Here is a 72,089-nt window from a genome sequence, read left to right on the forward strand (position 1 = left end):
GAGCAAAAGCGGTAACATAGCCAAACAACGGTGTGCTAGGAAGGGTGACAAAGGTTAGAGGTTCATGGCAATTTGGGAGGCTTGATAAGCAAGTGGTAGGTAGCGCAGCATAGTGATAGAACGAAGCAACTGGCATAGCCATGATAGTAATGAGATCCAAGGTGACGGTCATCTTGCCTGAAATCCCGCTTGGAAGAAGAATGAATCCATGAAGAAGATGAAGCCACGAAGACGAACCAAGCGAAGACGAACGAATCCTCACGATCGCAACGAAACGGGAACTATCGAGAAGAAGCACACAACATGGTAAACACACCACACATAAACAAGACATGATACTCAACCAGGTATGATGCATGACAAGGCTACATGAAGCTACTCATGGCAAGAGATGATGCATACAAGAGCAACACATCAAAGCAAGTTTAGAAGAGGCTGGAAACAACATATAACAAATCCGGTAAGTCCTCAGATGCAAATTTCGAAATTGATCCAGATCTGAATAAACCTTATGTTCAAGTTGTTAAACAGAAAGTTAAGATGCACCAAGATGATCTACACGAAATTCTAGTCAAGTTACACATAAAGTTCATTTAGTTCGGAGCTACGGCCTAGAAGATATGAGCAAAACAAGTTAAACATGGCATTGATGCAAAATGCATTCAAACATCACGCAAACACCTCAAAACAAGTATGCAACAAGGTAACCTGAAACTACATGCAATACTAAGCAAGTTTCATATAGAGCATGCTCAAAACGGAGCAACGGTGCAACACATACACTTCAAACAAGATATAACAACAATTTGTTCAAAACAGCAACTATGCATCTTGCAAGCATCAAAACAACATGCTACAGCACCTCAACATGAAAACAAAAGGCATGGACATGATGTACAGGTAAAGCATGACAAAACATGAACCCTGAGCTATCTCCAGAAATCACTAGAGCATGCTCCAAAGCACATGGCAAGATTGCAAATAATAACCGATTCACAGACATAGCATAAATTACTCGACATGGCAGAAATAACATCAGGTTGCTAAGTTTAGAGCTATCAAACAACATGATACTGGAAAAGATCATAGAAAATAAAGGCATCGAATGAATGTACTAATTTCATAGAACAAAAGTCCCTTACTGAACATCAGCTAAAAAGGCACAGAAGATATGATGGCACCCATGTAAACATAGCAAGTTATACGACAGATCCAAACTTGGTGAAAATAACAGTTCATGGCAGAAACAACGATAAGTAGGCCTGTTCGTGAGCTTGAACCACTCACCACAGGGCAATACATGGCATGACAAGGTAACCAATAGTAATATGACATAAATATGAAGCTAAACAATGCAATAGCATAGTCATAGGGTGCATCGATCACTAGTAAAAACACATGGCAAAACTGAACTACATGTTAACAGGCTGATACCAACATTATTTAGCAAATTGAGAGCAAGATTACAACAAGATACAGCAGGCTATAAATGCAAAAAAGGGCATGTATGGATAGAGCATAACATGTATAACAAAACATCCTTAGTGAACATCTCCAGATTATGCACAGAACTCATGGTGACAGCAGGTTTACATGGCAACAAAATATAACAGATTCGGACTTGGCAGAAATGACTCACAGAAATCAGCAGAATCACGGAGGCTACTTTGCATGCTTGTGCTAGTCACCACATATTTCACAAAAATACAAGTCAAGCACCCCAGTAAAGATGGCATGAAGTAGTTCGAAACACATGTAGAGCTCATGCTCATAGGATGCACACACAAAATGCAATGAAAAAGACAAATCACCAAGTTCTGTAAACAGACAACAGTTAACAGCATATAGCACTCTTGCAACAATTATTAGGGCATCAACATGACCTCAAACAAGCATGGCACAATGGAACAAAATGAAGAGCATCTCATGACGAACATTTCGATATATTACACACACAAAACGAAGCAGCACACATGATGTTATGCCATGATGAAGGTGCACACATGTAATGGACTTTTAGGGACTTAGTAAAAAAACGGGACGAACGCGACTTAGATATAAATCGCACATGCGCTGGATAGGGGATGGGGGGCTCACGTTGGGCCACTTGGGCCTATGGCTGCTGGGCTGGGCCTTGGTCAGGTCGAGGCCCACGCGATGGCGCCGGTCAACGGCGAGCGGGACGAGGGCGGCGGCGGATCCTTGCGCCGCTCCGGCGAGCGCGGGACGAGGCGGGGACGAAGAGAGGCCGGGGATCGGTGTGGGAGGCGGCGGAGGAGGCAGATCCGGGGCGGGGACGCCGAGTCCGGCGAACGGCGGACGTCGGGGACGCGGTTCCCGGCGACGAGGAGCTCCGGCCGCGGTTCCTGCGAGAAAACGGCGGCGGCATGGCCGCGTGTGAGAGGGAGAAGGTGCGACGGGGAGGAAAGAGGAGACGGCGGGGGGCGGTGACCTGGGATCCGGCGGGCTCCGGCCGACGAGGGGGGACGCCAGCACGGCGGGGCAGCGAGGCGGCGGAGAGGCGCTCGAGCGCCCGTAGCAGGAGGCGCTTGGGTTCGGGCGGCGAAGCGCGGGGTTCGGGCCCTGACGGGCTTCGGGGGGCCCCCCGCGGGCCTGGGCGGGTCGGCGGCGGAGGAGAGGGCTGCGGGGTCGCGGGAGGACGCGTGGCGCCCTGCGGTTTGCTGCGGGTGGCGGCGCGGATGAACTGGCGGCGGCGCTTTGTGGCTGGCCGTGACAAGTGGCGGCGGTGGAGTGGCCAGGCGCGGAAAACGAGGCGTGGGGAGGCGGCTGGAGGTTGGAAGGCGCGGAAATTGAGGAGGCCAGGGCTAGGGTTCCAAGTGGGGAAGAAGGGGGTGTTTATAAAAGGAAAGGGGCTAGCGGAGGGGGTTTTGCTCCGTTTCGGGGCTGTTCGATCGCCATTGGATGGTCCAGAGCGGAGGGGGTAGGTAGGTGGGCTAGTGGGCTGTGAGAGATAGGCTTGGGCTGAGATGAGAGGGAGGGAGTGCAGCCCGGCAACTGTTTCCGGAGACCGGAAACGTCCGACGATAGACCGGCTATACTGCCGCTATAGTTATCCGTTGGGGCATCAAATGGACTCCGAAACCGAAGAAACTTGACAGGCGGTCTACCTACACTATAATAAGACCGCACGCCAACTTTCAACCCATTCCGAGAACATTTTTGTGCCACTTATAAAATAATATTTCGGAGGTGCCGGGGTGTGTGCGAGTGTGTCTGTGCTCAGAACGGACAACGGAGAGAACTGGGAGGACCCGGACGGATGCAAGTTTTGAAAAACATGCAGATGCAATGCAGATGATGACATGGCAAAATACAACACGCAAGCAAATGACAAGGCAAGGACGGCGAATAACTGGCAGACACCTGGCGCATCGGATCCGGGGCGTTACAAGGCTGGAGGAGGTCGACGGTGGATGAACAGTAGCCCGTGGAGGCTGGAGGGGGTCGATGGTGGAGATGAACAGTATCCCGTGGAGTCCTGTTTTGCGGTACGCCACACCCCTCCCGATGAATAGGACCCCCGTTTCGACCGTAGCACTCCAACACAAGTCCGTTTCCTCCGTTTGCGGTACGCCACACCCCTCCCAATCAACAGGACCCCCGTTTCGACCGTAGGAGGTCCGTTTCCTCCATTTTGCGGTATGCCAAACCCCTCCCGATGAACAGGATCCAGTATCGACCATGGCCGGTCGAACATAAGGCCGTTTCCTCCATTCTGCGGTACGCGAGGCCTCGTTTCCGTCGGCTGTTCCGTCCAAGCCCTCCCGATGAACACGACGACGCATTCCGTTCCGACCCAGCCGGCTGGCTCCCCATGAACACGACTACGACGCAGTTTCTCCGTTCCGACCCAGCCATGTACACGAGCCCTGGCCGTACGTATGCGCGAGTAGGCGTTCGAGACCCTGCCCATATGTACGTATGTGGCCGTATTTTCTTTCTTGCACACTGGCCGCTGTATGTACGTGTACATGCTACGTGCGCGCCTCTACTACGACACGTGCGCGCCTCTACATTGACCAGTATGTACGTACACGTTCGCGACCAGAATGACAGCGCTACGTACGCTTCGACCAGGTGGGTCCCGACTGTCAGGCACTTCCTTGCGTGCGAAGATGTAGCTGCTGGTTCCCAACAGTCAGGGGCGAATTGTTTTTTTTTGCCCGGACGCAGTTCCTTGCGTGCAAAGATGTAGCTGGTGGGTCCCAGCAGTCAGGGGGAAATGTTGTTTTTGTGAAATACGGTGGCCCGTCCGGTGGGTCCTCGCTGTCAGGTGGAGGAATAATTATTTTACGCGTAATAAGGAGGCACTTCCTTGCTGCAGCCGTGGACCCAGCTGTCAGCCTCTCCACGTATAGTACTCTTCCGATGGAAGTCGTTCCTTGACCACGTTGACCACGCCACTCCGAGAGCACTAGGGCGGTGGACGACGGCGAGGCCTAGGAAGGGGACGACGTGTAGCTGGGGAAGACGTGGCAGCGGAAGCCCGCGCGGAGAGGAGTACGAGGGTTCACTGGTTCGACTGCGGTGTGAGGCTGCCGTCGCCGCAGGGCTTGGCCAGCGGTGGGAATAGTAGGGGCGGTGAGGCCTCCCTGGCAGTACAGCCGGCCACGGGAGGCAGGAGCATGCGGCACGACCGGCGCTGCTTTGGGCAGCTGGAGCAAGAAGACCAGAGGTTGAAGAAGCACTACGGCCGTTGGATGGACATCGTACGGTCACTGGAGCTAGAATCATTCATATTGACTAAGTTGACAAAGCACTTCGTCCCCGTCAACTTAGTAGGCCCACAAATCAGCCACCCACCAAGGTGGGTCCCAACTAGCAGGGGGAGTATTCATTTTTTTGTGCGTAATAAGGAGGCACTTCCAGTGGGTTCGAGCTGACAGTGGGGGGGGAACGTTTTTTACACGAAATACGGTGGCCCGTCCGGTTGGTCCCAGCAGTCAGGGGGAAACGTTTTTTCGCCAAATACGGTGGCCCGTCCGGTGGGTCTCTGCTGTCAGGTGGAGGAATAATTATTTTCCGCGTAATAAGGAGGCACTTCCTTGCGGCTGCCGTGGACCCAGCTGTCAGGCTCTCCACGTACAGTACTCTTCCGATGGAAGTCGTTCCTTGACCATGTTGACCACGCCGCATCGAGAGCACCAGGGTAGTGGGCGACGGCGAGGCCTAGGAAGGGGACGACGCGGGACCGGGGAAGACGCGGCAGTGGATGCCCACGCGTAGAGGAGTATGAGGGTTCACGGGTTCGATGCGGTGTGAGGCTGCCGTCACCGCAGAATAACAGGGGGAGTTGGTGAGTAGAAGGATGGCCTGGCCAGCGGTGGGAGTAGTAGGGGGTGGTGAGGCCTCCGTCGCATCGCAGCCGGCCACGGGAGGCAGGAGCACGAGGCACGACCGGCGCTAGTTTGGGCGGCTGGAGCAAGAAGATCAGAGGTTGAAGAAGCACGACGGCCATTGGATGGACATTGTACGGTCACTGGAGCTAGAATCGTGCATATTGACTAAGTTGACAAAGCTCTCCGTCCCCCTCAACTTAGTAGGCCCACAAGTCAGCCTGCCACTATACTGGGTCCCAGCTAGCAGGGGGATTATTCATTTTTTTGTGCGTAATAAGGAGGCACTTCCTTGCGTGCGAAGATATAGCTGGTGGGTCCGAGCTATCAGCGGCGGTAACTTTTTTTCGTGAAATACAGAGGCCCTTTCGGTGGGTCCCAGATGTCAGGTGGAGGAATCAGTATTTTGCGCGTAATAAGGAGGCATTTCCTTAGGTGCGGCCGTGGACCCAGCTGTCATCCTTTCCACGTACAGTCCACTTCAGATGCATGTCGGTCGTTGACCACGTTGACCAGGCCGCGCCGAGAGCACCAGGGCGGTGGACGACGACGAGTCCTAGGATGGGAATGACACGGAGGCAGGGAAGACTCGGCAGTTGTTTCCCACGTGGAGGGGAGTACGACTGTACGAGGGTTTACTGGTTCGTCTGCCGTCGATGGAGAATAACAGCATGTGTGGGTGAGTAGAGGGATGGCTAGGCCAGTGATGGGAGTATGGTGGGGCGGTGAGGCCTGCGTGACAGCACAGCCGGCCGCGGGGAGCAGGGAGCAGGCAGTCCTGCTGGCGCTTGTTTGAGCGGCTGGAGCAGGAAGAGCAGAGATTGAAGAAGCACGACGGCCTTTGGATGGACATCCAACAGTCACTGCTTGTGCGTCAACCTTTTTTTAGGAAAGCCTCAAATCTGTGGACAACATCATACATCCCATCTGCCATTATTTCTAATAATTTATAGCCCATTTGCTAATTCTTAAGGTTTTTTTGGAGCCCATATTCTTTTTGTTAGCATTGTAGCCCATATTGTGGCCACGGTTAAAAAATTATACAAAATTTTGCATATTTCGGTGCGGTCCGAACTGTTTTTAATCCCGAAATTTCCAGTCACATTCAAACTGATTTTAAAAATAAATGTATATCAATATAAAATCCAACAAATTGTCCACGCATAAAAATTAATGCAATTTAAAATCTCTAAATGAAAAAAAGAAATTTGAAACTAATTGCCGGTTTGATGTGTTTTAAAAATGTACAGCCCATTTCTCATTACTGATAGGCCATTTTCTCGGCCAGCCGAATGAAGCTCTCCTCGTCTTGGAAAGATTTGCAACCCAACATTCTTGACAAAGCGACTTACTTGGCAAATCACAAAAAAACTGGGCTTGCCATTTTCAGAAAGAAAAAAAACTACTGGGTTGGTCTGTGGGAAACATAAAAGAGAAGGCTGTCTAGACAGGCCAGAGTGCCCCGCACAGCCCAGTTGACACCCTGCTTCCGTCTCAAAACAAATTAGATAAATGCCACTCCAATTATGGCGATTCATAAAAATGCCACTGCAATTTCCAAACTTTGAAAAATGCCACTGCAATTTTTCCAAACTTTGGAAAACGCCACTGCAATTTGCAAACTTTGAAAAACGCCACTCTAGACTTAGAAAAATGGCATTGGAAATGGCATGAAATGGCATTTTTCAAAGTTTGGAAATTGCAGTGGCATTTCTCAGAAACACCAGATTTGGAGTGGCATTTATCAAATTAACCCAAAACAAAAATAACTGGTCGAGCTGCTGGGTCCCTGGTGTCAGCCGCTCGTTGTGCAATTCTCTCGTTTATTTACTACGTTGACAATGGCATGGGACCCAGATGTCAGAAATCCATTTGGAGGAGCCATTTTTTTATTGGCTTGAAATAAGGAGGCACTTGCTTGCATAATGCCATGACCTTGGCGGGTCCCTTCTGTCATCCTCTCCACATACAATCATCTCCTGATTGTGTACGCGTCAACTTGGTAGGCCCACAAGTCAGCCTCTAAACCCGTGGAGGACAAATACAACCCATTTAAAAAAATAACAGCCCATTCCATACGTTGAAACAGAAAGTTCAACATTCAGAGCAAAGTAACATGTCTGATCCACATATAGAGTACTGAACTTCCGCGTTGACAACCATCATAGCCAAGTTAACTATCTACTCCCACTAATACTCTAGTAGCGTACAAGTACTAACTTACTCTTAGCTAACTAGACGATGCCGGCCGCCATCTGCGGTACACGCTAAATGCTGGCACCGGCGTCTTCTGCCTCGCCTCGGACTTGCCAGAGGTGTGATAAGGCGCGTTGCTCGCGCGCGTTGGCCCTTTCCATGCCGGCGTGGTCCACCAAAGCTTCGGCTTCTAAGCGGGAAACCCACTTAACGAGCTGGTAGTAAAAATCGGCGTCGCGAATGCGTGCGTGCCCGATAGCCTTCAAGGCTATTTGCCGGGCGCCGGCCTCCATGTAGTCAGCCCAGTTGCAGGCGCTCTGCTCGCGACTCAGAGCGTCGGTGCGCTGCTGCTCCATGTCCCGCTGGCGGCGCAAATCGGCGATACGCTGCTCCTCCGCCAAGTGGTCGCGCTCCAACAACTCCTGCTCCTCCGCCAGGCGGTCGCGCTCCAACAAGTCCTCGATCTCCGCATTGCCATCTAAAGACTGATAGAATGCCTCCTCCCTCCGTCTTCCTTCCGGTGAAAACCCGTACACTAGTTCCGACGGTGACCGCCTCCGGCCTCGCCTGTCGCGGACGGGCGGGGGCATGGCGAACGTGGCGAGAGCGAGGATAAGTAGCGAGCGATGTCGGGCCAGTGGGGGCTTATGAGGATAGGGCGAGTTGGGTCACGGTGCCACCATAGAAGGCCGGGACACAGTACTTATAGGCGGAAGGTAGCGCGATGGTCATCGGAATTCAATGCATAATTAAGCAGGCATGGCTTAGCGTGCCAGCTTGCCGTGGAAAACTAGAGAAACTGAAATTCTGACTATGCCATCCCGTCCCGTCTGTGCTGGGTCGCACGCCGGCATGACGGTCAAACGAGTGCACTCGAATCATCTCCCTTCTTGTCAATAATGATTCCACGGATTTAAAAGGCCCGCAACAATTAAAGCGCATCTTTTTCGCATCAGTTAGCTGCCTTAATTACGGCCGGCTGCATGCATGCACTCAAAATCGCTCGCAGCTAGTACGCGGAGCAGCATGCAAGAAGTCACAACCGAGGGCATTAGTTGATGAACTTTAGCTGGGAGATAAGGCATTTGCGAATGTTTTTGCTGGCAGTTTCTTCAGATTCGCATGGCATTTTCTTCAGAGCAGCTTGTTAGTTTCTTCAGAGGTAGGCATTTTTGTTCAAAAAACTGCCACTTCGGATCTTGCGTCGCAACTAATACTGTCGGGAGCGCATTAGTAGGCTAGCTAGTGATCGATCAGTAACTTATAAACACTGAGCGAATAGATATATGGAACTGTTAATGCATCTCAATGATTCACAGATCATATACAAATATGTAGCTCCAAAAGCAAAGATCAGCCACAACTAAAACCAACTAGTACGATTCCCATACATAAGATCAACATGTTAATGCATCTCAATGATTCACAGATCATATACAAATATGTGGCTCCAAAAGCAAAGATCTAGAAAAAACATCTGTTCTGCCTACTAACATGGATGCTTCTCTTGGCACATTCAGTATAGACTGAAAGACTAATTTGTTTGTGAAGTCTACAATTCCTCTTGCAAACGTAAGTGGTTCCACCAATAGCTGGAACCATGAGAATGAACAGCACATGATGGAGGAACATCCACTGCAATATGATTTGGTCTTCTCTCAATCACACGGCAAGACTATTTTCGGAATACAAACTTTAACTTAGGCAAAATGATGCCCATTGTATAATCAGACCAAAGCAATGATGCACCTAGTGTTGGCCAATAAATAGTACAGTACTACTTTTATGTAGTCCATGAAGTGGCTATCCAATCTTTCTGTGTCTATTTTCAAATGGCACTGCATGCAGTGACTATACTATCCTCTTGTGCAGTTCAACCAAAATTGCGGTCACTTTGTGTGTTTGCCAAATAGCAACGGGCAGACATCTCTGTCTGCACAAATATCAAGCAGCTAGTAAACATATACCCCACCTTGTATTTTCGGTTTAAACATGTCTCTTCCGCTTAGCATCTGTCATGTTTTGCACTAGACAATTTGATACAGTCATGTTTTGCCCTGGACAATTTCATACTGAATTGATTTGCTGGTTCAGAGCAGAAATATAGCGCCTATTCTTCATCAGACCAAGGATATCCATGTTCGTAGTGATGGAAGAGATGAAATCGATACAACCAAAATTGATCATCCAATCATTGAATCATGTCCTGCACCTCCAATGTAGGTCCACCCTGCCAATAAATTCACATGCAAACCACTAGTATTACTATCTAATGACAGTACAAAAAGAGTAGCAAGATAGTAGAAAACCATGTAACTTCATAATGAACAGCTCATAGTGCCACCAATTGGATATAAAGGTTTGGAAGAAAACATGCTCCCAATGTTGAACCAGTTGGACTTTTTGTGCAGTTCCACTAAAATCGAGTATCCCTGTTTGCATATATATTGAAAGTGTGATTACTATAAAAGTGGCACTAGCTGAAGCATAGACTCACAAATATAAGCATTCCAATTTCTTAATGGGAAAAGGTAGCAAGACTGTTTCTAACCACCTGTTTGAAGGAATAAATAAGGCAACAACGGCTGGTGTCAGAAAGGCATATATAGTTCTTTCTGAAAGAATGATCGATTCCTGACCTTTCCTCTTCTTTTAAGCATATTTTGTGCAGTTCAACTAAAATAAAATGCCATCACCGCCTTGACAATTCAGTGAAACTGTACAAAAGGAAATGACTTAACATTACATCATGATGTCAGGTATGTAGTCGACAGGCATTAGAGACAAACTTACAGACCTCCTCCGATAACATAATGAACATTAATTTTAACAAAGGTGTGACTAGCTTTACCGGGATAATTTGAGTGAACTCTACACCCTCTGTTCCTTAATATAAGATGTTTTTGCGGTTCAATTTAAAGTACCCAAACGTCTAGTATTTAGAAAAACAGGTAGTAGTTTTCTTGAGCACATATCTGGGAAAGCTTGCCACACTTTATTTATGTCTGTACGCTAATGCAACACCATTCAAAATTTCGAATACTGCAAATATACACTAATTCAGTGGCTAGTGCAACAGTAGAGTAGTTATTTTATTACAGGGTACAGTACAATGGTTTTACTGAACAGATTTCAATAAACTCTAGCACTTGAAGATTTCTATAAGAATTAACAATACAAAATGTAAAGGTAACACGTTTCAACATTGGTATACTAGCTGTGCATGATCATTAAACCAAATACAAAAGTCTGAAGGTAACTAGCATTATTAACTAATGACAGTATAAAAAAATTGCAAACCATGTACCTCCAAGGTAATTATCATTTCGAACTCGGGGGGACCTTAAAAATTGCTATCCCAATCTTGATAATCGATCAAACATAAAAACTTGATTGAACGAATCAAGAGAACAGCCGGAGGAGGAGGTGCCCACTCTTGACATTTCCTCTTGTCTTCATAATTTTTTGTGCAGTTTAACCAAAATAAAATGACATCAGCGCCTTGGCATTTTGGTGACACTGTACAAAAAAATTAACTTATCTCATGAAAGTGAGGTATGTAATCTATAAGCATTAACAGTGCAAAAATCTGAAGGTAGTAACAAGTTTCATCGTTGGTATACTGGCTGTGCAACAGCATTAGAATGCCTTAGCTGAAAAATCTTTAATACATCCACAATCAACAGCTAACCCTGAAATAATCCAGTGACATTAAATGGCATTGCTTAAATTTATCGGTGGCATTAGACTGAGTGCGGCATTAGTTAAATCTAGCATCACTTTAGCAGTAGCATTGCTTGACTTGACTGCTGGTGTTATACTAATAGCAAAGAAGTTACAATAAGAGCATGGGAGGCCCATACGGACAGTGGGCGCACCAATACGATGTACCTCCACGGACGCATAGAGTGGTGAGGGAGGTATGGTTGCCCAGAGCAACAAATATCCAGGCAGCATATGTGGATTACGTCCCATTTTTGTTCTGTTTAGCCACCTTTTTCCTATGTGAGGACAACAAACTCATCGACCTGGTCATTCTCTATTGCGTTGACATGCCTTTCTACCCTTCTTCAACCAAGAGACACGAGACTCGTTCCTTAGCTACTGATTTTCCCCTTTGAAACCTAGATGCGGGTCCGATGCCTACTCTCTTGGACAGTACAGTCTCCCTTCCTTTCCTTATTCAACCCAGACATGGATTAGTCTGCATGTAGTAGGGTTTCCTTTAATAGTGCAAATTAAGGTTTTCGTCTGCGTGACCAGCAGAGCAGAGGATAGCAAATTGGGAAGATGGTGGAGTGGAAAAAGATCCACATGCAGCGACGTGGCAGATGGGGCAATAGAACAAGGGTATGGTTCGAAAAGAGGTAGCATACCTGAGGGTCGGCGGGAAGTGGCTTCGCTCATGGTCGTCGTCCTCCGCACGCACTACGGCAGCGAGCTTCGGGACGGAGGCTATCCCACGCGGGCGCTAGGTCTGAGAGGACAGCCTTGTCGTCAGTGCGTGACCTCGCTCGCCGACGACGAGTGCGTCAACGTTGCACGTCCTTTTCTTCCATGGCGGATCTATGACCACCCGTGAGGAGGGAGAGAGAGGTCGTCTTTTTTAGATCTGGAGAGAGGGTGATAGTGTGAGAAGCAAATGGGCAGCCCTTAGCAAGAAAGCTCTGAAGCTCCAGCCTATATATCTTTTTTATACTACTAGTACTAGAGGTGGAGTAGTGGTAGAGTAGTTTATATTTTCTCTGCAAACAGTACCAGTTAGTCGTGCTTCAAAACTGAACGACACGCCATTAAAAAATAAAGGTCGATAACTAATGCGGCACCTCGGGCCAACGCGTCCAGATCACATTTTGCACGAGAAATTACACACCATGTTTCGTTGACATGTGGTCCCGTTCCAACATGTCAGTCAGACGACGACGAGTCCTTTTGTACAATTTCTGAAAGGACGTGTAGGCCGGGGCGCTTCTTCGTGTACCGTGGCAAACTAGCAACCGTACACTGACTCTTCGCCTTTCCCTCTCGATTTGGAACTGCTGTCGCACACTCTTCATCCCTCCTCCATTTGCCTTCACCCTTCCTTCTACCATTGTTCGATCGTCTTCTCCATGGAGGGAACAAGCCGGAAACGACCCCGTTATTCTTGCCCTGATCTGAAAGATGACGTGGTGGGGGAACTCATTGATCGGTGCGACGTCATCACCTCGGCTAGCATGGCAGGTTCGTCCAAGAACATTCTCGACTCAACTAATAACATCATTACAAGGAACCCAAGGGTCCAGGAGCGGTTTGATCTCCCTTATCTTCTTCGCTATAAGCCTGTTCGCATGGGCGCGGACGATGGAGGCCTTGCCTTGTGCAAGTTGATGCCGCTTGATAACGATACGTGTGATGTCAAGATGCCATCACTTCAGGGTAAGGCCTGGGCTGGCGCAAATGGAGATTGGGTTGTTTATATTGGGTACAATTGTGAGTGGGAACTTGTGAATGTGTACACTCGTCAGCGGATTCCACTTCCAAAAATCTCCGAGTGCCCTGAGGTATAGCACACAGATGATCAACGTACGTTCAAATACAATCATGGTGACTGTCGTCTACGGAAGATAGCAATTTCTCGAGTTCCCAACCGCTCTTGGAATTATGAGAACTATCAAGTTGTTGCTATCTTCGACAAGCTTGTTGCCGTCGTTACTGATTCCACGGTTCGTCCATGGATATTGCTCAAAAATCAGTTTCTGTACATGGATGAGTACTGTGACGCAATTGAATACGAGGATCTTGTGTTTGCTGCCACCACTCGTGGCACTGTTTTTGCATGGGATCCTCGTAGTTTCGGTATGTTTGTCTTCCACCATAATTATAACTGTTTCAGCCACATGCATGCGGGTTAGCAAGTTTCCCTTTACTAATTAACCTTCTTCTTGTGTTTCCATGGTCCTGTGAAGATTCCACCACCTATACTTGAAAATTTTTATAACCAAGGGGGAGATGACGATGGTGATGATCACGAGCATGAGGACGAGCAGAACTTATATACTCAGTGGCGCCTGGCAACTAATTCCGATGGATAACCTCTTCTTGTCTGTATAGAGTGCACTGTGATTGTTACTACTGAGGTAGCAGGTGTTGTCTGCCATGGTCGCCCTCTCCGGACCTATTCCAACACCCGTTGCAGGGTATTCGGGATGGATACTAGTGTGCTAGATCCAACACCTTCTCCCTGGTACAGTATTGGTAGTCTTGGAGCAAACTTGCTCTTCCTTGGACCAAACTATCCAATGATGGTTAAAGGTGATCCAGCTGTTGTTGACACAGTGTTACTACCATTTATGAGAAGCAACTGTATCTATACCTCGGACATTGCAGTGGTTCCCTACCCTGCTCCTGATATATGCCGCTTCAGCCTGGATGATCAGTCCCGCGGTGCTCTCGATATTGACAATAGCTGGCCCTTCCCAGAGCACCTATGGTTCAAAGCAAGCATTTCGAACACCAAGGATTGGTTGAGTTGAAGTTCATTTCATTGCTTGTTATTTGTTGTGTGATGAAAACTTCAGTATTTACGGGAATGTTTTGTTGGAAATAATCTAATCCAATATGTATCATCGTTGTCGTTGTGTGTTGATGACTTGTTGTATGTAATGAATGGTACATTTGCAAATGTGTGTCATAGACTCAATTTATGAATGGTTTTCGAGTCACTTCTTGGAGTGTGAGTACCGTAGTAGTATAGCCAGCATCCGGTTAGTATATGAAGTTGCCACATCACATAGAGCCAACCTAAATTTGGAGTACCAGATCTGAGATGCCACGTGTACCAGATGAATGACTCCAAGTTCGACCACCGTGATGCTAGGTGCGAGCCGAGGAACACTGTTGGAGAGACCCCCCTCATAATTTTCCTACATTGGTCATTTGATTCATAGGATAGAATGATATAGGATTTTTTCTATGTAATCATGTTTTAATTGGCAATCTAGCATCCACTCCAACTTTTGTTTCACTTCCTTTGATCCTACGAAGAGAGTACTTGCTCTAAATGATGTGCCGCTGCAAGAGCCGCCTATATTAATTAACCATGCTATAAAAAGGTGGACCAGCTTTGGCTGTAGTAGTACTGTACTAGGTTAGTAGGTGACCTTGCGCTTGGCTCTTCTCCTCTTCCGGAAGTCGAACAATAATGATGGTACTGTACTACTTCTGGCAATCTGACACCAAATGAACTGCTGCATGTCCACCGCTTGTAAGCAAAAGTTTCTCCTCGTGCTGCGAGCCACCGCGCACGCGTTGGCGAGGGAGAAGGCGTAGTAAGCAAGCTTCTCGTCGTTCTGCGAGTTGACGGGACACATCAAAGTTATGTATTTATTAGTACTCTCTTCAAAAAGGGCCGGCCATGTCCATGGCTACCATCTCGTGCTCTGTCATTGAGTATGTGCACTATTCACGTGCCATCGAGGAGAAAAAATATTGCGTAGTACTAGGTGCCATCGAAGTGCATGACTCACTTACGCACTGCATATCTCCATTTTCTTGCATGACACGCCACCTTGATGCTAGATGTCCCGCGTGTCATGGAGGCATATAGTACGATTTTGTAAAATGGAGGCATATAGATGTCCCGCGTGTCGTCAACAGGATGAACAAAGCTCATGTCTTAAAGGAAAGAGTGGAAGAACATAGATACCCGACGACCGAGAAGGAGCTACAAACCTCGGGGTGGAGCGTCCGCACTGGTAATATTTTTATATTATTCAGCGATATAAAATCAACCAAATCTCTCCACATTCCTATACCATTCTATAGTATGAGAATAACTTTGAATGTAAGCCATTGATTCACTCTATCCAATGGTCATAGTTGGAAAATCCAAACAAAACCAAGCATTGGATCAACTCTTTTTTCGAGATCAACTCTTTTAGCACTTGGATTGTTGCCGCCTGCCCACCTAGCCCACCTATATATCCGCTCACGTGTGATGACCACAGGAGCTATCCACTCAAATTGTATGTTAAAAAATAAAGGTCGATAACTAATGCGGCACCTCGGGCCAACGCGGCCAGATCGCATTTTGCACGAGAAATTACACACCATGTTTCGTTGACATGTGGTCCCGTTCCAACATGTCAGTGAGAAGACGACGAGTCCTTTTGTACAATTTCCGAAAGGATGTGTAGGCCGGGGCGCCTCTTCGTGTATCGTGGCAAACTGGCAACCGTCCACTGACTCTTCGCCTTTCCCTCTCGATTTGGAACTGCTGTCGCACGCTCTTCCTCCCTCATCCATTTGCCTTCACCCTTCCTTCTGCCATTGTTCGATCGTCTTCTCCATGGAGGGAACAAGCCGGAAACGACCCCATTATTCTTGCCCCGATCTGAAAGATGACGTGGTGGGGGAACTGATTGATTGGTGCGACGTCATCACCTCGGCTAGCATAGCAGGTTTGTTCAAGAACATTCTCGACTCAACTAATAAAATCATTACAAGGAACCCAAGGGTCCAGGAGCGGTTTGATCTCCCTTATCTTCTTCATTATAAGCCTCTTCGCATGGGCGCGGACGACGGAGGCCTCGCCTTGTGCAAGTTGATGTCGCTTGATAACGATACGTGTGATGTTAAGATGCCATCGCTTCAGGGTAAGGCCTGGGCTGGTGCAAATGGAGATTGGGTTGTTTATATTGGGTACAATTGTGAGTGGGAACTTGTGAATGTGTACACTCGTCAGCGGATTCCACTTCCAAAAATCTCCGAGTGCCCTGAGGTTGAGCACACAGATGATCTACGTCCGTTGAAATATGATCATGGTGACTGTCGTCTACGGAAGATAGCAATTTCTCGAGTTCCCAACCACTCTTGGAATTACAAGAACTATCAAGTTGTTGCTACCTTCGACAAGCTTGTTGCCGTCCTTCGTGGTTTGACTGGATCGATATTGCTCAAAAATCAGTTTCTATACACGGATGTGTACTGTGATGCAATTGAATACGAGGGTCTTGTGTTTGCTGCCACCACTCGTGGCACTGTTTTTGCATGGGATCCTCGTAGTTTCGGTACATTTGTCTTCCACCGTAATTATAATTGTTTCGTCCACATGCATGCGAGTTAGCAAGTTTCCCTTCTCTACTAATTAACCTTCTTCTTGTGTTTCCAAGGTCATGTGAACATTCCACCACCTATACATGAAAAATTTTATAACCAAGGGGGAGATGAAGATGGTGATGATCACGAGCATGAGGACGAGGAGGGCCCATATACTCAGTGGCGCCTGGCAACTTCCGATGGATCACCCCTTCTTGTCTGTATACAGCCCACTGCTGATGTTACTACTGAGGGAGCAGGTGTTGTCTCCCATGGTCGCACTCTCCGGACCTATTCCAACACCCGTTGCATGGTATTCGGGATGGATACTAGTGTGCTAGCGCCAACACCTTCTCCCTGGTACAGTGTTGATAGTCATGGAGCAAACTCGCTCTTCCTTGGACAAAACTATCCAATGATGGTGAAAGGCGATCCAACTGTTGTTGACACAATGTTACTACCATTTATGAGAAGCAATTGTATCTATACGTCGGACATTGCGGTGGTTCCCTACCCTGGCCGTGATATAGTAGGCCGCTTCAGCCTGGATGATCAGTCCTGCGTTGGCCTCGAGATTGACAGTAGCTGGCTCTTCCCAGAGAATCGCTTGTGGTTCAAAGCAAGCATTTCCAACGCCGAGGATTGGTTGAGTTGAAGTTCATTTCATTGCTTGTTATTTGTTGTGTGATGAAAACTTTAGTATTTATAATGTATCCTCATTGTCGTTGTGGGTTGATGACCTGTTGTATGTAATAAAATGATATGCCTGTGATAAACTTACTAAATTTATGAATGGCTTTCGAGTCGCTTCTCTGAGTGGGTGCTGCGACGAGGCAAAAAAATATTTCCGAATACATAATTGTACGTGCATTGCAACAGGTTATCGGATGAGGCCAATCAACAATAGTACACTATTTGTACTAGCTTCACATGCTACACTATCTCTACGTCTACGTACGTAATACAACAAGTTTTAAACTAGAGACCAGCCACCCATCCTCACAAAGAACACTTTTTAACCTAGCACAGACTCAAGGAAATTTGGCCACAGTGTGAGGTGGGCATATGTTAATGTGTTCGCTGTACGTAACCAGCACCTCGAATCCTCAATACTACTACTATAAGTAGTAGGAGTAGTAGGGTGGCATGGGCCAGAACAAGCATTCACGTCCAGGAGTACAGCACATGCCACCAGCACGACTTCCATCTGACACCATATTTCTTGGAGTCCATGCTACAGCAATCTCTTCAACCTCGTCGTTTCTCTAACTCAGCCATCGCGCGGCGGGCAAGGTGGGGGTTTGCCGATAGTCGGTTTCCTCAACTGCGGTCCCACTTGTAAGGCCAACTCCAACGCACGACCCCAAACGGACCTCCGTTTTGCCCGGATTCTGTCCGTTTGGGTAGGGCAATGGGGTCGTGTCCGGGCCATTTCTCGGATGCGGTGGTCGTGTGCCGAACGCGCGACCGCATCCCGGCCACGTACATTTTTCTTTACAAACACATATCTTTTTTTCATCATTGATTTTTGGGTACATGGAAATACATCACCAAAATTTTGACTAGAAAAGCAAGACCAAAGGAAACAAGAACCACAAGAATACATTTTAGAAGATATCCAACTTCCATAACTGCTCCTGTAAGTTGGATTAGTGCCTTCTCGATGCATTAATTGTTGATCTGTGGAGGCTCGATCTTGCGTGCTTCTTTCTTCTTCGAGTGTAAAGAAGTAGATGTGTCTAGCCTCTATTCTATCAACAAGTGCACTAGTCTCATCTCTAGCCTCTATGCTAGCTAAAAGTGTTGGAACATCTACTAAATTGCGCTCTATCAATATATCGTTGTACTCTTCTTCCCAATACCAAAACTTGCATCCATTCTACACAATAAAATTTTAAGTTAGCACAACTAGTCTAATCCGAGAGCACAACCGAAGATTTGGTCGAGTTCTTCCTCCTTTTGCCGACACGTGGGACGTCCAGCATCCAGGTCGTGTCATGCAAGAAAATAGAGTGGTAGTTGAAGCCACGTGATGTGCATCTTGGGTTAAACTGTAAATAGAATCTTCCTACTCTTGAGTAACTCCAAAAGCAGCCACCGAAGATCTTTATTGGATTTGTTTTTCATCACCAGCACGTCGAGGTGAAAGATGTGCAGGTTTAGTGGGTCCTCTTGCGTTTTCACTGACATGTGGGGCCGCATATGAGAAAACAGACAATGGGCTCCGCACGTCTGCTGGCTGGCTGAGAAGAGAGATAGAGGAGGGTTGAGCACGCACTCCAGGAAATTTATTCTATGTAACTAGCACCTCGATATAGTGGGGTGGCATGGGCCATAACTAGCATTCATGTCTAGCAGTACGGCACACGCCACCCACACGAGTCCCATCCGACACCAATTTTCTTGGAGTCCATGCTATAGCCATCTCTTCTCCCTCCTGTTTTCTCAGCCATCGCGCGGTGGGCGGGGTGGGGGTTTGCCGATAGTCGGTTTGCTCAACTGTGGTCCCACTTGTAAGTGAAAATGCAACACAGCACGCATTCCCCCTTGAGCGGCGTGCCGGACCAACCATGTGGGGGTGCGACGCGAACATGGCAGGCTTTTCCTTCTGAACTTGTAACTTGTAAAATTTGGTTCTCCTCCATGGCGCAACCGATAGATAGAAATAACGATTTTCCCTAGAGTAATGAGAAGTTCGGTTCCAACGCGGTTCATGCATGGAGTACGCAGGAAAATTATGAAGTTGATGCAAAAGGTAAGATAATTACTAGTAGTACCATATACTACTACATTGATTTGACGGAAGGATAAAGATACATACGGATCCACCAACGACATCCTCACGCCCTAGTGCACCGGGTCACCAACCGACGTGTGAGGAGCAGCGGCGTTGGCAGCAAGCTCAACGTGCTTCTGAACAATGCCGTCCAAGGTTGCCCTACGGTCCAAGAAGGCCAGCGTCCTATCATCCTCCTCTTGCATGTAGTAGTCCTTGTGGATGATTTGCGCGTAGACGTGGGTGATTATGTCGATGGTGTCTTGCTGCGCCAGGCGCTGCGCGGCGAGCGCGACCTCCAGGTGGACATTCTCCGGCGCGATGGTGGGCAGTCGCAGGGCCACCAGTGCGTCGAAGAGGTTGTCACCATAGAGGGCGTTGAGGGTGGCAGGCATCGCAGAGCCTGACGCGTGGGCTGGAGGCGTACGTCAAGGTCGTCTGCGAGCTTCTTGACGACGGTGAACTTGTCGAGGAAGCTGACGAGGACCTCGTCGCACAAGGAGACGAAGCTGTCGTCCAAGCGGTCCCTCGCCCTGGCGGCCACAAGCACTACCTGGAAACGTTCCTCGGTGTCGGGCCGCAGGCCGGCGTCGTGGACCATCTGGCATAGCCGGCTGATGCTCACGCTCATTGCCTCCATGGGTCTAGCTTCTTGTCAACTGATATTGCGATTGGAGTGATCACCCTTGCCCTTGGGTGCGTAGGTGCGTAGGATTTTGTAGATTGGACTGGCGAGAGCCTTTATATGAGAAGTGCAGACTGCGTTGAATTCATGTGCGTGTTGGCCATCTACTCCTCGCCCCTCTACTGCACCTGCCTTTGGCTGTATGACAGGTTGGCCAGCCACCCGTTGGGCCCACGTGTCATACACCCAAAGGCAGTGCAGTAAGTCAATGAAGCTGCGTCCCCCTCCATGCCCGTGCATGCTTTCAATGACTTGAGACTGCCAAACATCACATGCAGTGATTAGTTCATTGCATGTAATCCTATTAAGTAGCAAAAAGACATTAAGTTATCTCGCCGATAGGAATAAAACAATACACCATGTATTTATTTACAGAGGGAGTAATACATTTTTTTGTGACATGCATTACTAGATATTGCTAGTCAAATACTAAATCCAGATGGACGTGGTAGTACTACTAAATCCAGACGATGGTGCTAGTACTAGTAGTAGTAGTACTACTACCAATGTAGTAGCACTGTACTACCCGTTGGTCAAATTATTACGTGCTGCTCCTCACAGTGAAGTGACAAGACCCTACGCGGGAGATGACACATGAGTATAGGCGCCGTGTTCGGCATACCATAGTCAGCCGACCATCTGCAGTCACTATCATCATGGCTGTAGACCTAGCCTGCTTACAACTAGCCGTGTTTGACATAATTTCCCGTGCGTAGATGCCCGTGCATTGTACGGAACACCAAGATTGGGGGGTGGACGGCGCCGGCAGCGGCCATCGCGCCAGATTTTTCCATGGCCTTCTAGATGTGGTGGGGAGGAGATAAGGTTGATTGTGAGAGACAAGGAGTTGTTTGTAAATAGGAAACAAGTGCGGGCATCTTTTTGCAAAATTGTAGAAGTTTGGTTTGTATGCATCAGATCTAGATCCGACGGCTATTGGTGAAAGATGGCAGGCACAACATCATCACCAACTCAGGACCTGTTTGATTCGCAGGATTTTGAAAACGCAGGAATAGGACACGGCAATATTACAAGTTTCAAACTGATATTACAAATGTTAGGAGTAATGCTGCACCTATGAAGAGGGAATTACTAGGAAGTTTACGTAAGAACTTTCGTTACTTTAGGTGGATGCAGCATTATCGTACAAACTAAAATCCACCACCCTGACAAGTCACTAATGGGCAAATAAGTTTTCGAGTCTCTGGCCACTTGATGTTTCAAAAACAAATTAAGGTGCTGTGGAGACTTTGTCATTTAGGCTTAGACGCTTGCGGTGATCAGCATGCCATTCATTGTTGTGCCAGAGAACGCCAAACCTCATTACCTTGAGCACACATGCCTCTAGAACAAAGAACCTGGCCAATTTAATCTCAAATGTGCTGCCTCGGTAGTCGATCAAATCAATTTTTGTAAGATGGAGATCAAGGCATTCGATGAGATTGTTATAGTGCAGCACATTTTTCACTTTCGGGTCTTTTTTATCTGCAAAAGAAGAGAACATATTAGAGCAGTTGGCTGTATAAGATTGTCGTGTCATCAAGAGGTACCAATATCATTCGCTCGTACGATAGGGTTGGCTGGCTAGTGATATTTTCTCTCTCTCTCTCTCTCTCTCTCTCTCTCTCTCTTTCCTCTCATTTACCTAGGAGTACGTGAAGAGCTTGGGCATTTGTTGCCTTCCACTATGTGGCCGATGCCATATTTCACAAAAGTATGCCACATAATTCGCATTGATGTCAAATCAAAAGATTTTGGCACCGCTCTCGCGATGTGAGAGAGTTGGCACCGTTGTGCACACAGACCCACATGTATAAACAAATCAATCAAACCAACTACACCAGCCTCTCACTCTCCCAAACAAGTGTTTTTTATTGCCTTAGTCTTCTCTCTCTCCCACGCAAGTGTTTTTTCATTGCGTGAGTTAATTTGGCACCGGAGCAAAGTAGGTGATCCAGATTGGGGCACCAGGTGAGCAATGGAGGGGCATCGATGCCAAATGCATCACAAGTGAATTTGGTGCGTGTTTTGGCCTACATAGTGGAGGGCCGTTATAGCCCACTTTTGTACTACCTCTTATTTAGTATAAAATTTTGACCATATATTTATGTAAGAAAATGCCAATGCATGTCACTAAAAATTACACCATTTGAAATTATGTTCAAATACGAATCCAACGATATAGTTCTTAGTGACATGCATTAACATTTTGTCAGTTAAATCTATGGTCAAATTTTGATACTACAAAATAGGAAGAGTAAACCAGGACAGAGGTAGTACTTGCTCTTAGGGTAACCATAGAGTTACTGGAGTAGTCTAAGTTACTTTCCACTATGACTAGCCTAGGCTACTATAGTAGTACAACAACAAAAACGATGCAGGTGATCATGTGAGAAAAAATACTAAAAACATTTCTTTCGGTGCAGTGCGTAGATGCAGTTTTGAACACTACACTTGTCATCGTAATTTGGGAAAATTATGAAAAATTTGAGCTACGTTGTGATTACTGTTTACTAATAGGAAAGAAGTTTCACCTCGACGAGTAGCTTCTCCGTGCACGGAAAGCATGTAAGGAATCTAACAACTTGATCCAGATTGGGGCCGATAGATTTTATTGCCAAGATCTTCACTGTGCGCATAGACTGGGTCAAGCTTGTGGGAATCATTTTCTGGAAGACGGTCGGAAATACATCAAGAAGAAATTTAAAAAAATGAATTTCAAGAAGACGGAGAAGAAGATGAGTGCTGTACCTGAATGATTACGGATCCAATAAAGAGTTCGGAGAATTTGGCAGACGAGTGCACCAACGCTGTCAATTTCGGCGCGTCAATGACCCTGATTTTTGTTGGACCTTCTAGATCCGATACAAGCAATCTCTCAAGGAAAGGCGCATTGTCAATGACCATAACGTGCAACAGCTGGAGGGATCTCTTCCCAATTGATGTCTTGTTGCGGGGCCAGCAAGACACATAAATCCATCGGAGATTCGTCGAGGCGATGTGGAGGCTAATGAACCCGCGGATCTGCTCAAGACGAAGGTACTTGAGCGCAGTACAGCTGCGGAGCAGGTGCTCCATAGCCTTCTTCGAGATGAAAACATCGAAGAGGTCGAGCTGCTTGAGTTGAGGGAGAAGAAGGGCGGGCGTGGCATTAATCTGGGGAAGATAGCAGGAGCTGAAGCTGGCGCGGCGCAGCGTTGGCCCGAGGCGGAGCGCGGACGGCGGCAGAGAGCGACATCGTCCAACTTCAAAGCTGAGCTGTTCGAGTTGATCTAGGGCAGGGGATAAGAACCACTCATCGAACTTGGGTTGGACCTTGAAGTTGGTACTGAACATGCAGATGTCAAGGCATCTGGCTGGCCCAGGGTGCGATGAAAGGATATTAGAGACTGCGGCCATGCGTTTGCAATCCCTGTCACAGAGGCAGCTGTCGACGGTGAGGTTGAGGGGGACGCGGCGCCAGAGGGGGCGCCACCACCGGGAGAGCAGGGCGGTCCGCACGGCAGATTTGGTGGGGAGGAGGCCGATGATGAAGAGAAGCATGTCGTCGGGGAGGCTGATGATGAAGTCCAGGCTTGCCGGATGCGGTTTTGGCTCGAGCCGCCTCCGCTTGTTGGCTGCCTCGCCATCCATCTCAACCGGCGGCGACGCCGGTGTACACGTGTGCTGGTGTGTGTTGTGTGTTGGGTGTGCGCGAGTGCGTCCTTCTGTGCATGCCGTTGCGCAGTGGTGAATTGTACGCGAGTGCGTCCTCCACGCGGAAGAAGTGTGTCCTCAATGCGTCCTCAATTTACTAGCGTGCGGGGTGCTACCACGAGTGGTTTCAACTTTGTTTACTTTACCGCGTGTCAGATGGGCCTCTAGTTTACTTATTTTCACCCAGTGCCACATGGGCCAGCACACGAAGATACAGAACACGAGCTGACAAGGCAGCATGTGGACTGGTTGACCGGTCAACTAAACAATATACAGAGCTATACACTGACACAGCGAGCGTATAATCCGTCGGTATAGAGTGTTCGTGTGAGAGGGGAGGCCCGTGAGAGATAGCAGAGAGAGAGAGAAAGAGCTACTCCCTCAGTTCGATAATGTAGTTCCAACATTTTTTTAAATTCAAACTTTTGAAACTTTGACCAAGTTTATAAAGAAATTACTTATATCTACAATACCAAAGATAAATGATAGTATGAAGTAAGTACATGTTGCGATGAATCTAATGATCTTTCCAGATGTAAATGTTTTTCTGAACATATACCTGGTCAAACTTTTCTGAGGTTTGACTTTTCAAAACATCCATATGCTTATGGACATGAGAGAGTCCCTAACTAGAGAGAGAGAGTGAAATAGAAAGAGTGAGTGAAAAAAGTGTGTGTGCGTGTGTGAAAGAGACATGGACAACACTCAATAAAAGTCGAGAAAAAACGTGTGTGTCTTATGCAAACATATCACACATGCATCTTCGACAACGGAAGCAAGGTGAGGAGATAGTGTGTGGTTGTTTGCAACCGAGAGAGCAAGACCCCTAGCACGTGGCCAAGAGGGGTCTGACAAACAAGGGAGAGAGGTTTTGAGAGATGTACAGAGAAAATGCAGACATGGGGAGGAGAGAGTGTATGTTTGTCATGGAGAGATCCCCTGGAGATCGTGATGGGACTACATGGGTGGGAGATCGAGTGACAAGGTGTGTGCGCGATAGAAGATACCCCGAGAGATATCGAGATAGACGTATGGATGGAAGGAGACAATACGTGTGTTCCTGATGGCTAGTGAGAGATAATCATACTTAGGGGGGGGAGTGCTTGCGCCTATGATGGAGTGAGGGATTATGGTACTTATTAGGGGGGTGCGTGTCACATAGAGAGAGAACAAGGGCGGAGAGTGTTGGATGGGTCTATATGTATAGCGCGAGCGAGACATGTGTAGTTTGAGAGAGATTGAGGAGCCCCGATAAGGCTGAGTGGTGCGTTAGATAGCTGAGAGGGGCAAAGAGATATTCCATCCGCTCGATAATGCAGTGCATGCAATTTTTTTAGAAGTCAAACTTTGGAAACTTTGATCAGGTCTACACAAATGTTATTTATATCTTCAATACCAAAGATACATCATACGAAACTACATCTCATGGTGAATCTAATGTTATATGTTTGCCGTTCCAGATGTAATTGTTTTTCTCCACGTACATGGTCAAACTTTGTGATGTTTGACTTTTCAATAAATCAATATGCTATGGACCGAGGAGAGTGCATAAGTCGAGAGGGATCAAGTGCGTGTGAAGGAGAATGAGTAAGTGTGCAAAAAGAGTATGTGTGTGAAAGAGAAAGTGACAACAAACGATAAATTAGAGAGAGAGAGTGTGTTTTGCGTTTCTTAGGCGAACATATCACGCATGCATCTCCGAGATAGAAAAGCGAGGCGTGGAGATACACGAAGATAGCTAGTGTGTGATTGTTTGCAACGGAGAGAGACACCCCTATAGCACATGTCCAATAGATGTCTGGCCAATGAGGAACAAAGGTCGAGAGGGACACATGGAGAACATGGATGCATGGGGAGGGTGAGAGGGTGTGTTTGTGATAGAGAGACACCCTCGAGATCTTGAGGGGACTATATGGGTGGGAGGTCGAGGGAGGTGCGTGCACGATAGAAAGATGCCCCGAGAGAAATCGAGATAGACCATGCACATGTTTGTGATGGAGACTAAGATTAGCTAGTCATATACATATAGGGGGGACTGCGTGTGCCTACAATTGAGTGAGAGACCATCATACTTGGCTAGCTAGGCATGAGATTGTGTGTGTGTGCATGTGAGATGGAGAGAGAACGAGGGAGAGAGATAGAGTTTTAGATGGGCCTATCGAGTGCGAGTGAGATATGCATGTGTATGTGTGACCCAGGTAGATGGAGAGTTTGAGAGAGAGGGGGAAGAGATCTGAGAGGACAGAGTGGTGCGTGAGAGAGTTACGGGCAAGGAGCCAAGGAATTTGTGTGCGTACGATGAGTGCACCCAAGATATCTAGCTTGGACTAGAGAATCATACATAGTGTGCGAGAGAGACCTATAGATGGAGTATATATGCATGCGAACTAGAAAGACCCCACACACACACACACAAAGAGGGAGAGAGAGAGAGAGAGAGTGGAGAGAAAGCGAGAGGGACCAACAAGGTTTGTGGGTTGGATGCGTGCGACAGAATTGAAGATTGTCGGTGTGAGAGAGAGAGAGAGAGCAGGAGTCCCGGAGAGGGGGAGGTCCCGTTTTATGCATCAAAGACTGATATAAACCATGTTTCGATATAAACTTGCATTCAAATATTTAAATTGGAGAACATGTTTTCTGCAATCCACACATGAACGGATATATGCGTATATCAAACAAGTTCATTAATTTGACTTTCAACATGTTCATGGAGTACTATAATACTGTACAACATGCTATTCGATTGAGGTGTTCAATTTTGGATTTAGTTCACTATTTTGACCTGGTGAACGAGCTATTTCATTGAATCGAGATATTTCATTTTGGGTTTGATTCCTGTTTTTGAGTGGGTCAACTATTTTTCATATAGTAAATCGCTAGCAATGAGCATGTAAAAACACATTACTCCCGAGCATCATCTCTCCATCTAAAAAAGAAGTGGAAAGCTAATATTTCTAAATTTGAGTCGAATCGACTTGGTAAGGTAGACGTGGATGCTCGTTCTCCCAAATTTTGAACGAACCGTTAAACATCCTCTGCTCGGTGGAATTCGCCCGAGCAAATAAATGGGAGACGCGAAATTGCCGTCCTATGTGGGAGACGCATTAATTGGCCCGTTGTGCATTGAGGGTAGGTTCATAACTTCATCCAAGCGCGCCTTCTCCTCGGCCGAAATGACATGTGCCGAATAATTGATAAACCATGGTCGGCAAAACACGCTCTCTCGCCCGAAATAGCTCACGCCCACTATTTCAAAACACGCTCTGCACACCCGAAATCGCTCACGCCCACTATATTTCAAAACACGCCCTCATCGCCCGAAATCGCTCCCGCCCACTATTTGGGGAGAAGCAAAGTACTCTTCTATCCCCGACCCTCAGTACACAGACCCAAGCCGAGAAGCCTAAAGGCACGGGTAGAACTGTAACTCCCCCTCACATTTCAGACAAATGCGTCCGTAAAACATGGTTCCACTCCCCTCCCAATTCCCCCCCCCCCATTCATACCACGTGGGCACCAAATCACCTTCCCCCCGGAAGCTCCCTTCTCCCGAGCCGCGAAACCTCAGCCCCTCCTCCATGGCGCCCCCCACCGCACCAATTTCACAGCCGCCCTCCTCCCTAATGCCGGAGACACTGTCCATTTGCCGTCGTGCACTGGGCCGTGTGCCTCTTACACCGTGCTGCTTGAGCTGCCTCGACGACGGCCGCGTGAACCGTACCGGAGCCGATTCACCCCCGCTGTTGTTCACGGTGCCGGAGCGGCTCCAACTTCGGATCCGTCCAGAGTCCCGGCGCTGCTTCCCCGTAGCCGTCGACCGTCGCGACATTGTTGTTTCCCTGCCGCCGGTCGCCACCGCAACCGCGCCGGCCTCACCGACTCGGCAGCTGGACCTGCCTACTTCACCATGCCACCAGATAGGTCGCACCCTCATCTCAAATCACTTTATTTAGGTGTCAGTTGTCTGAATTTTTATTCTGGGCCAATCGATTCCCAATGGGAAGCAGCACCCCTCGAGGCGGCGGAGCTCCTAGGCTGTTGGTTGGCTGGTGTCTAACGTAAGGGTGCGGGGCCGCAAGTTCACCGCGGAAGCAGCGCTTAGATGGCTATCTTAGAGTTGCGTGGGTTCAAGGTACTGCCGCCGCCGGATCTGGATGACGGGGAGTCTTTGTGGATTGGCCCGGGGACGGCGCAACCACGGCAGTGCGGTGGGGCGGGGAGCAGGGTTTTGGCCGGGGCCACGGACGACGGAGGCAAGCTGCTCTGCCGTTGCTCGTTGGCTCTTCGGGGCTAACAGTGTCAGCTGGGAGGCACAAGACGGCCATCAAGCGATCCGGCGTAGATCGAACAGTACCAAAATAAAATAAAATCGTGTGACCCCAATTTAGTCTCAGTCAACAGACGTGTGACCACTCTTGTACCTTGTTGTTCATCTCTTAGTGTATTTCTTCAGATCAAAGAGATGTGTCGTTCTTAACATTATGCATTATCTGCATCTTCAGCCACACCGTCTTCTGACTCACCGCAGCTGATCCAACAAGGGAAGCATACACCAGAAGGGAGCTATAGTCCCCACTCAACAGTTCCCTGCATCGAATGCGCGTGCCCGACATGGACAGCCACAACAACTGCAGGGCCATCGACAAGTCAGCACATGATGCTCACTCCTATGGATGGCGGCCAGATAGGTTGTACCCTCATCTTACTTGTGTGCAACATTTATGGCTTTGTTATTCATTTAAGCATGGAAAATAGATTATCACATTTCACTGTATATTCATGCTGATCTCTTACGGGTCTTGTTCAGGAGTTAACGTTGTTTCATAGTTCAGCTAAGATACTTGTTCTTTAGGTAACGTTGTTCCATAGTTATCATCCATCAGCCAATGCTATCCCACAGGCTGGTGATTATAGTATTATACCACTTCTAGTATTACCTATGTTGTTCTTTAATACTTTTGTGTGCCATCTAGTTAATCTCGAGTACAAACGATACATATTCTATAGCTTTCATCTGTGTTCTCCCTTTAGTTTTTGAGACCTGTTGCTGCTAGTTAACCCCAGTCCTACAATTTATGTCGTCTCCTACAGGCACTCATTACATAAATCTAACTACTAGTTGTCTTCCATGCATGTCAGATATAATTGCACACACTGATATATCCACAAGAACCTCACGGAGCAATGTAAAGGCCAATAAACTTGATGTCAATGATACCCAATATGATGGAACATGTAAAGGCAGTTCTTCAGAAGACTTGCAGAAAGATGTTGAATCCTCTTCACCCCACAAGGTCCTTGCTCTAACTTGGCCCGTGATATGGGTACAACATGCATATAATGTCCTGGAGTGTATCTACTCTGTTGCAATGCCATGTGCTTAGCATGCTGATCATGCATGTAAATATGTCATGCCTTCCTGTTTTTCAGTACCTATTCCATTCATGATAACATGTTTTCAAATTCAAGTACTGTCATTCTACTCTATCGCAATGCCATCTGCTTAATTTGTACATCATGCTTCTGAATATCTTATGCATTGTTATTCATCAGTATGTACTTCATCTGTCTACCATACCATGTTTTTCTACATTGAAGTGTTGTTCTAGTGCTCTGTTGCAATGCCATCTTAGTTTCCCAATCATACACGTGTATGTTTCCTTAGTTTTTTCTGTATGTATTCCACTAGCATACAGTTTTACATTCAACTAGTGTTTTTTTACTGTGTTGTCCTGTCGTATCCCTAGCTCTTACAACATACTCCCTCCATCCGGATTACATGTTGCCGAAATGGATAAAAAAGGATGTATCTAGAACTGAAATACGCCTAGACCCATCCATTTTTTTCCGGATGGAGGGAATACATGTCAAGGTGTCATGCCTTTCTATTCTTGGTACCTATTCCATCTCTCTGCTGTAGCATGTTTTATAATTGAAGCGCCATTCTTCTATACAAGGCATGCAAGGGGAAGACGACTATGTTAGAATCTGAAGGGTTACAAACCAGGTCTTTGCAAAAGATCCAAACGCCAGGAGATAATAAACCAACTCCAGTTTTTATAGATACTGCTCCAGCACAGAGAAACCCAACTCCTACTGATAATAAGCAGATTCCAGTGCCCAAAGAACTAGTCCGCTCCAGTCCAGCAAAAATATGTCAACTCCATTCTAAGAAGCGTGTGCATATCCTTGCATCATGAAATTTCATAGCATGCTGATCATATTTTCTACATGTTTCTTACCCATCTCTCTTTTAGAAAATAAGCTTAGCAGATAGAAGAATTTCTGCACTGGTATCGTCTGTGAGGAAAGATTCTTGCAGGAATTCTCTGTACTCCAATGCAGATGTAAGTACCTGTTATATATCACTATATTTTTACATCAGCATGTATTTTGTTAATCGACGTGAATCCAACCTTTATCTTATCTAAATTTAGTTGTAGCAAAATGTATGATTAAAGGCCACAATGTTGATTTTTGTAAGGAAAACTGCCTGGTAGTTTTGCATCCTGAGCTGCATGAGTGTACTATCTCATATCACTGGGTTTGATTACTTTGGTTCTGCAGTGGGTTTTCAGTGTTTTTTTACTGTGTTGTCCTATCGTATCCCTAGTTCTTACATCATACTCCCTCCGTCTGGATTACATGTCGTAGAAATGGATAAAACTCGATGTATCTAGAACTGAAATACGCCTAGACCCATCCATTTATTTCCGGATGGAGGGAATACATGTCAATATGTCATGCCTTTCTATTCTTCAGTACCTACTCCATCTCTGCTGTAGCATGTTTTATAATTGAAGCACCATTCTTCTATATAAGGCATGCAAGGGGAAGACGGCTATGTTAGAATCTGAAGGGTTACAAACCAGGTCTTTGCAAAAGATCCAAATGCCAGGAGATAAAAACCAACTCCATTTTTCATAGATACTGCTCCAGCACAGAGAAACCCAACTCCCACAGATAATAAGCAGATTCCAGTGGCCAAAGAACTAGTCCGCTCCAGTCCAGCAAAAGAATGTCATCTCCATTCTAAGAAGCGTGTGCGTATCCTCACATCATGAAATTTTATAGCATTCTGATCATATTTTCTACATGTTTCTTACCCATCTCTCTTTTAGAAAATAAGGTTAAATGATAGAAGATTTCCTTCATTGGGATTGTATTCGAGGAAAATATCTTGCGGGAATTCTCTGTGCTCCAATGCTGATGTAAGTACCTGTTGTATATCACTATATTTTTACATGAGCATGTATTTTGTTAATCGGCGTGAATCCAACCTTTGTCTGATCTAAAATTAGTTGTAGCAAAATGTTAAAGGCGCCAATGTTGATTTTTGTAAAGAAAACTTCCTGGTAGTTTTGCATACTGAGCTGCATGAGTGTACTATCTCATATCATGCACATTAATGAATTGTAGTGCTGCTCTGGTTGCCCATTCATTCATTGTGTCAATGTTGCTTTCGTATTACCTTACCTGGCTGATGATAGCTGTGCCATATTGTGTTAATTTGGTGTTGGCTAGTTGCCCAAACATTCGTTGTGCCAATGTTGCTTTCCTATTATCTGACTTGGCCAATGATAGCAATGCTAGTGTCTTAATTTGGTGCATGCTGCTGAAGATAAGAAGACAAACTCTGAAAACAGCAAGGCAACCCCATTGTTTCTTTCCAATAAATCTAGGCCAGGTAATATGCCAATAACTCATGATTAATCTGTTTGGTTCCCCTCCTAATTTATGTTATGATGCAGTGGTCGAGACACTCTCCACTATCAATAATAAAAGCCTGCCAAAATCGCCATCTGAATCTGTTCAGTATCCTCTGTCTCGAATGCAACGGAAAAAAATGTATGTTTTTGAACCAATTAATGGCTGAAGGAATGATGGAAATGGTGGAGGAATCAGAGGTGCAGAGTCGTGCGACACAACAACTGATCAATGTTTTCAGAGACAGTGTAGCAAAGCAGCAAGAACTTGCCCACATGCTTATGGGCGTCATCCGTGCTGAGGTTGCAGATTGTGAAGTTATAGATCGTTAGGTTCTGTTCATTTATTTGCACTGGCATCAATCTTTGATTGCCCAGTTGATGTAATTTCCTGTAATATATGCTGGATGTGTAACATTTTTCCCTGTATGCCGTACCTTTGCTTGATCGGTTTTGGTCCTGTGCATAATTGCTCATTGTAATGGGCTCAAATTATCTAATTTGTCTTAAAGACATGTACGAACTTTAGTGGGCCCATTAAGTTAATGGGCCGTTACCAGGCCAAAAGTTAATGGTCAGCCCTCTTAACTCCCGGGTCGTTAACAGGCTGACATCAAAGCGGGCAACAGGTGGGCCCAATTGATTTCACGGGCCGTTAACAGGCCGTTACTAAGTTCAGGCTACATATGGCCCAACTATACCGTGGGCCTTTAGCAGGCTGAAAGAGACAGCGGGCTTGTACTAGACCATGAAGAGCATGGGCCGCTAAGAGGCCGAAAGTTAGGTCATATTGTAAATGGCCCAACTGTGTTGTGGGCCTTTAGCAGGCCGAAAGAGAAACTGGGCTGGTATTGGACCATGAAGGGCATGGGCCGTTAAAACACTACAAAAAAAGACACATCCGTGACATTTTGGGCCGAACAAAAATCTTTTCTATCATACTTATGACACTTCTATGACGATAATTGTGACAAAACCCGGTATCATCATAGATGTGGTGGGGTCCTACTTCTATGACAAAAAATCATGATAGAAAATGGGATTTTCGTCCTGGGCGGGCCAGAGACGCAGCTGCATGACATTCTTTGGGCCGTCCATGATGGAAAAAACCGTGGTAGAAGCGAGGGCACGGAAAATATCGGGGAGTCCCCGGTTACGGTGGGTGGTCGGGGGCCGAGCGATGCGCGTTTCTCTCATACGTACGCGTGTGTGTGCGAGGCGTTGGGCTCTAACTGAACCCGAGCGAGGTGTTGGGCTCTAACTGAACCCGAGCGATTGCACTGCAGGCTACACGTTACTGAACCCGAGCGATCGATCGATGGCTGTTAACTGAACCCGATCGAGCGATTCCTTCGCTACTGCTGCTAACTGAAGCCGATCGATGCTGCCTCTGGATGAACAGTGAGCGTTGCTGGGGGGTTTGGATGAACAGTTCCCGGTGGGGGTGGATGAACAGGACCCCATGGCGTTGCCTCTGGATCAATAGTGAGCGTTGGTGGGGGGTTTGGATGAACAGTTCCCGGTGGGAGTGGATGAACAGGACCCCGATCGTTCGAGCCGGTTGGGGCTGGATGAACAGGACCCCGTGGAGGGCAGGATGAACAGGACCACCCCGTGGAGGGCAGGATGAACAGTAGATGGTGGAGGGCTGGATGAACAGTAGCCCGTGGAGGGGTGGCTGAACAGGAGCCCGTGGAGAGGGCTGGTTGAACAGTAGCCGGTGGAGTAGCGCGCGGTGGAGGCTGGATGAACAGGAGCCCGTGGATGAACAGTCGCAGGTGGAGGCTGGAGGAGGTCGACGGTGGATGAACAGTAGCCCGTGGAGGTTGGAGGGGTCGACGGTGGATATGAGCAGTATCCCGTGGAGTCCCGTTTTGCGGTACGCCACACCCCTCCCGATGAACAGGACCCCCGTTTCGACCATAGCGCTCCAACACAAGTCCGTTTCCTCCATTTTGCGGTACACCACACCCCTCCCTATCAACAGGACCCCCATTTCGACCGTAGGAGGTCCATTTCCTCCGTTTTGCGGTACGCCAGACCCCTCCCGATGAACAGGATCCCGTTTCAAACGTGGCCGGTCGAACACAAGGCCATTTCCTCCGTTCTGCGGTACGCCAGGCCTCGTTTCCATCGGCTGTTCCGTCCAAGCCCTCCCGACGGACACGACGACGCATTCCATTCCGACCCAGCCGGTTGGCTCCCCATGAACACGACGACGACGCTGTTTCTCCGTTCTGACCCAGCCATGTACACGAGCCCTGGCCGTACGTATGCGCGAGTAGGCGTTCGAGACCCTGCTCGTATGTACGTATGTGGCTGTATTTTCTTTCTTGGACATTGGCCGCTGTACGTACGTGTACATGATACATACGCGCCTCTACTACGACACGTGCGTGCCTCTACATCGACCAGTATGTACGTACATGTTCGCGACCAGAATGACAACGCTACGTACGCTTCGACCAGGTGGGTCCCGACTGTCAGGCACTTCCTTGCGTGCGAAGATGTAGCTGGTGGGTCCCAGCAGTCAGGGGGGCGAATCGTTCTTTTTTTGCCCGGACGCACTTCCTTGCGTGCGAAGATGTAGCTGGTAGGTCCCAGCAGTCAGGGGGAAACGTTTTTTTCACGAAATACAGTTGCCCGTCCGGTGGGTCCCTGCTGTTAGGTGGAGGAATAATTATTTTCCGCGTAAAAAGGAGGCACTTCCTTGCGGCTGCCGTCGACCCAGCTGTCGGCCTCTCCACGACAGTACTCTTCCGATGGAAGCCGTTGCTTGACCACATTGACCACGCCGCGCCAAGAGCACCAGGGCGGTGGACGATGGCGAGGCCTAGGAAGGGGAGGACGCGGAGCCGGGGAAGACGCGGGAGTGGAAGCTCGCGCGGAGAGGAGTACGAGGGTTCACTGGTTCAGCTGCGGTGTGAGGCTGCCGTCGTCGTGGAATAACAGGGGGTGTGGGTGAGTAGAGGGATGGCCTGGCCAGCGGTGGGAGTAGTAGGGGCGGTGAGGCCTCCGCGACATCATAGCCGGCCACGGGAGGCAGGAGCACACGGCACGACCGGCGCTGCTTTGGTCGGCTGGAGCAAGAAGACCAGAGGTTGAAGAAGCACTATGGCCGTTGGATGGACATCGTACGGTCACTGCAGCTAGAATCGTTTATATTGACTAAGTTGACAAAGCCCTTGGTACGCGTCAACTTAGTAGGCCCACAGGTCAGCCTCAGAAACGGTGCGCCCCTGATGTCAGGGGGAGGAATCATTTTTTGGGCGGCTGTAGCAAGAATATCTGAGATTGGAGAAGAAGCATGACATCCGTTGGATGGACATCCAACGGCCACAGCTGCCAGAACCGTGTGTTATTTTCAAAGCCTTGCATATGCGTCAACTATTTTTTTAGGGGACGCGTCAACTTAGAAGGCCCACAAGTGTGTGGCAGAGAACATATAGCCCATTTGCGATTTGTAAGAATGTACAACCCATTTTTTAATTCTAATGGAATTTACTACATCCCATTTACAGTTTGTTAAAAGTACAACCCATTTTCTAGCTAGGACAACGATTAATAATTTCAACCAACCGCTCAAAACAGAATTCAAGAAAAATTCCCACATTTTTATGGGATCCCAAATATTTTTATCCGAAATTTCTAGTCAGATTAAATATAACTTCAAAATAAAATTGTATTACGTTAAAATCCAACGAAATATTGCGCGCGCAATAAGTAATGAAATTAAAAATTCCAAATTCCAAAAATAATATATTTTTAAACTAATTACGCGTTTGGTGCATCTTTTTATAGTTACTGCCCAGTTATTATAATTACATCCCATTTATTATTTCTTAAAGTACATTTTCTTGTTAAGCCTAATGCATACCTCCTAGGAAAGTTTGCAGCCCAGCGGGGCGGAGAATAACAAGTTGACCCGGATATTGTGTACAACTGTCGGCCTAGTTGCATTGCTGATGTTGAAAAAAAGGGCCTGTGTAGTACAGTACAACCTAAGATGGCTACTCAGCCCACATTCAGCGACGCCAAAAAGGCCCAAACAAGGCTTCTGTACAACTTTTTGAAGTCACTGAGCTCAATTAATAACTTAAGAAAAAAGTTAGATTATAGTGGAACCTAATTAAAAGTTGTCACGAGCAAAGAAATAATTCAACGGGTCCCACTTGTGCGTGTGCGTGTGTGTGTGAGAGAGAGAGAGAGAGACCCATCGGTCGATGCTCGTAAATACATCTTTCAGCCATATGCATTGCTGATGCTCAGTAAAAACTTATATAGTTGACACAATCATATAGAACATCATAGCACACTTAACTTGCATACAAAAATTTCACGCAGGCGACACAATCAGGATGGAAGCAGTGGATCGCTATGGGTAGGGCTATGTTGAAACCAACGAACTCGTACATAACGGTTCATCTTCTTTATCAATGACAGGGAAATATCTTGAATGCTGTGCAAAGAAAACAGACAGACAACACAATAAGTTCTGCTAGCACATTAAGTTGACGTACAACCCTTTCTAAAAAAAGTTCAGGTACAAAATTAGAACAGGTCACAATCAAATGTACTGGCACATCAGTGCTTCACACCCATAGCTCAGATTTAACTAGTATGTGACAAGATTCAGTTGTTACCTCAAATTAGAGCACGTCCAGGCAGCCAGCCCTGCCTCTTCTCCCAAAGAAGCAGTGGCCTCCGCCGCGCGATGGAGTAGGCCATGTGCCATCCATCGTTCCGAGAAACACGGGGAAAGTCTGACATTGACTCCTGTAATGGACGTCATCGATGGACCCTGGCACCAGCGGCGGCGGCAGGACTTCGATTGATGGATTGACCACTTCTTCGACATGCACGAACACTTGATACAGGTACATCCCTAACGTGGTCCGCGGCGGCCTTGGTGGCGACGAATAGTACAACCCCGGTTCCTACACCGGTATCTCAACACCAATCACCTTCGGTATGGTGGACGGCTTCTTCATCCATGCCATAACCGTCAGAGCCCAGCTGTCCGGAGGAACAAACACACTTACGAGCTCACCTCCAAGGTCATTGATAAGCTCATTCATGGACTCGCTGTTCCAAGCACGTCGAGGCATGCCGTGGAAGGTAAGCTTTGTTAAAAACTCAAGGTCAGAGGGCACCGAGCCCCATCCTGGGTGCGACCGATCAAAGCTCACCAGCGCGCCATCGCAGAACAAATGCCGGGAAGATTCGAACACACAACTGCAGTCAAAAGTTGTCCAGAACCTGACGAAGAAATCAGCCGGTGGCGGACAGACTTCGACGAGCAAGTCACTTATTTGGATGGCGTGCGCAATGCCAAGAGCTTTGACAAGGTCGTCCGGCGAGACGGGAGGCCGGTCACCATTGATGGTTACCATCAGCACTTTGCCGGCAAACTGGTCGTCAAGCGCCGCCATGCCACTGTTGAGCGACAACATGCAGCAACCGAAGGCAGGACGGACCTCAGGATCTCCGGCTCGAAGATCCGCGTTGACCGACGACATGATAGTGAGCTTGAGTACAGGGAGTACAGGAGGGGGATTTGGGGGAACTGGAGTAGGAATCGAGATTCCAGAGGTGGGGGAGGGGCGGGAGATTGGGGATGAAAAGGTAGCTTGAATTTCGAACACGCGCCAATATGCTCTCGGCGCGCAGGCGCACGAAAACACCGGTGGCGCCCACATGTCGGCCTAAGAGTCCTTATTCTTTCTTTTTTGGAGAGTCCGGCCTTTTTTTAGGATCTTTTGAGAGCCCGGCCTGAGAGTCATAATTGACCAGTTTGGCTTGCGTTACTACTCAGCCCATATTCAACGACACCTCACTGGCCCAAACAAGTGTACATCATCGAAAAGACACTGAGCTCAAATTATATAACTTGAAAAAAGGAGATACACTCTGAACACTGGAGAATGGTGATGCCCTCATTTAGCCCACCAGTAGTTCGAGATAATAAACAGTTCGAAACAACGATATATACAACATTCAAACACTGACTAGTGACTACTACTGACATAAACAGCAAGACATGATAGTTCATAAGAAGTCTTGCTACACCACCAAAACGCACCCATCTGCAGCGCTCAGACTCTCGTGATCCAGACGAGAATGACGTTCTAAACAGTGCCAACTATTACTGTAACATCCCAATTTTCCTAAATTAGGATAATTTTCCTAAATTAGGATGTTATTAGATCATTCATATGCATATCATATTTTTATTGCATTATTTGTCTTTCTGCAATATTTCGAATCATTATGCAACCAAAGGCAATTTATTGGAGCGGAGATAACATGACTTCTCCCCGGTTTTAAAATGTTCATAATGTGCAGAATGTTATTTCCAGAGTGTATGATATGTTCTGGTAATTTTTGCAATCTTCAAAATACTTTATTTGAGTGTTTTGTTGATGTTATGGGTTGCCTATTGCATAAAAACTATTTTCGAAAATTGCATTAGTGTTGGAACTAGTGTTCCTGTAGTTTATAGCTGTAGAGCTATTTTTACTGTGTGTCTAGGTACTTTTATTTAGAATTTATACTGTGTATTTTATTTTATTTATTTTGTTCTGCTGCTGTAGTTTTTGTTTAAAAAAAAACACCAGCCGGCCAGCCAGCTAGCCAGCGGCACAGCTCGCTCGCCAGCCAACCAGCCAACGCCGCGGCCCAGCTCCCGCCGCCGCAGCCCACTTCCCGCGAAGCGGTACGCAGCAGCGTCGCTCGCACCCGACCCGCGCCCGATCCACCTCGCCTCCAGCCACTGGCCGTGGGCCCCGCGCCGCTTTCTTCTTCCCCGAGTCGAACACGCACGCACCGCACGCACACCCGGGGCGAACCCGAGTCGAGGTCGCACACCCGAGCCGCCCCGTGCACGCCCGAGCCATCTGGCGTGTGCCCAAGACCCCGAAGAACCCCTGCACCCCTTCCTCGATCCTTCCTATTGCCGCACGCACGAGCTAGGGCGAAACGCATCTCGCCCGGAGCTCCGCCGTCCACCGCCGTTCGCCGGAAGATTGCACCGCCGTAAGAACGAGCAGAGCCGCACCGCCTACTCCGTTCGACCCCTCTATCTTCCGTGCACCCGTTTGACACTTTGGCCTTGCCTAACTCGCAGCGGAGCGAGAGGAGCGACCCCGCCCGACTTCGCCGGAGCACGTCGCGTTTCCGTCGCCGCCGTCGCCTGCAGAGGATGAACCAGTCGCCATTTTCACCACCACCGCATCCGCCACTAGAAGCTGCATCTGCCCGTCACTTCCCCATCGCCGGAGAGTCACCGGAAGAGCGCCACCGCCGACGCCCGACCGCCGGCGCCGTTTCTCTGTTCTGGTGAGCACGCACGCGCACAGGTGTTCTCCGACCAATCTGATGCTGCCACGTGGCGATAGCTACATGAGTTCCTACAGCGCTGCTATAGTATTACTGTTCAGGCGTTTTCTGGTTTCCTTTTTGTTTTATTTTTAGTTTTTCACCTAAACTTCTTTTAGCTATATCTTTTAGTGTAGAAGTCCAAATTAGAAAATTCTTTTTCCTATGCACTCACAAAAATCAGCACATTATCACAGTACCGACTTTGCACATGTTTGCACTTTTCAAATTTGAATTCGTTTGAATTTGAAATAAATCTTCCGAAGGCAATAACTCTCAAACCGTTTATCAGAATCGAGTGATTTTTTGCGTTGTGACCATAGTGCATTTTAGGTGTTGTTAAGCTACTGTTGTTGGGTTTTTGAAATGGTTTTCTTGCTGTTGGTTTTGTTTTGGTTCTATTTGTGTTCCGATGATTGATTTGTTGAATTGTGTGAAACGTGTGATTTCCCGGAGTGCGACGCGAGCTATTGTCAGGAGTGTGACTTTCTGAACTAGAACCAAGGCAAGTTACATGTTGATCATCCTTTACCTATTGTTTTCTATGCATGTAGTTATATCACACTATGAATATATGCATGTATAGGATTATTAATATTTTGCTATATTGTTGAGCTATCTCCCGTCATTGCAGATCGTGGTAGTTGTAAGTCATTCCAAATCGTGGTAGTTGTAGTTTTGCTATGCTTTGTAGACGGGGTTGGTTCGAGTATTGATTGAGCTTATATGAGGTTATATATTTAACAAATTGAGTAGTAACTTAGGATTTAACCCACCTCTAGGCGGAAGTGGTATTGCTTGGTGTTGAGGGAAGGCATCATGGGGCCTTGCACCTTTTCTAAGGCCATGCGCTCATGAGAGTGCACCCTAAGTGGAATGCCGCCCAGGTTCAAAAAGATCAGACAGACTTAGTGACTAGTAGCTTCCATGTGCGGCCACTGGCTATATGGGCTCTGGCTTAGTTGATTAGATGTTGGAACCCTGGCCCAGACAGTGTCGACAGATGTAGCATATATAGGTGGGATGTGGCCGTCAGGTGGTTAAGGGAACCTCTTCTGAAAGACTTCGTCTCAATCTTCGGATTGGGTCCAGTGCGTAAAGCGTACTAAACTCTGCAGAGTATTAAAACTAATCATGATTAGCCGTGCCCCCAGTTATGGGTAAATTTGAGCGACTATGCCATTACAGTTGTTGGATGATCTTGACAGATGTGACACTTAATAATATTTGTGGGCAACCTTATAAAGGGTAGGTTGGAGTTGATTTTGCCAACTCAACCTTGTGTATTTAATTGCAGTAATAAAAGAATTAATTTTTTTTTGACTATTAGGTAGTTATGAGGACAAAATCAGCTTTCCGCAAAATAAACCCTCAAGCCTTCCTTTGTTATACTATGCATATACATGTAGGTCTGCTATATTATTACTCCTGTGTAACTTGCCAATACATTCAAAGTATTGACCTATATGGCTGCAACGTCTCATATTGCAGGATATTCAGACGAAGAGTAAGGTACCGTTAGGGTCGTGAGTCTGCACTCAGCATCGCCAGTGGGCTATGATGGGACTCGTCGTTATTTTCTGCTACTTTCCGTTGTTTGATTGAATAAAGCTAGCCAAGTGCTATGCAGATTGTTTTATTTTATATATTCTGGATCATACGTTGTAATACATGATGCACTTGCTATTCTGGTATTCATCTATACTGTGTGCCCTAGCGAGTTTGATCCAGGGACTAGCACGGTAAGCACAGAGACTCAAATCCTTCGAGGTTTGGTCATTACAGATGGTATCAGAGCTGTGTGTTGACTGTAGGACGTGACCCTAGAAAATGGATTAGAAAAGCCATAGGAGTGGAAGTTATTTTATAAACTAGCTATACTTCTTACTATTTATTCGTTAACCCCCTCAAGTATCTTGAACAGTTAAGTAGGAACTAGTGCTGAGACCACCATTCATGTTTGTTTTATATTGCAACATTATCGTGTTAGCGTATCTGATTATGCCCATTTTCGTGGTATGAAGATACTAGATTGTTTGCTTGGTTGATAGTTGTTTGTTAAATTGCTTAGTGTCGAAGTTATTCGACTATATATATATATATATAATATTATCATATTGTTTGTTGTTTGTTGGTGTTATTCGTTGTTGTGTTTTGTTGGCTTGATCATAATATGCATATGGGTAGAATATATTTATATATACATAGTCTTTGGCCCTATTATATCTATAACTCTTCTGTGCTTGCCCACCAGATGCCGCCGAGGCGTGATAATAGGCGTAATACTGCAGGAGGAGACAACAATGGCAATGATGGACCGCCATACATGCAGCAGTTGCTTCAGGGACAAGCTCAGTTGATCTAGTTGCTTGTCCAGAACCAGAACAACAGCAATAACAACAATAATCCGCCGCCACCGCCACCAGTGGATATGCTTACCAGGTTCTTGAGGTTGAATCCTTAGAGGTTCTCTAGTTCCCCTGAACCTATTGTGGCTGATGACTGGCTCCGTGCAGTCAATAGGAACCTGGAGACGGTTGGATGCACAGATGCAGAGAGGGTGAGGTTTGCCTCACATTTGTTGGAGGGTCTTGCTGCAGCTTGGTGGGACAATTACTTGGTCACCTATCCCATTGCTACTATCACATGGCCTCAGTTTCAGGATGCTTTCCGTGCTGCACATGTGTCTGCTGGTGCTATGAGTCTAAAAAAGGAGTTTCACAGTTTGCGCCAGGGAGGTCGCACAGTTAATGCGTATGTGGAGGAATTTAATAATCTTGCACGTTATGCTCCTAATGATGTTAACATTGATGCAGCTAGGCAGGAGAAATTCTTGGAGGGCCTAAATGATGATTTGAGCCTTCAGTTGACAGTGGCCACTTTTAGGAATTGCCAGGATTTGATTGATAAGGCTATTGTGCTGGAGGGAAAGCAACAGGCCATAGAGAATGGCAAGAGGAAGTACAACAACAATAACAGGTATAATTCAGGACCGCAGCAGAAGCCACGCACTTCATATCATGGTAATGGAGGTAATGGGCATCATAATCATCATGGAGGTAATGATCATAATCATCATGGAGGGAATGGCCACAACCATAATGGCCACCATCATCATAATGGGCACAAGAGTAACAATGGCAATGGCAGAGGTAATGGTAATGGCAATGGAGGGAACAATAACCAGAACCACCAGGTTACACGTGCGCCAAGGGATTTGAGTCAGGTGCAGTGCTTCAGGTGTAATGCTATGGGGCACTATGCCACAGATTGCCCGGGGGCAAAGAACTCAGGATCCAGCAAGCCAAACCCCTTCCAAAAGGGTCATGTCAACCATGTTAATGTTGAGGAGGTCCATAATGAACCTGATGTAGTGATTGGTAAGTTCTTGATTAATTCAGTACCTGCACTTGTTCTTTTTGATACTGGTGCATTCATTTATTTCGAAGGTATTTGTTGATAAACATGGATTGCCAACCAAAACACTTAGTATGCCTATTAGAGTGAGTTCCCTAGGAGCTGAGATGATAGTAGGTGTTGGTTGTCATCAGTTGACCATGTCTAATGGGGAGCATGAGTTTCCTACAGATTTGATTATATTGAAGTCACAAGGTGTGGATATTATTTTGGGTATGGACTGGATGATCAAATATGAAGGTCTTATTGATTATGCCAGTCGATCTATTACTCTCAGTGCACTAGGAGGGAAGAGGATCAAATATGTATGTAAGTATAAGCATAATCAGGTGCAGGTGAACTCTCTTAAGGGGGGTAGCCTGGAAGAGGTGCCAGTTGTGAGGGATTATCCAGATGTGTTTCCAGGTATGCCACCAGATAGAGATATTGTGTTTCTTATTGATTTAATACCAGGCACTGGACCTATTGCAAAGAGACCGTATAGAATGCCTCCTCAAGAGTTGGAGGAATTGAAGAAGCAGATAAGAGAATTGCAGGCACAAGGATTTATTCGCCCAAGTTCATCACCTTGGGGAGCTCCAGTTTTGTTTGTGGAGAAGAAGGATGGGACCTTGAGGATGTGTGTTGATTATCGTTCTCTGAATGAGGTAACCATTAAGAATAAGTATCCTTTGCCTATGATAAATGATCTGTTTGACCAATTGGAGGGAGCTACTGTGTTTTCTAAGATTGACCTTCGTTCTGGTTATCATCAATTGAAGATTCGTGAGCAAGATATTCCAAAGACTGCTTTTACTACGAGGTATGGGTTGTATGAATATACTCTTATGTCATTTGGATTGACTAATGCTCCTGCATACTTCATGAATATGATGAACAAGGTGTTTATGGAGTTCTTGGATAAATTTGTGGTTGTTTTCATTGATGATATATTGGTGTTCTCCAAGAATAAGCAAGAGCATGAGGTGCATCTGCGTTTGGTATTGGAGAAACTGAGGGAACATCAGTTGTATGCCAAGTTCAGCAAATGTGAGTTTTGGTCGGATGAGGTAGCTTTCCTTGGACATGTTGTGTCAGGTAATGGAGTTGCAGTTGATCCATCTAAGGTTGCTGCAGTTACAGAGTGGGAGACACCCACGACAGTTGGAGAGATTCACAGCTTTTTGGGCCTTGCTGGTTATTACAGGAGGTTTATTGAGAACTTTTCCAAGATTGCAAAGCCTATGACTGAATTGTTGAAGAAAGAGAAGAAATTTGTTTGGACTGATGAATGTGAAGCCAGTTTTCAGGAGTTGAAGCAACGTTTGGTTACAGCACCGGTCTTAACTCTGCCAGATATACATAAGGACTTCCAGGTATATTGTGACGCTTCTCGTCAAGGACTTGGCAGCGTTTTGATGCAGGAAGGTAAAGTTGTCTCATATGCTTCACGCCAGCTTAAGAATCATGAGCTTAATTATCCTACACATGATTTGGAGTTAGCTTCAGTTGTGCATGCATTGAAAACTTGGAGGCCATATCTTATTGGTAATCATTGTGATATATTTACTGATCATAAGAGCTTGAAGTATATTTTTACTCAGAAGGATCTGAACCTCAGGCAGAGGAGATGGTTGGAGCTTATTAAGGATTATGATTTGAATGTGCAGTATCATCCTGGTAATGCTAATGTTGTTGCTGATGCATTGAGTCGTAGGAGCCATGCTAATGCAATTAATATTGATGATATGCCACCGGAGTTATGTGAGCAGTTCAGGAATCTCAGGTTGGAGATGGTTCCTAAGGGATATTTAGCAACACTTGAGGTAAAGCCTACTTTGCTTGATAGGAGCAGAGAAGCTCAAAAGGGTGATAAGGAGATCGCTGAGATAAAAGAGAACATGGTTAAAGGTAAGGTAGAAGGTTTCCATGAGGATGAACATGGAGCCATATGGTTTGAGAAGCGTATTTGTGTTCCTCAAGATGCAGATATCAGGAAGTTGATTCTTCAGGAGGCGCATGATTCACCTTATTCTATTCACCTAGGTAATACTAAGATGTATTTGGATTTGAGGGAAAGATTTTGGTGGCCTAGCCTGAAGAGTGAAATTGCTGGATAATTGCAACATGTGATGTGTGCCAGAGTTAAAGCAGAACATCAGAGACCAGCAGGTTTGTTACAGCCATTGCCTATACCTGATTGGAAGTGGGATGAGATTGGTATGGACTTCATTACAGGTTTACCCAGGACTCGGTCAGGTTATGATTCTATTTGGGTAGTTGTTGATCGTTTGACTAAAGTTGCTCACTTCATCCCGGTAAAGACTACATATACCAGTGCTCAGCTAGCAAAGATTTATATGTCTAAAATTGTTTGTCTGCATGGAGTTCCAAGGAAGGTAGTGTTTGATAGAGGTACTCAGTTCACATCCAAATTTTGGCGTCAGTTGCATGAATCTTTGGGCACCAGGCGGGAGTTCAGTACAACTTTCCATCCACAGACAGATGGCAGACAGAGAGGGTAAACCAGATTTTGGAGGATATGTTGAGAGCTTATGCTTTGGAATATGGGTCCAGTTGGGATGATAATTTACCTTATGCAGAGTTCTCATATAATAACAGTTACCAGGCTAGTCTGAAGATGGCACCATTTGAGGTATTGTATGGTAGGAAGTGCAGGACACCGTTGATGTGGGATGAGGTTGGAGAACGTCAGTTCTTTGGACCAGACTTGATCAGAGATGCTGAGGAGAAGGTCAAGTTGATTCGTGACAGGCTGAAGATAGCACAGTCCAGGCAGAAGAGTTATGCAGATGCAAAACACAAGGAGGTGACATATGAGGTAGGAGACCGTGCATATCTTAAGAGTTTCACCACTTCGTGGGATTAAGAGGTTTGGAATTAAGGGTAAGTTAGCACCACGTTTTGTGCGGCCTTACAAGATCTTGGAGCGTAGAGGAGAGGTAGCTTATCAGATGGAGTTGCCAAAATCTTTGTCAAGAGTTCATGATGTGTTTCATGTATCTCAGTTGAAGAAGTGCCATGCAGAGATGATGGATGTTCCATTGAGGGACACAGTGCCACTTAACGCAATTCAGTTGGAGAGTGATTTGACATATGAGGAGAAGCCTATTAAGATTCTGGAGATAGCAGAGAGAGTTACTCGCACCAAGAATATCAAGTTATGCAAGGTTCAGTGGGATCATCACACAGAGGAGGAAGCTACCTGCGAAGCGGTACACAGCAGGGTCACTCGCACCCGACCCGCGCCTGATCCACCTCGCCTCCAGCCACTGACCATGGGCCCGCGCCACTTTCTTCTTCCTCGAGTCGAACACGCACGCACCGCACGCACACCCGGGGCGAACCCGAGTCGAGGTCGCACACCCGAGCCGCCCCGTGCACGCCCAAGCCATCTGGCGCGTGCCCAAGACCCCGAAGAACCCCCGCACCCCTTCCTCGATCCTCCCTGTTGCCGCACGCACAAGCTAGGGCGAAACGCAGCTCGCCCGGAGCTCTGCCGTCCGCCGCCATTCGCCGGAAGATTGCACCGCCGTCAGAACGAGCAGAACCGCACCGCCTACTCCGTTCGACCCCTCTATCTTCCGCGCACCCGTTTGACACTTTGGCCTTGCCCAACTTGCAGCGGAGCGAGAGGAGCGACCCCGCCCAACTTCGCCGGAGCACGCCGCGTTTCCGTCGCCGCTGTCGCCTGCAGAGGACGAACCAGTCGCCGTTCTCACCACCACTGCATCAGCCACTAGAAGCTGCATCCGCCCGTCACTTCCCCATCGCCGGAGAGTCGCCGGAAGAGCGCCACCGCCGACGCCCGACCGCCGCCGCCGTTTCTCTGTTCTGGTGAGCACGCACGCGCATAGGTGTTCTCCGACCAATCCGATGCTGCCACGTGGCGATAGCTACAGGAGTTCCTAGAACGCCGCTATAGTATTACTGTTCAGGCATTTTCTGTTTTCCTTTTTGTTTTATTTTTAGTTTTTCACCTAAACTTCTTTTAGCTATATCTTTTAGTGTATAAGTCCAAATTAGAAAATTCTTTTTCCTATGCACTCACAAAAATCAGCACATTATCACAGTACCGACTTTGCACATGTTTGCACTTTTCAAATTTGAATTCGTTTGGATTTGAAATAAATCTTCCGGAGGCCATAACTCTCAAACCGTTTATCGGAATCGAGTGATTCTTTTTGCGTTGTGACCATAGTGCATTTTAGGTGCTGTTAAGCTACTATTGTTGGGTTTTTGAAATGGTTTTCTTGTTGTTGGTTTTGTTTTGGTTCTATTTGTGTTCCGATGATTGATTTGTTGAATTGTGTGAAACGTGTAGATTGTCCGGAGTGCGACGCGAGCTATTGTCAGGAGTGTAACTTTCAGAACCAGAACCAAGGCAAGTTACGTGTTGATCATCCTTTACCTATTGTTTTCTATGCATGTAGTTATATCACACTATGAATATATGCATGTATAGGATTATTATTATTTTGCTATATTGTTGAGCTATCTCCCGTCATTGCAGATCGTGGTAGTTGTAAGTCATTGCAGATCGTGGTAGTTGTAGTTTTGCTATGCTTTGTAGACGGGGTTGGTTCGAGTATTCATTGAGCTTATGTGAGGATTATATATTTAACAAATTGAGTAGTAACTCAGGATTTAACTCACCTCTGGGCGGAAGTGGTATTGCTTGGTGTTGAGGGAAGGCATCATGGGGTCTTGCACCTTTTCTACGGCCATGCGCTCATGAGAGTGCACCCTAGGTGGAATGCCGCCCAGGTTCAAAAAGATCAGACAGACTTAGTGACTAGTAGCTTCCATGTGCGGCCACTGGCTATATGGGCTCTGGCTTAGTTGATCAGTTGTTGGAACCCTAGCCCAAACAGTGTCAACAGATGTAGCATATATAGGTGGGATGTGGCCGTCAGGTGGTTAAGGGAACCTCTTCTGAAAGACTTCATCTCAATCTTCGGATTGGGTCCAGTGGGTAAAGCATACTAAACTCTGCAGAGTATTAAAACTAATCATGATTAGCCGTGCCCCCGGTTATGGGTAAATTTGAGCGACTATGCCATTACAGTTGTTGGATGATCTTGACAGATGTGACACTTAATAATATTTGTGGGCAACTTAATAAAGGGTAGGTTGGAGTTGATTTTTCCAACTCAACCTTGTGTATTTAATTGTAGTAATAAAAGAATTAATTTTTTTTGACTATTAGGTAGTTATGAGGACAAAATCAGCTTTCCGCAAAATAAACCCTCAAGCCTTCCTTTGTTATACTATGCATATACATGTAGGTCTGCTATATTATTACTCCTGTGTAACTTGCCAATACATTCAAAGTATTGACCTATATGGCTGCAACGTCTCATATTGCAGGATATTCAGACGAAGAGTAAGGTACCGTTAGGGTCGCGAGTCTGCACTCAGCATCGCCAGTGGGCTATGATGGGACTCATCGTTATTTTCTGCTACTTTCCGTTGTTTGATTGAATAAAGCTAGCCAAGTGCTATGCAGATTGTTTTATTTTATATATTCTGGATCATACGTTGTAATACATGATGCACTTGCTATTCTGGTATTCATCTATACTGTGTGTAAGCACAGAGACTCAAATCCAGGGACTAGCATGGTAAGCACAGAGACTCAAATCCTTTGAGGTTTGGTTGTTACAATTACATAGTAAGAGTGACATAGACGAGGATGACCAAATGACAAGGAATATGCATAACAAAAGAAAGAACTACCCATCCAGAACAAGCAGCAAAGACAACAACGTCATTCGAAGAGATGATCCAACACCATCATAATTTGCAGCCCCGCTTCAGCGACCAATGATCCGGAGACACCAGTACTCCACCCTTTCGACGCAACAGCCCAATTACCTATCAACCTGAAGGCTTGAACCACATCACTGCATGTCGTAATTGAGACATCCAAGGATCAAAGTTAATCCGGATGCCTTTGTCATTCTCACCTTCTTTTGGCTGCAGGCTGTATCGTTGACAATCAGTGGAGTTTGCTCCCGAACTCCTAGGGCTCGCCGTGTAGACACAGTTTTCCATAGCAAACAGAGCCTCTCTGCCATCAAGGTCCTTGCCCATGGCGATCTGCTGGTTAATCGGATAATTGAGTCCGAGAAACAGAGAGTGTGAACCAAGGCTGTTTACCCGCCTCCAAATAAAAAATCATGAAGACCCCAACAAGCTGGTATCCTGCTCATAGACGTAACAGCCATGTCCGGATACTCACGTATTTCATGGTGCTTGTATACAGTGGGGTTTTTGCAATATAACTTTTCCGGCTCATGTGTCTGAATGATCATCAGTGTTTTGTCGTCGTCTGATTGAGCGAGGAACCAGTTGTACTTCCCTGTTTTTGGCAAAGGTGGTGTGATTATAAAGGGCAGTAACTGTAGGGACACTGCATCAAATCAAAAAGGACAGGCATTGTTAATGTAAGATCAGCATTGTTCAGAGTATGAGTAGGATAATGCATGAGTAAGATAAATCACCCAAAACAAGTTCTTCCTGTTTTTTGTTCCTACGATGTTGTGCCGTGCACGTACCGACTAGTTGTATAGTGGTAGTACTAGTTGTATAGTACAAACTTGGTACTAGTAGGAGCAGAGTAGTACGGAATGCTCCTACTCTATCAATGAGCCCCATTTGACACCAAATTTCTTGGCTTTCGTGCTACAACTAGATCTTCCCCTCATTTCTGTTTTCCAACATGGCGGCGGGCGGGGTGCGGTTTGCCAATAGTCGGTTTGCTCAATGGCGGTCCCACATCAAAGTGAAAATGCTAGGCAACACGCCTTCCCTAAGCTATGTGACGTGCCGGACGGGCCGTGGAGTACTCCCGATTCCCGGGCGTGGGGGGGGGAGTGCGACGCGAACACGGCAGGCCTTTTCCTTTTACTAGCAATGTGCCCGTGCGTTGCGACAGATCCAAAGTAGTAGAATAGTAGTACTTGTTCACAAACTTGAAAGAAATCACTCTTGTTTTGATATACTCCTAATATATTACTCCCTCCATTCCTAAATATTTGACTTTTTAGAGATTTCAAATGGACTATCACATACGGATTATATAGAAATATTTTGAAGTGTAGATTCACTCATTTTGCTCCGTATGTAGTCACTTATTGAAAAATCTCTAGAAAGACAAATATTTAGGAATGGAGGGAGTACTTCTCACTCAAAATATATTTCTCAGGCTGTTTTGAAGAGGTGAGGGAGGGATGTGGTTGCTTTCAAGTTAATAAGGGGTTTTCTGCCACAACTTACCTCACAGCCGTTAGATGCAGATCTAATGGTCAGAAACGACGTATGGAAGACACACCACCATCACCAACTGAGTCTTTTATAGGAGTATATATTTCTCAGGCTGTTTTGATGAGGTGAGGGAGGGATGTGGTTGCTTTCAAGATAATAAGGGGTTTTCTACAAATTGGAGCAGAGAAGTGGGCTATTGTTGCAAAAATGCCACAACTTACCTCACAGCCGTTAGATGCAGATCTAATGGTCAGAAACGACGGATGGCAGACACACCACCATCACCAACTGAGTCTTGTATAGGAGTAGGAGTAGAGAAACATGTATAAATTGTAACATTTTGGTTCTGCTCCTTTTGGCACGATCGATAGATAGAAATAACGATTGGAAACGCTAGGGCGGGGCTATTTCCGCCAGATAAGCAGGGTACGTAGTAGCTAGATTGGCGCATCGTCAGTTTGGTCACACGCGGTCTGACATGTTCTAGTGTTTCTAGCAAGATGCCCGCGCGTTGCACGAAGTTGATGGAAAATGTAAGCACAACTTATAAATTGACGGATGGAGTACTAGTTACAGTGATGCATATAATTAAGCAAAGGGATCGCACATGTCGGTATTGACTGGAACGAGAATGCAACACCACAATAAGAATTAAGGCCACGATGATGATGCGATCGCAGTGGTGGTTACAGAAGGCAAGAAGAAAGATGCATCCATCAACGTACGACCTCCTCCTCCTCAACTTAGTGCGTCGGGCCACCGACCGGCGGCTAAGGAGCGGCGGCTTTTGTGGCGAGGTCGAGGTGCTTCTCAGCAAAGGCATCCAAGGCTTCCATCGGTTGAGGAAGGCCAACGTCGTAGCGTCCTCACTGGCCTTGTAGATACCTATGTACACGATTTGCTCGTACACGTGGATGTGTAGGTCGACGAATTCTTGCAGGGCGAGGTGCCTCGCAGCGAGCGCGACCTCCAGGTGGACATTATTCGTGGCGTTGGCGGCCAGTTGCAGGGCCACCAGTGCTTGAAAGAGGTTCCAGCCATGGAGGCCGATTAGGGTGGGAGGCAATGAGGAGCCCGGGTGCGCGGGCTGGAGGAGTACGGCGATGTCATCCGCGAGCTTCTTGAGGACGGTGACCTTGTTGGTGGTGGCAACGATCATCTGGTCCAACTGAGAGTCGTAGTTGGCATCGACGGCAGCCATCCACCAGCCGGTCTCCAACACCGTCTGGAGACGATCCTCGGCGCCATGCCGCAGGCCGATGTCGTGGACCATCTGGCACAGCCGCTGGCCGCTCGCGCGCATCGCCGCCATGGGTCTGGAGTGAGCTCTTTTGCGCTTAGTGTAGGTGCTTGGGCAAATGCTTAGGTGCATACGATGTGGAGATGCATTGGAATGGAGGGCGCCTTTATATGAGGGCAAACTGCGTTGCATTTACATCGTGCAACCTCTTTTCCCGGTCCTCCTCCCATTACTTCCCACATGCATTAATTGAAGGAGGATGCATTGGCCGTTCAACATTTCGGGAACCGCTACTCCCTCGCTCGTCTGCATTAAAGCCGTATCGGGAACTGCGCCGCCCGCTGTCAAATTGAATAGTAGTACTGCACCGCCCGCTGCACACCCGGCTGAACACGCCTCCTCGCCTCCATCAATCCCCTCCATTAAACCCGCATGCAAACCGAGAAACCTACTGCGGCCACACGTCCGTTCATGAGCGGGCCAGAATTAAACGCAACACCGGCCGAGCTCCTCCCGTCCGCCCTCAGTTTAAACGAGGCCAGACGCCGGCCAAGCTCCTACCGTCCGCCCTCTATTTACACGAGGCCAGACAGACAGCGGGCAAGAATCGCACCCCTCCGCCGCTTCCCCATCTCCGCCTTCACCAATTTCTCCACTCTTCCGATGGCTTCCGAGGAGCCGTTCTCCGGCATATTACCTTGCTGGGTGGCCCGCCGAGCCCTCCGGATACGGGCGAGGCCGCTTGGTGCTTCACCAACCTCGCTTGGCCCGACGGAGCCAGCTGCCGCCCCAAGCAGGTGCGTGGTTCAGCAATTCGCCGCTCCAGTTCAGCTCGATGAGGAGTGGTGAGTTGCTCCACGCCGGCACGGCAGCGAGCACACTGGTACGGGCATCATCGCTGCCGTGTCGTACCGCGCCTCCCGTGTCTGTGGGCACGCCTCCCGTGCCTGCGGCAGCGCCATGCAGGCAGAGACAAAAGCCGGGTGCATGGACAGTGACGAGTCGGTGGCCAGCTTTTCCGTGTCCGCCGCCATCATCAAGGAGAAGTAGAACACGGTAGGCCGCCGCCACTTGGGTCCCATGAAGGCCACCGCCGAGGTGATGACTGCGCATTCAGGTGGTTTCTTTGCTTCTTCGTCTCTTCAGAGGACCTTCGTCGACCCCGCAAAGTGTCTGCCGGACATGAGGAAGACAAAGGGATCCGCGGGCGGCCATTTAGATTATGTACTCCCTCTCCAGCTGGCGGGAAATTTTTGTTCTAAGAATGGATAAATTGTATGTATCTATAACTAAAATAAGTCTAGATACATCCATTTCTAGGACAAGTATTTCCAGACGGCGGGAGTATTAATTATACCAAGATAGCCGGATTGGCACCGCTTAGTTCATGTAAATGTAATGAAATCCATCATGTTTATATGAAGATCCGGCTTTTTTATACGAAATCCTTCATGCTTATATGAAATCAGTCCGTGTTTGCACGAATTTCATCTGGTTGGTTAGAGTTGTGAAAATGTATGCCGCTGGCATTTGATGTCGTCCTCCGCGGAAGGAAACGGGAGGAAATTTGCCGGCTGCCGTTGGAGATGCTCTTATGCTGGAAATAATAGAGCGACATCCAATCCATTTGAGTTAATTGCGTGTATGATTGTCCCTCTATAAAAAGTTAATTGCATGTAAAGTGTACACGTGACTTGCAGGGTAGCTACAGCTTCGTACAGAAAGTTAAAAAGAAACAAGTCCATCCTTAATCTGGTATTCTAAGTACTCTGTGGGTTCCACTGTCAGTACAGTAGCGAAAGAAGTATATATTAAATAAGTAATATATAATATAAAAATCTAAAGTTAAAGGCAAATTCGAACTCATGTCATCGCGTTGCGAGCATCCGGCGCTAACCAGTCCAGCACATTTTTGTTGTAGACCACGCTGCTGATATATCTCCATGTCTACTCTTATACTCCATCCGTTCCTAAATATTTGTCTTTTTCAGATTTCAAATGGACTACCACATACGGATGTGTATGTAGACATATTTTAGAGTGTAGATTCACTCATTTTGCTCCATATGTAGTCACTTGTTGAAATATCTAAAAAGACAAATATTTAGGAACGGAGGGAGTAGAAAACAGAGTTGGTGATGATGGTGTGCGTGCCATCTTGCAATATAGGCCGTCGGATTTATATCTAATGGATAGGAAGAAAACTATGGCAATTTTGCAAAAATTTACCCACACCCCTCTCCACGTTCGCAAATACGGCCTTCCCTCGTTCATCCTTTTCTCTCACAAGATAAACTACTCATACAAATGCATCTTGATTTTCCGTGCAACGCACGGGCATCTAGCTAGTTTCTTTTAAAATAGTTATTGCGATAATTGGGTTGAAGTGATATATTTTATGTCTGCCCCGAATGATTTCGGATTCACTAGTAGTAACAAAGAAAAGGTTGCCTTGTTAATTAACAGAAAACATGGTGAAAACTATCGCATGAGGCCGGTAAAAACGAGGCACACTGGGTTCAGCGTCATCGTCACTACAGCTGTGCGCGCGCGAGAAGTCTACATGTCGAGGGGGCTACTGAGCGAGGCACAGAGACACAATGTTCGAGAGAGAAACCAATTGACAGATTATGATCAGATTGAGTTGTCACCCTTCTACTGTCATTGTTGGGGTGGGGGAGGGGGAGGGAGAGAAAGACGTATCGAGAGTGTGCGCGGTAGGCACAGAGGCACAACTAGCGAGTGTGTGTGTATGTGTGTGTGTGTGTGTGAACGAGGAGTAGATAGATTACTATCAAGATCGAGGTGCCGCCCTACTCCTTCGGTGTCGGGTAGTGTGTGTGCGTGTGTGTGTGTTTGAGAGAGAAGCCAGTCCATAGATTAGTATCAAGATCGAGGTGTCACCCTACTCCTTCGGTGTTGGGAAGTGTGTGTGTGTGGTTGTGGGTGTGTGTGTGTCGGGGGGCTGGGGGCAGTGACACTTACATATCCCTACTCTTATAAAAAACAGAGTTGGTGATGATGGTGTTCCTGCCATCCTGCAATATAGGCCATCCGATTTATACCCGATGGATAGGAAGGAAACTGTGGCAATTTTGCAAAAAGATACCCACACCCCTCTTCGCATTTGCAAATAAGGCATTCCCTCGTTCATCCTTTTCTCCCACAAGATATACTACTCATACAAATGCATCTTGATGTTCGGTGCAACGCATGGGCATCTTGCTAGTAGGGAGAAGGAGTTTGTGTGACACATATCTAGCTATATTAAGGGATAGGTAGATAGCATTTGTGCGAGGCATACTTAAAGCATCACGAAGATAAACAAAATTGTGTGCATGCAAGTGCCGGAAAAAATGAAGCGAGAAACAATGTGTTGGAGAGAGAGAGAGCGAAATCTCAAAACAAAAGGTGCTCTGTTGGAATCCCATTGTATGTATTCATATGGTTCCAGAACTCGAGTTAACCTTAGGCATATGTGTGAGAGACATTATTATACTTTGAGACATTAGTGGCTATGGGTGGGCGGAATTAAAGGGGTGGGCGTGTTCGACAGAGAGAGCGTGTGTGTTTCTATGTGAGAGACTTGTAGGACGGGGTAGAAAGACGAATTCTATCCTTGACGGAGGGAGAGAAATACATGAAGTGTGCGTGTGTGATTCCGATGACCACAGGGAAATGAGATATGTATGCGTGTGAGAGAGATTGCACAATTCATTCACGTAACACTATCTAGCAATCGTGGGCGTGCATCACTTGAACATAAATCAATATCTACTTCGTATCGTGGCCAAAGGTACAATATCGATTCAACGCTATAAAGATTGGACACTCACATATCACATTTTTTCTATTTAAATAAACCTTTTCATTTGTGCATGCCAAAGTTACATTGATGTTTCTTCAAACAACCAATGTAGCTATCATGTACATGCACCATTGTTACTCTTTCATTCAAAATCATTAGTCTTGGATGATTTGAGGTTCTATTATGAAGTAATATATGTAATATTCATATATGAATTCAACGGGTACGCAATTTATGAAATGAAGGCTATGTAATCATATTAGGTAACACTTTTAAGTAGCGGACTTCTTTTTGTGCGCCTCTACACTAACACGTCAATGCATTATGTTTAAAGTAAATAACCAATTACACTAAATTATCTATTTACACAAGAAATACATAGGCTGAGCGTTTGATCCCTTTTTTTGTGAACGCGCCACTACACCCATACGATTGGCCGCGCCCGTGTGAACGTCCAAGTTATCGGCGCATCATCCCGCGTTATTGTCTTTTTTCTGGGGTGGACACACCAGTTATTAACTGCTGACGCGTGCCCCGTGTACAGAGTCTCGCATGACCTTCCCGCTAGCACGGTCCAAAATTAATTGAAACTGGATACGAACGATCCCGCGGGCGGCAAAATCTCCCGCCTCCTTCTAAAATTTCCGCCACCTTAGTATTTAGCATGCGAAATTCCCCTTTTGTCCTTGGTGCACGGAGACCAACAATTACAATACCGCCCTCATCTACATAATAGGTAGGGGCTGCTTTGGTATCTTTCGGTTCCCCCCACTACACGGCACCCCCATTTCCTCTCCCCCTCCTGCAAAAACGACTAACTCCACAGCACCAGAGCATCTCACATCACGCCGTCCGTTCTTCATCGGCCTTTCTCCCCTCCCCTCTCGAAACCCTAGACTGCTCATCCACCGGCGTACCAGAGCCCATTCACTGCCAGCGGCGTCCACCTCACCGGATCTGCTTCTACGGCCGCATCTACCCCTCCCACCTCCCCTAGAAACAAGTAGACTGCTCATCCACCACTGTACCACAGCCCATTCAGTGCCGGCCTTGTCCACGGTGCCGGATCTGCTTCGCCGGTACTCTCGTCAACCGCAGCGCATCTGCAGCGGCTCATTCGTACTCCCCACCGGAGACGCTTCGTCCACACCCCCCCCCCCCGGAGCCGCCCCACCGACGCCCCCGTCGACGGCCTCTGATCCTCTTCGCCGACACCTTCCTCAACCCTACCGGAGCCGCTTCACTGACAACATCGTCAACCCCACCGGAGTAGCGTCGCCTATACCATTTTCAACCCTATCGGGGCCGCTTTGCCAACTCACAAGTCCACGGCCTCAGATCCGCTTCCTCGCACCCTCATCCAACCTACCGGAGCAGCTTTTGACGCCCCGTCCACGGCCGCAGATCCGGATCGTCGACACCATCCTTAACCCAACCACCGGAGCAGCTTCACCTACGCCCTCGTCCTCGACCACAGATCCGCTTCGCCCACACCGTAGTCCACCCTACCGGAGCCGCTCCACAAACACCCTACTCGACAGTTCTAGATCTCCTTACCGGACCCCGACAGCCAGCGCAGCGTCATCACCCTTGACGTTTCGAACCTGATTCCCACCGTCTAGCAAGATGCCAAGCTCCCGCCACGGCCTAGGTACTTGTCACCTTTAAACCTGTCCAGCATCACCTGCCCGATGTACTTCAAATATACTAACAGGTCGCTTGTACCTGTTATGCAGCTGGCAAAAACTACAAGGACGATGTTTCTTCTGGATCTAACAGCTTGGCCAACCAAGATCCTGGACCGAGGCATTGCTATGATCTTGTAAGCGTCTCTCTCTCTCTCTCTTGTATTGTTCTGTGCCTGCTAGCGTGCTTTGCTAGGATTTTCGACCAGTAATCCCTTTGTGCAGACAATGATTTCTACTACTGGCTGCTAAATCAGATATGTAGATGTCATACATGATACTACCTCGTACCTCCGTTCCTAAATATAAGTCTTTCTAGAGATTCCAATATAGGCTACATACAGAGCAAAATGAGTGAATCTACACTCGAAAATGCATCTATATACATCTGTATGTGGTCCATACTTGAATCTCTACATAGACATATATTTAGGAACAGAGGCAGTACATTACACAAAATCGTAGGTGGCATGTAGGAATTCCAGTACACTACATTAGGCTCCCTTAGAGTGCCTGCTAGTCCAGCACACAGAGTCATGGCTAGTTTATGCTACACACACAATCATTAATTGGTCGTTTAAATATGCGCAAGGGATATGCAATGGATTATCATGTAGAGATGTTTGAAATTAGCCGTGCCAACTTGCAGATTGGGTTACACAATGAAAAAGTACAAGATGTATGTGGCAATTTCATGGAACATCACAAAAAAAGGAGAGCCAGCGGTGAGCCTATACAGTGTGCTATGGTATGTCACTCCTCCATTGCAATCATCGTGACATGTTATTTGTATGTCAGTTCTATTGGCCAAGTTTCTTAGGGACAGTTATTACGAGTTATCCTAAGAAAATAAGCACCTGTGAATATAAGCTCCATGTAATAAGCCAACCAGTTCTTTTCATTGCGTTTTCAGCTTATCTTTGGTATGGTAAGTGAAAAGTCTAGATTGCATTATATTTTTTCATTTTGCTGCCCATATGAAAATTAATTTGACTTGCAAACATCACAAATTGAACCTAGTGTAGTAATTAATATGATAGGAAAACAGACCATCACTATTTTCTCAAAATGCAAATACAAATATACCATCTACTTGGCACAATCTACTTTGGTCAATGTTTTCCATAGAGATCTCATTGCCTAATTTAAACGAAAAACGCATGACCCACATTTAAATGAAGAACAATTATTTATTGAAATTCGATGGTCCAAGTGGCTGGTTATTATCATATAGCAGCACCACCTGAAAGCATCATATAGCAGCAGCTCATAGCAACTCATCATACAGCAGCAGTGTGTAATTCATCATGTACCAGCAGCAGCTCATAGCAATTCATCATATAGCAGCAGCAGGAGCAGCTCATAGCAATTCATCATATAGCAGCAGCAGGAGCAGCTCATAGCAATTCATCATATAGCAGCAGCAGGAGCAGCTCATAGCAATTCATCATATAGCATCAGCAGGAGCAGCTCATAGCAATTCATCATACAGCAGCAGGAGGAGCAGCTTATAGCAACTCATCATATAGCAGCAGCAGCAACTCATAGCAATTCATCATATAGCAGCTGCAGCAGCTCATAGCAATTCATCATATAGCAGCAGCAGCTCATAGCAATTCATCATATAGCAGCAGCAGGAGCAGCTCATAGCAATGCATCATATAGCAGCAGCAGAAGCAGCTCATGGCAATTCATCGTATAGTGGATCAGAATGAAAATTTGGAAAAAATTAGAGGAGATCCTCACCTTGTTGGATGAGCTCATCCTTCAACAGCACCTCAAGGCCACGGCCTGGGAGGTGGGGAGGGGGAATAAGATGCCTTCTGCCATAGTGTGGCATCAGCCGTAGTTGTGCAGCGCCTGCCGGAGTAATGCGTTGGACGAACCACAGTGGAGCAGCTGCTGGAGACCATGAGAATGAGGGGTGGCACCAGAGGGAGGAGCAGCCAGGGAGATTTGCCCCTACCCGCCGGCCATGTAGCCTAGCTGGACAGAGCATCGTCGAGGACCAGGCCAGATGGGACCAGTGGCGATGGCTTGCTAGAGGAACCCTAGTGCTGCAGGCAGGGGATCGAGGTAGAGGGAAAGGGGAGAGGAGATGCAAGCGGGCAGGGCAATGAACGCTTGCGTGTTTGTTTTTACTTGAGGGTGAGGTGTGACGCGGGCGTCACCAGTTGCATTTTGAGTGTAATATAGGCAGACAACAGAGTCATTTCACTATTCCCCTTCCCTTCAATTTTTAGTGAGGTTCTACCCGAAACACCCCCTCCAAAGCGAAATTAGTTAAGCCGAAGCCCATAACTCAAAAATGACTTCTTTACATCTTTTATGGCTTATTTTGACAATAAGCCCTGAAAAGGCGGAATAGAACTGGCCCTTAACCTGCAATTCAATTGTGCGTGCAATGATGAATCACTCCTGCCTGCTATAGTGTACATTTAGGCATCATCATACATGGCATAACCTAATACATGTGCATTCCATTGTACAATCTGGAATATGCAATGTTTATGTTAGTTCATACGTTGCACATGATGTTTAAATGCCCCTTAAATCTGGTCAGTCAAGTGATGGTCTTTAAGCCTCCTTCTTTGCTTCTTTTCTTGATATGTAAGATTTGCTCACACATCTGTTCAATTGCTTGTTTGCATCAGCCAGCCATACTAGGACTGTTTGCTTTGATTACTTGCTGTTCTTGACCTAACACTCTAACAGAGCTTGTCAACGATTTAAACACTAAGGGCTGCTGTAGTGGGGCCTTTTCTAACTCATAGGTGACATAAAGGTTTGGCTGTACACTAAAGTAGGCTCTCGAAGAGTACCTGGAGATCCAGTTCGAAGGTATGCCTAGTTTTACATAGTGCACACATAGTAAATGCTCATTTCATTGTGTGCAAGTGCAAGAGATGCGGCATGTTTCATTATGTGGTGTTCTTTTGTTATAATCTCATCCTTTTGTGTTCACAGACTGGAAAGTATGCATATTTATCTTCCAATGAGACGAGTAACTAGTTTGTGTCACCTTGTAGAGGGGGTGCAATGAAGATAATATTGAGGATTTCCAAGTACAAGATGTTAGGAAGGAGCCTTGCAAGAGAAGTAGGAGCTGCGCTGAGCCTCTTCAACCTGTTAAGGTAAGTCACTATATCCAACTCAACAGTTCAATTCCTCGTTTGTTTTAGGCATGGTTAATTTGCTCTTTTCAATTGCTTTATTTGTCCTCAGTTAATGAGATGCCCAAAGAATGATGCCTGATGTTGGGTACTTGTATAACTATTAGTTGACATAATTAAAGGCCTTACCATTTAATTACTCTGCTGAAGTGTGCCTGAAGCTTTGAAGTCTATTAACCAACTATTATTGAATGAGGCTCACAATCCAGTTTATACTAGGCTAATGATTGCATAGTTTTGCTTGCTATAGTATGTTTGTATGAAATCCTCTGCTATTAATTATGCTCCCTAAGACTTTAATTGAGCTACAGAATGGCCAACTGCTTGCTTACTTCTATGCAACGTGCTGTCTAAATTTGCAACTTGTCTGTGTTTTTGATTGGGCCCCAACATCATGCTCCTCTGGTGAGCTAAGAGAGATTTCTGTATGCAGACTGCACAGACTACCGTTTTTATAATTTTTAAAATATCACCTGCTTATGCTTCATGACGTGTAACATTATTGTTAGTCATGTTTTGCCATGTACAAAATAGTCTGTCCTGCTCGCTTCACTGTTGTAACTATATTTTTGCCCTAGTCATGTGTACTTACAGAAACATTTCAGGATTAAGTGACATCAACACAAAGATCTGCGAGCAGTGCGGCATGGCCATTACCGAATGATTATGGATTGGAATTGGAATGTGTTGATGTTCTCGAGCATCAACTAGAGGTGGCAAGACAACGTATACATGATTCTGAACGTACAATCAACAAGTTGAGACTGGACATGCAGGTATTAGATGTAGGAGTCAAAAAAAATTAAACAAGACACTGAGGTAACAACGAAGGAATTGGAGATTTTGCAGACTGAAATTTCTGCTATCTAAATCCGGCCAATCCTATTTTCTGAAGAGATTATAGTTCAAATGGTAAGTTATGTTGATCCGCGTCCATGATGTATGAGCTGTATTTGCCCAGTGTATGTAATTTGCTGTTTGTGTATGCTTTATTATCACTGGTGCCGAACCATAATGCCCAGTGGGTATAATCAGCTGTAATTTCTTTATTGTATAGTGTAGGATTATTCTACGTTTCTATGCCTTAGTCTCTTTATTGTATAGTGTATGTTTTTTAGAGGTGATATTATAGAGTAGGATAATTCTTTGAATATGCTATATCGTTCAAACGCGGGCCAACTCGCCCAAACGTTGTAGTGACCATGGCCCTCCACAGGCCGTACGTTCCATGGGCCATCTACGGGGCGGACGATCCCTGGCCTTCTGTGGCCGTCGGATTCGTGGGCCTTCTATGGGCTGTCGGATCCATGGGCCTTCTATCGGCTGTCGGATCCATGGGCCTTCCATGGGCCAGCGGATCCATGGGCCTTCTATGGGCCGTCGGGTCAATGGGCCTTCTGTGGGCCGTCCCTACAAGAAATATGTCAACTTGTGACCTTAACTATTGGTCACTGAAAGGTCATTGTTTTTCATTTGCAACCTTTTTGTGACCAAAAACAGAAGGTCAAAAGCTGGCGGTCGTAAACTGAAATTAAGGACCTTCTCTGTGAGAAGGTCGTAGACGTTTACGACCAAAATATGCCTACTATTTTGTTTTGGTCACTAGCAGCCTCCCCAGGCCACGTAGGCATCCGACGTGGCAATCTGATGTGGCACAAGAATCAGCCCGGTCCAATTCGATTTTCTACATGGGCCTAGCCCAACAATTCGGCCCATTTATATTTTTTTCCTATGAATTTTTTGTTAGCTTCATGGACCAAGCCCAACAACCATTTATTCTTTTAGGCCAGCCTTTTACAGTATACATTTTTTTGGGCCTCGGCGTTTTTCCAGCCCACTTGTCAGTTTTCTTTTATTTCTTTCTCATTTTAAAGTAGGTCGCCAGGATCACTCTTTCTGTACCACGCGTTAGTTCTATATTTGTGCAATTAGATAACTTGATTCAAAAAGAGCCAATAAGGCATAATATTTCATACAACATACAAGAAAAGTAAATTACAATGATATAGAGAACTAGTCCAGTGAGCTAAAACGCATTGCTGGTAACAGTACAAATCTGGTTTTCAGCTAAAATACAAATCTGGTAACAGTGAGATAACAGTACAAATCTGGTATTTAGCTAAAATACAACTAAATAAACAAATAATAACTAGTCTAGTGAGCTAAACGCATTGATGGGTGTGGATTTTCTTCAGGATTCTTCTTCCTAGAGCTCCAACTTCTGAAGACTGAAGGCCAGCATCTGCAAATAATAAATTTTGATAAGTTAGAAACATAATCAAGTGAATCCTGACTCAAGAAACATAACCAGATTTCCTGATGTGTGTGTCACGTTATACATGCATTAAGAAGATCGTATATATACACAGATTTAACGCCTAAATCACATCAGGCTTGGAGCTTACGTATATATACACGATTACTAGTTGGAACTAGTGAACAAAGGTTGTGAATGATTTTCATAAGAGTATGTACAGTCATGGTTCTGGACATGAAAATGTTTATGTACATTCATGAAAGTTTTGCACATGACATGAGCAAGTCTGCAGTCCCTAATTAGATTACATGTTCTGACTTATGAGCACGAGAGGAATACATAGACACTGGAATATCCTCATGCTTAAACTAGAAAGAGAACAAAAGAAAACTGAACCTATCTATGCAGCAGAGAGAGATAGCAGGGCAGGAGGACAAATGGACCAACTTGTCCTTCACCAGATCATTCAAGAGGAGAAAAACAGCAGCAGATCAGCTTGCATGTTCCTGTTCACACAACTAGACTAGAGCAGCCATATCGGAACATAAATATATGGTGAATAGTTTGACACTATCAGCTATGCAGTTATATGGCAAAGGAACATCTACTCAACAAACAAAGAGTGCTACTACTCTGGCACATAGAGTTGATGCATCGGCAAAATATTTCAAAACTGGATAACTGAGATGATTTGCTGAATGAAATCTTGTGGAGATACTTACACCACATAGCTAGCGTACCATTGCACTTACACCATATAACGAGCGAGGTGTCGGGTCAGGGCACTGACCTAGAGTCGCCGGCGCGGGAGCTCACCTTGGCCTTCATCCTGCCGCCGGACGCCAACCTGATCAGAGCCTGCAGAAGCCAAAATCATGAACTGGCCGGGAACCGCGCGGTACCTTGGGATCGAAGCAAGGGCGAGGGGTGGGCTGGGACTCGGATGCTGAGCTCCCTGCACACGGCATATTGTGTTAATGCTTACAGCAACATAAGATACTCACATATAAAAAGTGCACCCTGGAAGTATAAAGAGTGCTTCCTAGCACACCAAGAATCCAACAGAAAGCAAACATGTACACTGGTGAGCTGGTGACCATAAAGTAACATCACAAAGACTCAGCCATCACAAAGACTCAGCCCGATCCTAACATGTACACCGGTGAGCTGGTGGTACTGGTCAAAATTCCCCAAAAATAAGGAAATGTGACATGCATGACAAGCTGTGGCATTACTAGAGGATTTGATGTGTTGAATAGATAAAAGCAAAGAATAGGACCTCTTAAACAATGAGATTTAATCTACAGGATAAAAAAGAATAGTTCAGTAAAGTAATGTAATATTATCTGCTTTGTTATTATTGATTCCAAATAAGTGGGATGCGACCGCTTGACCTGACGAAACTACACAACTAGAATGATCTCATAACTGATCCCATCGTCTAGTCAAACAGATAATCACAGCAGGTGTTGTTAGGCGAAGAAGGAGAAGAAGAAAACATAAGTGGCAACGAGAACGAAAGACTGGAGGGCCGACAGGTCATTACCACCGGCGTCGCCTGCCTCGGGCCTTCCGTGCCCGTGCCCGTCATTACAACAGGTCATTTCATATGGGAGGAATGTTGGCAAAAGAGAAGCCCTGGTACCCTTTGTAAGCATAATATGCTATTCTTGTGTAGTAGAACCCAGAGATGAACATCACTACGCCCAGCACTGTAAGGAAAATCCCTGTATCTAGAAAAATAGAGACGTACATCAGGAACGGCTAGAGATATAGAGTGATCGGTACTCTGGAACAAGTTAACAACCTAACACTCATGCACCCTGAAAGTATCTTCAAACTGCAAAAACCATCCGTAAGTACGTATATGCTATTAGCCCCTCCATACAGATTGAAGTTGTATGCATCAGGCGCTTACCAACATTGTGCAGAAGGACTTGACATGTCTACGGATTGAAGCAAACAAATTACGATAACACACAGTGATTGATGTTCTTCATAGTAGATTTTAGTCCATTTGGCAAGTTTCTCAAAATTAATTAGCACAAGCATGTCTGAATCTATCTTTTCTACGATCTGCAGTTCTGCATAACCATATACCTTATCAGCACAATGGGTCAAACTAACAGACAGACACAATTAGTTCAGCCACACATGGAAAACTCCAGGATCTTTGATTTTTATTCAGACAAGCATTACAAATGAATACTCTCTGAAATGCAAGTATAAATAACGGGGTGCAGGGGTAGGAGCCCCTCCCTCTCTGAGTTCCCCATTTCATCACCAAACAAAGCAACTGCAAATCCTAATCGGGGGTAGACAGAGAGATGGATATTGGTCTCACCATGGGAGCAGTCCCCCTCCAGGTCACGCAGGAGAAGAGGGAGGAGGGCGTCGACGAGGGACGCCGGCCAGCCCCTCCTGCGCCAACTCCGGGGACGCCGACAGCGACGACCACCGCGGCAGGCTCATCACTCAGTGCACCACCGCTGCGAGCCCTGCATGTCACCCAAGGAGAGGAGAGGAGCGCACCTGTTAGGAACCGCAGGAGAGGGAGGGGAGGCGCGGAGTGTCGTGCGCGTACATGGTCGCGGCGGGGCACGCCACCATCCTGGCCGTGGACTGGCTGCCTGTGGTCGCCGGGCCGGCGAGACGAGGCGCGGCAAAATCCCAAGGATGGAGTGGTTGGTTGGCTCGGAGTGGATAAGGCTGGGGGAGAACAGGAGGGAGGAAGGAGCTCGATCTCGTCTATGGTGAGGGTCGTCGATGGTGGGTGGCGGCGGATCGAGATCTGAGCGAGGGAGAGGGTGACTTGGAGATGGGGATCTGGGAGAGGGTGGAGCAGTGGCGCTTGGGGGGTGGGGGTCGAGCTCCGCCGGAGGAATGGAGATGGAGACCGGGGGCGGGAGGGCTTGGATTGGATCTGGGAGGGAGAAGGGGGCAGCAGCCGCTAGAGTGGGAGGGGATCTGAGTTAGGGTTTGGGTGGTTGGGCTCCGGGTGGGACGACGAGGATGAGAGGGAGGGGGGAAAGAGCAACGAGGGGGGGTGTGGGCTGCCGTTGGATCCGGTCGCATCCGACGGTGCTAATCCATGATCCGCGTGAGATGGTTTTGGACCAATCAAAACGCAGTACCCCTTTGATGATTTTATGACCATTTAAATTGGTCATAATTGATTGAAAATAAGATGTTAAATCATGTGTGCTATTTGACGGCCTAGGAAATTTATAAAAACAAATAGAAATCAAAATCTTTGCATTGTGTCAAGTGTGACCTACTTTTCAGTAAGAATAACAAACTTTGAATAATGCAAATATCATAAAAAAGTGTTCTCAGAAATAAGTTTTTTGTAAGAGAATTATTTTTCGAGTGCCCAAAATGATTTTTTATGAAGAAGCTAGCAAATATTTGTTGCAAATTTAGACCACATCAATTTTATAAAATCTTAGGTCATATTTAATGTTTAGTTGACCAAATGGTTGGGTGCTAAAAGCTTTGTTCCACCTCTCGTGAAAAAGACAAATTTCCGCCGATTCAGCAGGAAACGGGTCAAATTTGAACTACAGGTGCCTCATAGTTTGCTCTTTATTTTTTCCAAAAATCATTTCTAGGTACATAAGTATCTATTTAATCAAAGAAACACCAAAAAATCAAAGATTCAACCACTAGCTAGGAACGGTCATGGCCACCGTTTTGACAGCATTTTGAAACAGGCATAAATAATTCAAAAAAAATCAAAAAATTGGAAAACCTCCGCATTGTGTCATTATATGTGACCAAGTTTCCAAGGAAAATAATAAACTTGTAATACGGCAATTATTTTTAAAAAGTGTTCTCATAAATGAGCTATGATGCGTGAAGATTCATGGCTTTCATGACAAATGATTAATCTTATGGCCACATTCATGGAATAGTTTGTTCAAATGATCTCATATTGTGCACAAGGGTGCATATTTGAATGAAAAACAATGTTACCTAAGGAAGTTTTCATTTTCTTTGCACGAAAAAATCATTTTCCATTTTTCGAGTGCCCGAAATGAGGGTTTTTTGTGAAGGACCTACCATATATTTGTTGCAAAATTGGACCAAATCAATTTTCTAAAATACTAGGACATATTTAATACACAATTGACCAAATGGTTGGGTTTAAAAAGTTTTGATCCACCTCTCGTGAAAAGGACAAATTCCCGCCGATTCAGTTGGAAGCGAGTCAAATTTGAACTGCAGCTGCCTCGTAGTTTGCTCTTTATGTTTTTCAAAAATCATTTCTAGGTACATAAGTATCCATTTAATCAGAGAAACATCAAAAGTTTTCCAAGATTCAACCACTAGCTAGGAACGGTCAAGCCCGCCGTTTTGACCGCATTTTGAAACGGGCATAAAAAATTCAAAAAAATCAAAAAATTGGAAAACCTCCGCATTGTGTCATCATATGTGACAAAGTTTCCAGAAAAAATAATAAACTTTTAATATGGTAGTTATTTTGAAAAAGTGTTCTCAGAAATGAGCTATCATGCGTGAAGATTCATGGCTTTCAAGCCAAATGATCAATCTTATGGCCACATTCATGGCATAGTTTGTTCAAATGATCTCATATTGTGAAAAAGGGTGCATCTTGGAATTCCAAACAATGTTGCCTAAGGGAGTTTTCATTTTCTTTGGACGAAAAATTCATTTTTCATTTTTCGAGTGCCCGAAATGAGATTTTTTGTGAAGGACCTACCATACATTTGTTGCAAAATTGGACCAAATAAATTTTCTAAAATACTAGGCCATATTTAATGCAAAATTGACCAAATGGTTGGGTGTAAAAAGTTTTGATCCACCTCTCGTGAAAAAGACAAATTCTCGCCGATTCAGTTGGAAGCGGGTCAAATTTGGACTGCTCCTGCCTCGTAGTTTGCTCTTTATTTTAGTCAAAAATCATTTCTAGGTACATAAGTATCTATTTAATCAAAGAAATATCAAAATTTTTCCAAGATTCAACCACTAGCTAGGAACGGTCAAGCCCGCCGTTTTGACCGCATTTTGAAACGGGCATAAAAAAATAAAAAATAATAAAAACTTGGAAAACCTCCGCATTGTGTCATCATATGTGACCAAGTTTCCAGAAAAAAAAAATAAACTTGTAAGATGGTAGTTATTTTAAAAAAGTGTTCTCAGAAATGAGCTATCATGCGTGAAGATTCATGGCTTTCAAGCCAAATGATCAATCTTATGGCCACATTCATGGCATAGTTTGTTCAAATGATCTCATATTGTGCACAAGGGTGCATCTTGGAATTCCAAACAATGTTGCCTAAGGAAGTTTTCATTTTCTTGCATAGAAAATTCATTTTCCATTTTCCGAGTGCCTGAAATGAGTTTTTTTGTGAAGGACCTACCATATATTTGTTGCAAAATTGGACCAAATCAATTTTCTAAAATACTAGGCCATATTCAATGCACAATTGACAAAATGGTTGGGTTTCAAAAGTTTTGATCCACCTCTGGTGAAAAAGACAAATTCCAGCCGATTCAGAAGGAAGCGGGTCAAATTTGAACTGCAGCTGCCTCATAGTTTGCTATTTATTTTTTTCTAAAAATCATTTCTAGTTACATAAGTACCTATTTAATCATAAATACATGGTTTGGTGGTGATACGTCGAGGTTTGGACGGTGGCCGAGGGCCCCAACTCTAGAGCGCGTAAACTCGCATGCCCGCCGCGTGGTCACCGCGTGACCGTGGGCTTGCCATGTGTTCTGGGCGGCCTAGGCATGTCTAGCGGGTTGGGCACTCCCCAGGTAGGTGCTAGGAAGAAAATCGCAACATAAGATTCTCACGAGGAGACCGATCGATGCTCAAACATGAATAAGCAGCCAAGTGTTTGATTAGCGGTACGGGAAATGCACATGGCTAATGGGCGTGAGTTTTGGCTGAGGATGATCAGTTACTAAGAAGACCGTCTTCACAAATTTTAGCTCAAAAGGAGGAGCCTAGGTGGTACTTGCTTTGCAAAGTACCACACTGGACATAAATACGAATGTTGAAGCTGGGCTCAAAATAATGAATGGATTGAGCTGGCATTTGGTGGAGGATGGTTATTTGGGCATAGGAAAGCACTGTAGAAAATGGATACCATTTGGACATGCCAAAGTGGTACTTCGTTCACAAAGTGTTTTTCTGAACAGAATAGGAAAATGAATATTTTTGAATAATTTTTGAACTAGGCAAGGAAGGTTTTTTTACATATTTGATGAAGATATGACCCAAAGAATTTATGAGATTTTTTTGGGAATTTTGGGAATGACAGAAATATAGGTTGCTTCACAACCAGGGCAAAAACTGCCACATTGACATGACACATAGGCAAAACTAATGAGGTGGCGCCTAGTCATAGCAACCCACCACAATTTACAAGGTTATGACCATCTATATTGGTCATGATCAGCTAGAAATAAGGCAGCGGACCTGTGCTATCTGCTTTATGACCATTTTGTGTAAGGAAATTACGACCTTTCTGACCAAAATGGTTGTTATAGTTTAGGGTTTGGAGCCCCCCGAACAGCTTTTGACCAATTTGTCTGAAATGGTCATAGATCTATGACCAATTCTTCCAGGGTCACTGACAGAAGGTCACTAGTTGACATATTTCTTGTAGTGCGGTGGGTCAATGGGCCTTCTACGTGCCGTCTCATCTATGGGCCTTGTACGGGCCATATAAGGGGCCGTAAACGGGCTAGAGTGGAAATCGTACGTTTTATGGGCTGACCATAATGGGTCGTTAAGCGGCCGTATTTGATGATGCTATGAAAATGGCCCAACAGATTAACGGGCCACAAACGGGCCGACTGTATCCACGGGCTGAATTTGGCCCACAAGCAGAAAAGGCCTGTAACGGGCCGGAAGTAAACGAATGCTGGAAATGAGCCCAAGAATAAATGGGCTGGAAACGGCCCAACGGTATAATGGGCCGCTAATGGGTATAAAGTGATACACTGTTCATCACGGGCCAGTTTTACCACGGGCCGTTAACGGGCCGATGGTTACTAAGGGCCTCAGATGGGCCAAAAGACGTCATGGGCCATACATGGGCCGGAAGTTAAAACGGGCTGGAATTATATTGGACGGCCCAGATGACGCTACTGGGCCTAATTAGGATAGGCCGTAAATGGGCCCTGGGTTAGCGGACTGTAAATGGGCTATATGCGAACATGCCGTTAACAGGTTTGCCGTGGGCCGGCCCGCCACCTTTTGACCAAGTCAAATGGGCCGGCCTTTTCACAGGAATGGGCCTCTGTTGGACCGTGCCACGTGTCGACATATCAAAGGCGCTTTGGGTCCAATGAGTGGATGACATCTGTCCCAACGGTGAGCCGACACGTGTTTCCTCCAGCCAATGATGATTTTACATGTGGAAAATCCCCATTGGTCGGGGCTGTTAACGGGTTATCGGATCCAAAACCGGACCGATAGCTTAACGGCGTTCCGTTACGGTGGATGCCACGTGTCGGTCACCCTTGACGAAAGCACTTCTGTGACGCGCGATTTATCGTCATGGAAGTGGACACTTCCGTGATGATAATTTTGGTAATGTCATGGAACACTTCTACGACAGCACAGGTATGACTATCTTGATTCTGTCATAAATTTGTCATGGATGTACATGCATGACAACAAACGCGACCTACTGTGACAAACACGTATTATCACGGAAGTGTATTTTTTTGTAGTGAAAGGCCAAAACTCAGGTCCGACTACAAATGGCCCAACTCATTTATGGTTCGTTAACAGGCTGAAAGGCACACATGGCCGGGAATTGGCCCAACACTTAAATGGGTCGCTGGAAGGCAAAAACTCAGGTCCGACTACAAATGGCCCAACAGATATATGGGCCGTCACTAGGCTGAAAGACACACCGGGTCGGAAATTGGCCCAACACTTAAATGGGTCGCTAAAAGGCCGAAACTCAGGTCCGACTACAAATGGCCCAACTGATTTATGGGCCATCAACAGGCTGAAAGACACACCGAGCCGGAAAATTAGCCCAATATTTAAATGGGTCACTAAAAGGCCGAAAGATGTACATCATCAAAGTTGGCCCATCCACTGAATGAGCCATTAACAGGCCGAAATCTCATTGAGCCGATATTGAGCCCAAATATATAGCAGGCTGTTAACGGGCTCGAACTGACGATGGGCCGCAATGGTGTCAAATCTTTAACGGGTCGTTGACGGGCCGAATTGGCACATCTCGTATGGGTCGTGGGCTTAAATGGACCTGGCACAAGTAGGCCTTATATGGGCCGGCCTGCTATTTTTTACTGGGCCAGCCTTTTTCACCGGAATGGGCCACTGTTGGGCCGTGCCACGTGTCGACCTATCATAGGCGCCTCCTGTCCAATGAGTGAATGAAATCTGTCCCAATGGTGAGGCAACACGTGTTTCCTACGGCCAATGATGATTTTACACGTGGAAAATCCCCATTGGTCCGGGCTGTTAACGGGTTATCGGATCCAAAACCGGACCTGATAGCTTAACGGCGTTCCGTTACGGTGGATGCCATGTGTCGGTCACCCTTGACGAAAGCACTTCTGTGACGCGCGATTTATCGTCATGGAAGTGGACACTTCCGTGATGATAATTTTGGTAATGTCATGGAACACTTCTACGACAGCACATGTATTACTATCTTGATTCTGTCATAAATTTGTCATGGATGTACATGCATGACAGAAAACGTGACCTATTGTGACAAACACGTATCATCATGGAAGTGTATTTTTTTTAGTGCGGGGAGTGAAGCGCCTTTGGTAGGTGTAATTTGGTAAGGAAAAATTTATATAGTGTGCTGAAATTTACTGTCACTTGTTACTATGGAAAGTAATCCTCTGAGGGGCTTGTTCGGGGTATCTTCACCCCGACCATTAGAGAAAAGAGTTGCTCCTCAACCTATTGAACCTACTAAAAATGTTTACTTTGAAATTCTGTCGGGTATGGTGGAGAAACTACTAGCTAATCCATTTACAGGAGATGGAACATTACATCCCGATTTGCACTTAATCTATGTGGATGAAGTTTGTGGATTATTGAAGCTTGCAGGTATGCCCGAGGATGTTATCAAGAAGAAGGTCTTCCCTTTATCTTTGAAGGGAGAGGCATTGACATGGTTTAGGCTATGTGATGATATGGGACCATGGAACTACAACCGATTGAAATTGGAATTTCATCAGAAGTTTTATCCTATGCATCTTGTTCATCATGATCATAATTATATATATAATTTTTGGCTTCGCGAAGGAGAAAGCATCGCTCAAGCTTGGGGGAGGCTTAAGTCAATGTTATATTCATGCCCCAATCATGAGCTCTCAAGAGAAATGATTATTCAAAAATTTTATGCTCGGCTCTCTTTCAATAATCGGTCCATGCTCGATACTTCTTGTACTGGCTCTTTTATGATGAAGACTATTGAATTCAAATCGGATTTATTGGAAATAATTAAACGCAACTCTGAAGATTGGGACCTCGATGAAGGTAAGGAGTAAGGTATAACACCTAAGTTTGATTGTGTTAAATCTTTTACGGATACCGATGTTTTCCGTGAATTTAGCACTAAATATGGACTTGACTCCGAGATATTAGCTTCTTTCTGTGAATCCTTTGCTACTCATGTTGATCTCCCTAAGGAGAAGTGGTTTAAATATAATCCTCCCATTGAAGTAAAAGTAGTTGCACCTATTAAAGTTGAAGAAAAGACTATCACTTATAATGATCCTGTCGTCCCTACTGCTTATATTGAGAAACCACCTTTCCCTGTTCGAATAAAGGATCATGCTAAAGCTTCAACTGTGGTTAATAAAAGTAACATTAAGACACCCAAACCCCCTGAGCAAATTAAAGTTGAACCTAGTATTGCTATGGTTAAAGATCTCTTGGCTGATAATATTGATGGGCATGTTATTTACTTCTGTGAGGAAACTGCTAGAATTGCTAGACCTGATACTAAAAATAAACATAGACCTGTTGTAGGCATGCCTGTTATTTCTGTTAAAATAGGAAATCATTGTTATCATGGCTTATGTGATATGGGTGCTAGTGCAAGTGCAATACCTCATTCCTTATACAAAGAAATTATGCATGATATTGCACCTGCTGAGATAGAAGAAATTGATGTTACAATTAAGCTTACCAATAGAGATACTATTTCACCAATTAGGATTGTTTGAGATGTTGAAGTCTTGTGTGGGAAAGTTAAATATCCTACTGATTTTCTTGTTCTTGGTTCCCCACAAGATAGCTTTTGTCCCATCATATTTGGTAGACCCTTCTTGAATACTGTTAATGCTAGGATAGACTGCGAAAAGGATGTTGTTACTATTGGTTTGGGGG

At 46.0% G+C, this 72,089-nt stretch overlaps 1 protein-coding gene across 1 annotated transcript; it reads left to right on the forward strand.

The window, feature by feature from the left end:
* The first annotated feature begins 2,157 nt into the window (after positions 1-2,157).
* On the forward strand, positions 2,158-46,129 carry LOC141022673 (uncharacterized). The gene is made up of 11 exons (XM_073498935.1): positions 2,158-2,397; positions 41,336-42,320; positions 42,460-42,693; positions 42,742-42,935; positions 43,050-43,169; positions 43,236-43,394; positions 43,938-44,313; positions 44,411-44,487; positions 44,738-45,109; positions 45,366-45,503; positions 45,914-46,129. Exons 1-11 carry the CDS (start codon positions 2,158-2,160, stop codon positions 46,127-46,129), a joined length of 3,111 nt encoding a protein of 1,036 aa, XP_073355036.1.
* The last annotated feature ends 25,960 nt before the right edge of the window (positions 46,130-72,089 follow it).

Source organism: Aegilops tauschii, chromosome 5 (genome assembly GCF_002575655.3).
Source record: "Aegilops tauschii subsp. strangulata cultivar AL8/78 chromosome 5, Aet v6.0, whole genome shotgun sequence".
Lineage (NCBI taxonomy): Eukaryota > Viridiplantae > Streptophyta > Magnoliopsida > Poales > Poaceae > Aegilops > Aegilops tauschii.

Excerpts from the sequence above, each read along its gene's own strand:
- LOC141022673 (XM_073498935.1), top strand. The coding sequence starts at position 2,158 with ATGGCGCCGGTCAACGGCGAGCGGGACGAGGGCGGCGGCGGATCCTTG. Across the intron at positions 43,395-43,937 it reads TTGCAGTTGATCCATCTAAG|TATCATCCTGGTAATGCTAA; the intron begins GTTGCTGCAGTT and ends TTGAATGTGCAG. Across the intron at positions 45,110-45,365 it reads ACAAGGAGGTGACATATGAG|TTGGAGAGTGATTTGACATA; the intron begins GTAGGAGACCGT and ends AACGCAATTCAG.